Source organism: Mustelus asterias, chromosome 12 (genome assembly GCF_964213995.1).
Source record: "Mustelus asterias chromosome 12, sMusAst1.hap1.1, whole genome shotgun sequence".
Taxonomy (NCBI): Eukaryota; Metazoa; Chordata; class Chondrichthyes; order Carcharhiniformes; family Triakidae; genus Mustelus; species Mustelus asterias.
The window spans coordinates 38,178,968-38,251,056 of record NC_135812.1 but is presented as its reverse complement, the minus strand read 5'-3'; positions in this window follow the sequence as shown (position 1 = coordinate 38,251,056).

Below are 72,089 nucleotides of genomic sequence, written 5' to 3'. Positions count from 1 at the left end.
AGTAACACTACCCAGTGATAGGCTGCATTAATACATGCAGTATCTGTACCCAGTGTGAGGCTGCATCAATACATGCAGTAACTGCACCCAATGTGAGGCTGCATCAATACATGCAGTAACTACCTAGTGTCAGGCTGCATCAATACATGCGGTAACTGTACCCAGTGTGAGGTTGCATCAATACATGCAGTAACTGTACCCAGTGTGCGGCTGCATCAATACATGCAGTAACTGCACTTAATGTGAGGTTGCAACAATACATGCAGTAACTGAACCCAGTGTGATGCTGCATCAACACATGCAGTCACTGTCCCCAGTGTGAGGTTGCATCAATACATGCAGTAACTGTAACCAGTGTGCGGCTGCATCATTACATGCACTAACTGTTCCCTGTGTGAGGTTGCATCAATACATGCAGTAACTGTACCCACTGAGAGGCTGCATCAATACATGCCATAACTGAACCCAGTGTGAGGTTGCATCAATACATGCACTAACTCTACCCAGTGTGAGACTGCATCAATACAGGCAGTAACTGTACCCAGTGTGAGTCTGCATCAATACATGCACTAACTGCAGCCACTGTGAGGCTGCATCAACACATGCAGTAACTGCACCCAGTGTGAGGCTGCATCCATACATGCAGTAACTACCTAGTGTGAGGCTGCATCAATACATGCAATATCTGTAAACAGTGTGAGGCTGCATCAATACATGCTGTAACTGAACGCAGTGTCAGTCTGAATCAATACATGCAGTAACTGTAACCAGTGTGAGGCTGCATCAATACCTGCAGTAACTGTACCCAGTGTGAGGCTGCACCAATACATGCCGTAACTGTAGCCAGTGTGAGGCTGCATCAAAACATGCAGTAACTGTACCCAGTGTGAGGCTGCATCCATACATGCAGTAACTACCTAGTGTGAGGCTGCATCAATACATGCAATAACTGTAACCAATGTGAGGCTGCATCAATACATGCAATAACTGTAACCAGTGTGAGGCTGCATCAATACACGCAGTAACTGTACCCAGTGTGAGGCTGCATCAATACATGCAGTAACTACCCAGTGTGAGGCTGCAGCAATACATGCACTAACTGTACCCAGTTTGAGGCTGCATCAATACGTGCAGTATCTGAACCCATGTGAGGCTGCATCAATACATGCAGTAACTACCTAGTGTGAGGCTGCATCAATACATGCAGTAACTGTACCCAGTGTGAGGCTGCATCAATACATGCAGTAACTACCCAGTGTGAGGCTGCATCAATACATGCACTAACTGTACCCAGTGTGAGGCTGCATCAATACGAGCAGTAACTGATCCCATGTGAGGCTGCATCAATACGAGCAGTAACTGATCCCATGTGAGGCTGCATCAATACATGCAGTAACTACCTAGTGTGAGGCTGCATCAATACATGCAGTAACTGTACCCAGTGTGATGCTGCATCAATACATGCAGTAACTGTACCCGGTGTGAGGCTGCATCAATACATGCAGTAACTACCCAGTGTGAGGCTGCATCAATACATGCAGTAACTGTACCCAGTGTGAGGCTGCATCAATACATGCAGTAACTGTACCCAGTGTGAGGCTGCATCAGTACATGCAGTAACTACCCAGTGAGAGGCTGCATCAATACATGCAGTAACTGTACCCAGTGTGAGGCTGCATCAATACATGCAGTAACTACCCAGTGTGAGGCTGCATCAATACATGCACTAACTGTACCCAGTGTGAGGCTGCATCAATACATGCAGTAACTGCACCCAATATGAGGCTGCATCAATACATGCAGTAACTACCTAGTGTCAGGCTGCATCAATACATGCGGTAACTGTAACCAGTGTGAGGCTGCATCAATACATGCAGTAACTTTACTTAATGTGAGGTTGCAACAATACATGCAGTAACTGAACCTAGTGTGAGGCTGCATCAACACATGCAGTCACTGTCCCCAGTGTGAGGTTGCATCAATACATGCAGTAACTGTAACTAGTGTGCGGCTGCATCATTACATGCACTAACTGTACCCTGTGTGAGGTTGCATCAATACATGCAGTAACTGTACCCACTGAGAGGCTGCATCAATACATGCCATAACTGCACCCAGTGTGAGGTTGCATCAATACATGCACTAACTGTACCCAGTGTGAGACAGCATCAATACATGCAGTAACTGTACCCAGTGTGAGTCTGCATCAATACATGCACTAACTGCAGCCACTGTGAGGCTGCATCAATACATGCAGTAACTGCACCCACTGTGAGGCTGCATCCAAACATGCAGTAACTACCTAGTGTGAGGCTGCATCAATACATGCAATATCTGTAAACAGTGTGAGGCTGCATCAATACATGCTGTAACTGAACGCAGTGTCAGTCTGAATCAATACATGCAGTAACTGTAACCAGTGTGAGGCTGCATCAATACATGCAGTAACTGTACCCAGTGTGAGGCTGCATCAATACATGCAGTAACTGTAGCCAGTGTGAGGCTGCATCAAAACATGCAGTAACTGTACCCAGTGTGAGGCTGCATCCATACATGCAGTAACTACCTAGTGTGAGGCTGCATCAATACATGCAATAACTGTAACAAATGTGAGGCTGCATCAATACATGCAGTAACTGTACCCAGTGTGAGGCTGCATCAATACATGCAGTAACTACCTAGTGTGAGGCTGCAGCAATACATGCACTAACTGTACACAGTTTGAGGCTGCATCAATACGTGCAGTAACTGAACCCATGTGAGGCTGCATCAATACATGCAGTAACTACCTAGTGTGAGGCTGCATCAATACATGCAGTAACTGTACCCAGTGTGAGGCTGCATCAATACATGCAGTAACTGTACCCAATGTGAGGCTGCATCAATACATGCACTAACTGTACCCAGTGTGAGGCTGCATCAATACGTGCAGTAACTGAACCCATGTGAGGCTGCATCAATACATGCAGTAATTACCTAGTGTGAGGCTGCATCAATACATGCAGTGACTGTACCCAGTGTGATGCTGCATCAATACATGCAGTAACTGTACCCAGTGTGAGGCTGCATCAATGCATGCAGTAACTACCCAGTGTGAGGCTGCATCAATACATGCAGTAACTGTACCCAGTGTGAGGCTGCATCAATACATGCAGTAACTGTACCCAGTGTGAGGCTGCATCAATACATGCAGTAACGACCCAGTGTGAGGCTGCATCAATACATGCACTAACTGTCCCCAGTGTGAGGCTGCATCAATACGTGCAGTAACTGAATCCAGTGTGAGGCTGCATCAATACATGCAGTAACTGTACCCAGTGTGCGGCTGCATCAATACATGCTGTAACTGTACTGAATGTGAGGTTGCATCAATACATGCAGTAACTTTAACCAGTGTGCGGCTGCATCATTACATGCACTAACTGTACCCTGTGTGAGGTTGCATCAATACATGCAGTAACTGTACCCACTGAGAGGCTGCATCAATACATGCCATAACTGCACGCAGTGTGAGGCTGCATCAATACATGCACTAACTGTACCCAGTGTGAGACTGCATCAATACATGCAGTAACTGTACCCAGTGTGAGTCTGCATCAATACATGCACTAACTGCAGCCACTGTGAGGCTGCATCAATACATGCAGTAACTGCACCCAGTGTGAGGCTGCATCCATACATGCAGTAACTACCTAGTGTGAGGCTGCATCAATACATGCAATATCTGTAAACAGTGTGAGGCTGCATCAATACATGCTGTAACTGAACGCAGTGTCAGTCTGAATCAATACATGCAGTAACTGTAACCAGTGTGAGGTTGCATCAATACATGCAGTAACTGTACGCAGTGTGAGGCTGCATCCATACATGCCGTAACTGTAGCCAGTGTGAGGCTGCATCAAAACATGCAGTAACTGTACCCAGTGTGAGGCTGCATCCATACATGCAGTAACTACCTAGTGTGAGGCTGCATCAATACATGCAATAACTGTAACCAATGTGAGGCTGCATCAATGCATGCAATAACTGTAACCAGTGTGAGGCTGCATCAATACATGCAGTAACTGTACCCAGTGTGAGGCTGCATCAAGACATGCAGTAACTGTACCCAGTGTGAGGCTGCATCAATACATGCAGTAACTGTACCCAGTGTGATGCTGCATCAATACATGCAGTAACTGTACCCAGTGTGAGGCTGCATCAATACATGCAGTAACTACCCAGTGTGAGGCTGCATCAAAACATGCAGTAACTGTACCCAGTGTGAGGCTGCATCAATACATGCAGTAACTGTACCCAGTGTGAGGCTGCATCAATACATGCAGTAAGTACCCAGTGTGAGGCTGCATCAATACATGCACTAACTGTACCAAATGTGAGGCTGCATCAATACGTGCAGTAACTGAATCCAGTGTGAGGCTGCATCAATACATGCAGTAACTGTACCCAGTGTGAGGCTGCATCAATACATGCACTAACTGTACCCAGTGTGAGGCTGCATCAATACATGCACTAACTGTACCCATTGTGAGGCTGCATCAGTACATGCAGTAAGTGTACCCAGTGAGAGGCTGCATCAATACATGCAGTAACTGTACCGAGTGTGATGCTGCATCAATACATGCAGTAACTGTACCCAGTGTGAGGCTGCATCAATACATGCACTAACTGTACGCAGTGTGCGGCTGCATCAATACATGCAGTAACTGTACCCAGTGTGAGGCTGCATCAATACATGCAGTAACTGTACCCAATGTGAGGCTGCATCAATACATGCAGTAACTGCTCCCAGTGTGAGGCTGCGTCAATACATGCAGTAACTGTACCCAGTGTGAGACTCCATCAATACATGCAGTAACTACCTAGTGTCAGGCTGCATCAATTCCTGCGGTAACTGTACCCAGTGTGAGGCTGCATCAATACATGCAGTAACTGTACCCAGTGTCAGGCTGCATCAATACATGCAGTAACTGCACCCAATGTGAGGCTGCATCAATACATGCAGTAACTACCTCGTGTCAGGCTGCATCAATACATGCATGTAACTGTACCCAGTGTGAGGTTGCATCAATACATGCAGTAACTGTACCCAGTGCAATGCTGCATCAATACATGCAGTAACTGTACCCAGTGTGCGGCTGCATCAATACATGCAGTAACTGTACTTAATGTGAGGTTGCAACAATACATGCAGTAACTGAACCCAGTGTGAGGCTGCATCAACACATGCAGTCACTGTCCCCAGTGTGAGGTTGCATCAATACATGCAGTAACTGTAACCAGTGTGCGGCTGCATCATTACATGCACTAACTGTACCCTGTGTGAGGTTGCATCAATACATGCAGTAACTGTACCCACTGAGAGGCTGCATCAATACATGCCATAACTGCACCCAGTGTGAGGCTGCATCAATACATGCACTAACTGTACCCAGTGTGAGACTGCATCAATACATGCAGTAACTGTACCCAGTGTGAGTCTGCATCAATACATGCACTAACTGCAGCCACTGTGAGGCTGCATCAATACATGCAGTAACTGCACCCAGTGTGAGGCTGCATCCATACATGCAGTAACTACCTAGTGTGAGGCTGCATCAATACATGCAATATCTGTAAACAGTGTGAGGCTGCATCAATACATGCAGTAACTGTACCCAGTGTGAGGCTGCATCAATACATGCCGTAACTGTAGCCAGTGTGAGGCTGCATCAATACATGCAATATCTGTAAACAGTGTGAGGCTGCATCAATACATGCTGTAATTGAACGCAGTGTCAGTCTGAATCAATACATGCAGTAACTGTAACCAGTGTGAGGCTGCATCAATACATGCAGTAACTGTACCCAGTGTGAGGCTGCATCAATACATGCAGTAACTGTAGCCAGTGTGAGGCTGCATCAATACATGCGGTAACTACCCAGTGTGAGGCTGCAGCAATACATGCACTAACTGTACCCAGTTTGAGGCTGCATCAATACGTGCAGTAACTGAACCCATGTGAGGCTGCATCAATACATGCAGTAACTACCTAGTGTGAGGCTGCATCAATACATGCAGTAACTGTACCCAGTGTGAGGCTGCATCAATACATGCAGAAACTGTACCCAGTGTGATGCTGCATCAATACATGCAGGAACTGTACCCAGTATGAGGCTGCATCAATACATGCAGTAACTACCCAGTGTGAGGCTGCATCAATACATTCAGTAACTGTACCCAGTGTGATGCTGCATCAATAAATGCAGTAACTGTACCCAGTGTGAGGCTGCATCAATACATGCAGTAACTGTTCCCAGAGTGAGGCAGCATCAATACATGCAGTAACTATACCCAGTGTGTGGCTGCATCAATACATGCACTAACTGTAGCCAGTGTGAGGCTGCATCAATACATGCAGTAACTGAACCCAGTGTGAGGCTGCATCAATACATGCAGTAACTACGTAGTGTGTGGCTGCATCAATACATGCAGAAACTGTTCCCAGTGTGAGGCTGCATCAATACATGCAGTAACTGTAACCAGTGTGAGGCTGCATCAATACATGGAGCGACAGTACCCAGTGTGAACTTGCATCAATACATGCACTAACTGGACCCAGTGTGCGGCTGCATCAATACATGCAGTAACTACCCGGTGTGAGGCTGCATCAATACATGCACTAACTGTACCCATTGTGATGCTGCATCAATACATGCACTAACTGTACCCAGTGTGAGGCTGCATCAAAACATGCAGTAACTGTTCCCTGAGTGGGGCTGTATCAAAACATGCAGTAACTATACCCATTGTGTCGCTGCAGCAATACATGCACTAACTGTACCCAGTGTGAGGCTGCATCAATACATGCAGTAACTGAACCCAGTGTGAGGCTGCATCAATACATGCAGTAACTACGTAGAGTGTGGCTGCATCAACACATGCAGTAAATGTACCCAGTGTGAGGCTGCATCAATACATGCTGTAACTATACCCAGTGTGTGGCTGCATCAATACGTCCACTAACTGTACCCAGTGTGCGGCTGCATCAATACATGCAGTAACTGTACCCAGTGTGAGGCTGCATCAAGACATGCAGTATCTGTACCCAGTGTGAGGCTGCATCAATACATGCAGTAACTGTACCCAGTGTGATGCTGCATCAATACATGCAGTAACTGTACCCAGTGTGAGGCTGCATCAATACATGCAGTAACTACCCAGTGTGAGGCTGCATCAAAACATGCAGTAACTGTACCCAGTGTGAGGCTGCATCAATACATGCAGTAACTGTACCCAGTGTGAGGCTGCATCAATACATGCAGAAACTGTACCCAGTGTGATGCTGCATCAATACATGCAGGAACTGTACCCAGTATGAGGCTGCATCAATACATGCAGTAACTACCCAGTGTGAGGCTGCATCAATACATTCAGTAACTGTACCCAGTGTGATGCTGCATCAATAAATGCAGTAACTGTACCCAGTGTGAGGCTGCATCAATACATGCAGTAACTGTTCCCAGAGTGAGGCAGCATCAATACATGCAGTAACTATACCCAGTGTGTGGCTGCATCAATACATGCACTAACTGTAGCCAGTGTGAGGCTGCATCAATACATGCAGTAACTGAACCCAGTGTGAGGCTGCATCAATACATGCAGTAACTACGTAGTGTGTGGCTGCATCAATACATGCAGAAACTGTTCCCAGTGTGAGGCTGCATCAATACATGCAGTAACTGTAACCAGTGTGAGGCTGCATCAATACATGGAGCGACAGTACCCAGTGTGAACTTGCATCAATACATGCACTAACTGGACCCAGTGTGCGGCTGCATCAATACATGCAGTAACTACCCGGTGTGAGGCTGCATCAATACATGCACTAACTGTACCCATTGTGATGCTGCATCAATACATGCACTAACTGTACCCAGTGTGAGGCTGCATCAAAACATGCAGTAACTGTTCCCTGAGTGGGGCTGTATCAAAACATGCAGTAACTATACCCATTGTGTCGCTGCAGCAATACATGCACTAACTGTACCCAGTGTGAGGCTGCATCAATACATGCAGTAACTGAACCCAGTGTGAGGCTGCATCAATACATGCAGTAACTACGTAGAGTGTGGCTGCATCAACACATGCAGTAAATGTACCCAGTGTGAGGCTGCATCAATACATGCTGTAACTATACCCAGTGTGTGGCTGCATCAATACGTCCACTAACTGTACCCAGTGTGCGGCTGCATCAATACATGCAGTAACTGTACCCAGTGTGAGGCTGCATCAAGACATGCAGTATCTGTACCCAGTGTGAGGCTGCATCAATACATGCAGTAACTGTACCCAGTGTGATGCTGCATCAATACATGCAGTAACTGTACCCAGTGTGAGGCTGCATCAATACATGCAGTAACTACCCAGTGTGAGGCTGCATCAAAACATGCAGTAACTGTACCCAGTGTGAGGCTGCATCAATACATGCAGTAACTGTACCCAGTGTGAGGCTGCATCAATACATGCAGTAAGTACCCAGTGTGAGGCTGCATCAATACATGCACTAACTGTACCCAATGTGAGGCTGCATCATACGTGCAGTAACTGAATCCAGTGTGAGGCTGCATCAATACATGCAGTAACTGTACCCAGTGTGAGGCTGCATCAATACATGCACTAACTGTACCCAGTGTGAGGCTGCATCAATACATGCACTAACTGTACCCATTGTGAGGCTGCATCAGTACATGCAGTAAGTGTACCCAGTGAGAGGCTGCATCAATACATGCAGTAACTGTACCGAGTGTGATGCTGCATCAATACATGCAGTAACTGTACCCAGTGTGAGGCTGCATCAATACATGCACTAACTGTACGCAGTGTGCGGCTGCATCAATACATGCAGTAACTGTACCCAGTGTGAGGCTGCATCAATACATGCAGTAACTGTACCCAATGTGAGGCTGCATCAATACATGCAGTAACTGCTCCCAGTGTGAGGCTGCATCAATACATGCAGTAACTGTACCCAGTGTGAGACTCCATCAATACATGCAGTAACTACCTAGTGTCAGGCTGCATCAACACATGCGGTAACTGTACCCAGTGTGAGGCTGCATCAATACATGCAGTAACTGTACCCAGTGTGAGGCTGCATCAATACATGCAGTAACTGTACCCTGTGTGAGGTTGCATCAATACATGCAGTAACTGTACCCACTGAGAGGCTGCATCAATACATGCCATAACTGCACCCAGTGTGAGGCTGCATCAATACATGCACTAACTGTACCCAGTGTGAGACTGCATCAATACATGCAGTAACTGTACCCAGTGTGAGTCTGCATCAATACATGCACTAACTGCAGCCACTGTGAGGCTGCATCAATACATGCAGTAACTGCACCCAGTGTGAGGCTGCATCCATACATGCAGTAACTACCTAGTGTGAGGCTGCATCAATACATGCAATATCTGTAAACAGTGTGAGGCTGCATCAATACATGCAGTAACTGTACCCAGTGTGAGGCTGCATCAATACATGCCGTAACTGTAGCCAGTGTGAGGCTGCATCAATACATGCAATATCTGTAAACAGTGTGAGGCTGCATCAATACATGCTGTAATTGAACGCAGTGTCAGTCTGAATCAATACATGCAGTAACTGTAACCAGTGTGAGGCTGCATCAATACATGCAGTAACTGTACCCAGTGTGAGGCTGCATCAATACATGCAGTAACTGTAGCCAGTGTGAGGCTGCATCAATACATGCGGTAACTACCCAGTGTGAGGCTGCAGCAATACATGCACTAACTGTACCCAGTTTGAGGCTGCATCAATACGTGCAGTAACTGAACCCATGTGAGGCTGCATCAATACATGCAGTAACTACCTAGTGTGAGGCTGCATCAATACATGCAGTAACTGTACCCAGTGTGAGGCTGCATCAATACATGCAGAAACTGTACCCAGTGTGATGCTGCATCAATACATGCAGGAACTGTACCCAGTATGAGGCTGCATCAATACATGCAGTAACTACCCAGTGTGAGGCTGCATCAATACATTCAGTAACTGTACCCAGTGTGATGCTGCATCAATAAATGCAGTAACTGTACCCAGTGTGAGGCTGCATCAATACATGCAGTAACTGTTCCCAGAGTGAGGCAGCATCAATACATGCAGTAACTATACCCAGTGTGTGGCTGCATCAATACATGCACTAACTGTAGCCAGTGTGAGGCTGCATCAATACATGCAGTAACTGAACCCAGTGTGAGGCTGCATCAATACATGCAGTAACTACGTAGTGTGTGGCTGCATCAATACATGCAGAAACTGTTCCCAGTGTGAGGCTGCATCAATACATGCAGTAACTGTAACCAGTGTGAGGCTGCATCAATACATGGAGCGACAGTACCCAGTGTGAACTTGCATCAATACATGCACTAACTGGACCCAGTGTGCGGCTGCATCAATACATGCAGTAACTACCCGGTGTGAGGCTGCATCAATACATGCACTAACTGTACCCATTGTGATGCTGCATCAATACATGCACTAACTGTACCCAGTGTGAGGCTGCATCAAAACATGCAGTAACTGTTCCCTGAGTGGGGCTGTATCAAAACATGCAGTAACTATACCCATTGTGTCGCTGCAGCAATACATGCACTAACTGTACCCAGTGTGAGGCTGCATCAATACATGCAGTAACTGAACCCAGTGTGAGGCTGCATCAATACATGCAGTAACTACGTAGAGTGTGGCTGCATCAACACATGCAGTAAATGTACCCAGTGTGAGGCTGCATCAATACATGCTGTAACTATACCCAGTGTGTGGCTGCATCAATACGTCCACTAACTGTACCCAGTGTGCGGCTGCATCAATACATGCAGTAACTGTACCCAGTGTGAGGCTGCATCAAGACATGCAGTAACTGTACCCAGTGTGAGGCTGCATCAATACATGCAGTAACTGTACCCAGTGTGATGCTGCATCAATACATGCAGTAACTGTACCCAGTGTGAGGCTGCATCAATACATGCAGTAACTACCCAGTGTGAGGCTGCATCAAAACATGCAGTAACTGTACCCAGTGTGAGGCTGCATCAATACATGCAGTAACTGTACCCAGTGTGAGGCTGCATCAATACATGCAGTAAGTACCCAGTGTGAGGCTGCATCAATACATGCACTAACTGTACCCAATGTGAGGCTGCATCATACGTGCAGTAACTGAATCCAGTGTGAGGCTGCATCAATACATGCAGTAACTGTACCCAGTGTGAGGCTGCATCAATACATGCACTAACTGTACCCAGTGTGAGGCTGCATCAATACATGCACTAACTGTACCCATTGTGAGGCTGCATCAGTACATGCAGTAAGTGTACCCAGTGAGAGGCTGCATCAATACATGCAGTAACTGTACCGAGTGTGATGCTGCATCAATACATGCAGTAACTGTACCCAGTGTGAGGCTGCATCAATACATGCACTAACTGTACGCAGTGTGCGGCTGCATCAATACATGCAGTAACTGTACCCAGTGTGAGGCTGCATCAATACATGCAGTAACTGTACCCAATGTGAGGCTGCATCAATACATGCAGTAACTGCTCCCAGTGTGAGGCTGCATCAATACATGCAGTAACTGTACCCAGTGTGAGACTCCATCAATACATGCAGTAACTACCTAGTGTCAGGCTGCATCAACACATGCGGTAACTGTACCCAGTGTGAGGCTGCATCAATACATGCAGTAACTGTACCCAGTGTGAGGCTGCATCAATACATGCAGTAACTGCACCCAATGTGAGGCTGCATCAATACATGCAGTAACTACCTCGTGACAGGCTGCATCAATACATGCATGTAACTGTACCCAGTGTGAGGTTGCATCAATACATGCAGTAACTGTACCCAGTGCAATGCTGCATCAATACATGCAGTAACTGTACCCAGTGTGCGGCTGCATCAATACATGCAGTAACTGTACTTAATGTGAGGTTGCAACAATACATGCAGTAACTGAACCCAGTGTGAGGCTGCATCAACACATGCAGTCACTGTCCCCAGTGTGAGGTTGCATCAATACATGCAGTAACTGTAACCAGTGTGCGGCTGCATCATTACATGCACTAACTGTACCCTGTGTGAGGTTGCATCAATACATGCAGTAACTGTACCCACTGAGAGGCTGCATCAATACATGCCATAACTGCACCCAGTGTGAGGCTGCATCAATACATGCACTAACTGTACCCAGTGTGAGACTGCATCAATACATGCAGTAACTGTACCCAGTGTGAGTCTGCATCAATACATGCACTAACTGCAGCCACTGTGAGGCTGCATCAATACATGCAGTAACTGCACCCAGTGTGAGGCTGCATCCATACATGCAGTAACTACCTAGTGTGAGGCTGCATCAATACATGCAATATCTGTAAACAGTGTGAGGCTGCATCAATACATGCTGTAACTGAAAGCAGTGTCAGTATGTATCAATACATGCAGTAACTGTAACCAGTGTGAGGCTGCATCAATACATGCAGTAACTGTACCCAGTGTGAGGCTGCATCAATACATGCCGTAACTGTAGCCAGTGTGAGGCTGCATCAATACATGCAATATCTGTAAACAGTGTGAGGCTGCATCAATACATGCTGTAACTGAACGCAGTGTCAGTCTGAATCAATACATGCAGTAACTGTAACCAGTGTGAGGCTGCATCAATACATGCAGTAACTGTACCCAGTGTGAGGCTGCATCAATACATGCAGTAACTGTAGCCAGTGTGAGGCTGCATCAATACATGCGGTAACTATACCCAGTGTGTGGCTGCATCAATACGTCCACTAACTGTACCCAGTGTGCGGCTGCATCAATACATGCAGTAACTGTACCCAGTGTGAGGCTGCATCAAGACATGCAGTAACTGTACCCAGTGTGAGGCTGCATCAATACATGCAGTAACTGTACCCAGTGTGATGCTGCATCAATACATGCAGTAACTGTACCCAGTGTGAGGCTGCATCAATACATGCAGTAACTACCCAGTGTGAGGCTGCATCAAAACATGCAGTAACTGTACCCAGTGTGAGGCTGCATCAATACATGCAGTAACTGTACCCAGTGTGAGGCTGCATCAATACATGCAGTAAGTACCCAGTGTGAGGCTGCATCAATACATGCACTAACTGTACCCAATGTGAGGCTGCATCAATACGTGCAGTAACTGAATCCAGTGTGAGGCTGCATCAATACATGCAGTAACTGTACCCAGTGTGAGGCTGCATCAATACATGCACTAACTGTACCCAGTGTGAGGCTGCATCAATACATGCACTAACTGTACCCATTGTGAGGCTGCATCAGTACATGCAGTAAGTGTACCCAGTGAGAGGCTGCATCAATACATGCAGTAACTGTACCGAGTGTGATGCTGCATCAATACATGCAGTAACTGTACCCAGTGTGAGGCTGCATCAATACATGCACTAACTGTACGCAGTGTGCGGCTGCATCAATACATGCAGTAACTGTACCCAGTGTGAGGCTGCATCAATACATGCAGTAACTGTACCCAATGTGAGGCTGCATCAATACATGCAGTAACTGCTCCCAGTGTGAGGCTGCATCAATACATGCAGTAACTGTACCCAGTGTGAGACTCCATCAATACATGCAGTAACTACCTAGTGTCAGGCTGCATCAATACATGCGGTAACTGTACCCAGTGTGAGGCTGCATCAATACATGCAGTAACTGTACCCAGTGTGAGGCTGCATTAATACATGCAGTAACTGCACCCAATGTGAGGCTGCATCAATACATGCAGTAACTACCTCGTGTCAGGCTGCATCAATACATGCATGTAACTGTACCCAGTGTGAGGTTGCATCAATACATGCAGTAACTGTACCCAGTGCAATGCTGCATCAATACATGCAGTAACTGTACCCAGTGTGCGGCTGCATCAATACATGCAGTAACTGTACTTAATGTGAGGTTGCAACAATACATGCAGTAACTGAACCCAGTGTGAGGCTGCATCAACACATGCAGTCACTGTCCCCAGTGTGAGGTTGCATCAATACTTGCAGTAACTGTAACCAGTGTGCGGCTGCATCATTACATGCACTAACTGTACCCTGTGTGAGGTTGCATCAATACATGCAGTAACTGTACCCACTGAGAGGCTGCATCAATACATGCCATAACTGCACCCAGTGTGAGGCTGCATCAATACATGCACTAACTGTACCCAGTGTGAGACTGCATCAATACATGCAGTAACTGTACCCAGTGTGAGTCTGCATCAATACATGCACTAACTGCAGCCACTGTGAGGCTGCATCCATACATGCAGTAACTACCTAGTGTGAGGCTGCATCAATACATGCAATATCTGTAAACAGTGTGAGGCTGCATCAATACATGCTGTAACTGAAAGCAGTGTCAGTATGTATCAATACATGCAGTAACTGTAACCAGTGTGAGGCTGCATCAATACATGCAGTAACTGTACCCAGTGTGAGGCTGCATCAATACATGCCGTAACTGTAGCCAGTGTGAGGCTGCATCAATACATGCAATATCTGTAAACAGTGTGAGGCTGCATCAATACATGCTGTAACTGAACGCAGTGTCAGTCTGAATCAATACATGCAGTAACTGTAACCAGTGTGAGGCTGCATCAATACATGCAGTAACTGTACCCAGTGTGAGGCTGCATCAATACATGCAGTAACTGTAGCCAGTGTGAGGCTGCATCAATACATGCGGTAACTACCCAGTGTGAGGCTGCAGCAATACATGCACTAACTGTACCCAGTTTGAGGCTGCATCAATACGTGCAGTAACTGAACCCATGTGAGGCTGCATCAATACATGCAGTAACTACCTAGTGTGAGGCTGCATCAATACATGCAGGAACTGTACCCAGTGTGAGGCTGCATCAATACATGCAGAAACTGTACCCAGTGTGATGCTGCATCAATACATGCAGGAACTGTACCCAGTATGAGGCTGCATCAATACATGCAGTAACTACCCAGTGTGAGGCTGCATCAATACATTCAGTAACTGTACCCAGTGTGATGCTGCATCAATAAATGCAGTAACTGTACCCAGTGTGAGGCTGCATCAATACATGCAGTAACTGTTCCCAGAGTGAGGCTGCATCAATACATGCAGTAACTATACCCAGTGTGTGGCTGCATCAATACATGCACTAACTGTAGCCAGTGTGAGGCTGCATCAATACATGCAGTAACTGAACCCAGTGTGAGGCTGCATCAATACATGCAGTAACTACGTAGTGTGTGGCTGCATCAATACATGCAGAAACTGTACCCAGTGTGAGGCTGCATCAATACATGCAGTAACTGTAACCAGTGTGAGGCTGCATCAATACATGGAGCGACAGTACCCAGTGTGAACTTGCATCAATACATGCACTAACTGTACCCAGTGTGCGGCTGCATCAATACATGCAGTAACTACCCGGTGTGAGGCTGCATCAATACATGCCATAACTGCACCCAGTGTGAGGCTGCATCAATACATGCACTAACTGTACCCAGTGTGAGACTGCATCAATACATGCAGTAACTGTACCCAGTGTGAGTCTGCATCAATACATGCACTAACTGCAGCCACTGTGAGGCTGCATCAATACATGCAGTAACTGCACCCAGTGTGAGGCTGCATCCATACATGCAGTAACTACCTAGTGTGAGGCTGCATCAATACATGCAATATCTGTAAACAGTGTGAGGCTGCATCAATACATGCTGTAACTGAACGCAGTGTCAGTCTGAATCAATACATGCAGTAACTGTAACCAGTGTGAGGCTGCATCAATACATGCAGTAACTGTACGCAGTGTGAGGCTGCATCAATACATGCCGTAACTGTAGCCAGTGTGAGGCTGCATCAAAACATGCAGTAACTGTACCCAGTGTGAGGCTGCATCCATACATGCAGTAACTACCTAGTGTGAGGCTGCATCAATACATGCAATAACTGTAACCAATGTGAGGCTGCATCAATGCATGCAATAACTGTAACCAGTGTGAGGCTGCATCAATACATGCAGTAACTGTACCCAGTGTGAGGCTGCATCAAGACATGCAGTAACTGTACCCAGTGTGAGGCTGCATCAATACATGCAGTAACTGTACCCAGTGTGATGCTGCATCAATACATGCAGTAACTGTACCCAGTGTGAGGCTGCATCAATACATGCAGTAACTACCCAGTGTGAGGCTGCATCAAAACATGCAGTAACTGTACCCAGTGTGAGGCTGCATCAATACATGCAGTAACTGTACCCAGTGTGAGGCTGCATCAATACATGCAGTAAGTACCCAGTGTGAGGCTGCATCAATACATGCACTAACTGTACCCAATGTGAGGCTGCATCAATACGTGCAGTAACTGAATCCAGTGTGAGGCTGCATCAATACATGCAGTAACTGTACCCAGTGTGAGGCTGCATCAATACATGCACTAACTGTACCCAGTGTGAGGCTGCATCAATACATGCACTAACTGTACCCATTGTGAGGCTGCATCAGTACATGCAGTAAGTGTACCCAGTGAGAGGCTGCATCAATACATGCAGTAACTGTACCGAGTGTGATGCTGCATCAATACATGCAGTAACTGTACCCAGTGTGAGGCTGCATCAATACATGCACTAACTGTACGCAGTGTGCGGCTGCATCAATACATGCAGTAACTGTACCCAGTGTGAGGCTGCATCAATACATGCAGTAACTGTACCCAATGTGAGGCTGCATCAATACATGCAGTAACTGCTCCCAGTGTGAGGCTGCATCAATACATGCAGTAACTGTACCCAGTGTGAGACTCCATCAATACATGCAGTAACTACCTAGTGTCAGGCTGCATCAATACATGCGGTAACTGTACCCAGTGTGAGGCTGCATCAATACATGCAGTAACTGTACCCAGTGTGAGGCTGCATCAATACATGCAGTAACTGCACCCAATGTGAGGCTGCATCAATACATGCAGTAACTACCTCGTGTCAGGCTGCATCAATACATGCATGTAACTGTACCCAGTGTGAGGTTGCATCAATACATGCAGTAACTGTACCCAGTGCAATGCTGCATCAATACATGCAGTAACTGTACCCAGTGTGCGGCTGCATCTATACATGCAGAAACTGTACTTAATGTGAGGTTGCAACAATACATGCAGTAACTGAACCCAGTGTGAGGCTGCATCAACACATGCAGTCACTGTCCCCAGTGTGAGGTTGCATCAATACATGCAGTAACTGTAACCAGTGTGCGGCTGCATCATTACATGCACTAACTGTACCCTGTGTGAGGTTGCATCAATACATGCAGTAACTGCACCCAGTGTGAGGCTGCATCAATACATGCAGTAACTGTACCCAGTGTGAGTCTGCATCAATACATGCACTAACTGCAGCCACTGAGAGGCTGCATCAATACATGCCATAACTGCACCCAGTGTGAGGCTGCATCAATACATGCACTAACTGTACCCAGTGTGAGACTGCATCAATACATGCAGTAACTGTACCCAGTGTGAGTCTGCATCAATACATGCACTAACTGCAGCCACTGTGAGGCTGCATCAATACATGCAGTAACTGCACCCAGTGTGAGGCTGCATCCATACATGCAGTAACTACCTAGTGTGAGGCTGCATCAATACATGCAATATCTGTAAACAGTGTGAGGCTGCATCAATACATGCTGTAACTGAAAGCAGTGTCAGTATGTATCAATACATGCAGTAACTGTAACCAGTGTGAGGCTGCATCAATACATGCAGTAACTGTACCCAGTGTGAGGCTGCATCAATACATGCCGTAAATGTAGCCAGTGTGAGGCTGCATCAATACATGCAATATCTGTAAACAGTGTGAGGCTGCATCAATACATGCTGTAACTGAACGCAGTGTCAGTCTGAATCAATACATGCAGTAACTGTAACCAGTGTGAGGCTGCATCAATACATGCAGTAACTGTACGCAGTGTGAGGCTGCATCAATACATGCCGTAACTGTAGCCAGTGTGAGGCTGCATCAAAACATGCAGTAACTGTACCCAGTGTGAGGCTGCATCCATACATGCAGTAACTACCTAGTGTGAGGCTGCATCAATACATGCAATAACTGTAACCAATGTGAGGCTGCATCAATGCATGCAATAACTGTAACCAGTGTGAGGCTGCATCAATACATGCAGTAACTGTACCCAGTGTGAGGCTGCATCAAGACATGCAGTAACTGTACCCAGTGTGAGGTTGCATCAATACATGCAGTAACTGTACCCAGTGTGCGGCTGCATCAATACATGCAGTAACTGCACTTAATGTGAGGTTGCAACAATACATGCAGTAACTGAACCCAGTGTGATGCTGCATCAACACATGCAGTCACTGTCCCCAGTGTGAGGTTGCATCAATACATGCAGTAACTGTAACCAGTGTGCGGCTGCATCATTACATGCACTAACTGTTCCCTGTGTGAGGTTGCATCAATACATGCAGTAACTGTACCCACTGAGAGGCTGCATCAAAACATGCCATAACTGAACCCAGTGTGAGGTTGCATCAATACATGCACTAACTCTACCCAGTGTGAGACTGCATCAATACAGGCAGTAACTGTACCCAGTGTGAGTCTGCATCAATACATGCACTAACTGCAGCCACTGTGAGGCTGCATCAACACATGCAGTAACTGCACCCAGTGTGAGGCTGCATCCATACATGCAGTAACTACCTAGTGTGAGGCTGCATCAATACATGCAATATCTGTAAACAGTGTGAGGCTGCATCAATACATGCTGTAACTGAACGCAGTGTCAGTCTGAATCAATACATGCAGTAACTGTAACCAGTGTGAGGCTGCATCAATACCTGCAGTAACTGTACCCAGTGTGAGGCTGCACCAATACATGCCGTAACTGTAGCCAGTGTGAGGCTGCATCAAAACATGCAGTAACTGTACCCAGTGTGAGGCTGCATCCATACATGCAGTAACTACCTAGTGTGAGGCTGCATCAATACATGCAATAACTGTAACCAATGTGAGGCTGCATCAATACATGCAATAACTGTAACCAGTGTGAGGCTGCATCAATACACGCAGTAACTGTACCCAGTGTGAGGCTGCATCAATACATGCAGTAACTACCCAGTGTGAGGCTGCAGCAATACATGCACTAACTGTACCCAGTTTGAGGCTGCATCAATACGTGCAGTATCTGAACCCATGTGAGGCTGCATCAATACATGCAGTAACTACCTAGTGTGAGGCTGCATCAATACATGCAGTAACTGTACCCAGTGTGAGGCTGCATCAATACATGCAGTAACTACCCAGTGTGAGGCTGCATCAATACATGCACTAACTGTACCCAGTGTGAGGCTGCATCAATACGAGCAGTAACTGATCCCATGTGAGGCTGCATCAATACGAGCAGTAACTGATCCCATGTGAGGCTGCATCAATACATGCAGTAACTACCTAGTGTGAGGCTGCATCAATACATGCAGTAACTGTACCCAGTGTGATGCTGCATCAATACATGCAGTAACTGTACCCGGTGTGAGGCTGCATCAATACATGCAGTAACTACCCAGTGTGAGGCTGCATCAATACATGCAGTAACTGTACCCAGTGTGAGGCTGCATCAATACATGCAGTAACTGTACCCAGTGTGAGGCTGCATCAGTACATGCAGTAACTACCCAGTGAGAGGCTGCATCAATACATGCAGTAACTGTACCCAGTGTGAGGCTGCATCAATACATGCAGTAACTACCCAGTGTGAGGCTGCATCAATACATGCACTAACTGTACCCAGTGTGAGGCTGCATCAATACATGCAGTAACTGCACCCAATATGAGGCTGCATCAATACATGCAGTAACTACCTAGTGTCAGGCTGCATCAATACATGCGGTAACTGTAACCAGTGTGAGGCTGCATCAATACATGCAGTAACTTTACTTAATGTGAGGTTGCAACAATACATGCAGTAACTGAACCTAGTGTGAGGCTGCATCAACACATGCAGTCACTGTCCCCAGTGTGAGGTTGCATCAATACATGCAGTAACTGTAACTAGTGTGCGGCTGCATCATTACATGCACTAACTGTACCCTGTGTGAGGTTGCATCAATACATGCAGTAACTGTACCCACTGAGAGGCTGCATCAATACATGCCATAACTGCACCCAGTGTGAGGTTGCATCAATACATGCACTAACTGTACCCAGTGTGAGACAGCATCAATACATGCAGTAACTGTACCCAGTGTGAGTCTGCATCAATACATGCACTAACTGCAGCCACTGTGAGGCTGCATCAATACATGCAGTAACTGCACCCACTGTGAGGCTGCATCCAAACATGCAGTAACTACCTAGTGTGAGGCTGCATCAATACATGCAATATCTGTAAACAGTGTGAGGCTGCATCAATACATGCTGTAACTGAACGCAGTGTCAGTCTGAATCAATACATGCAGTAACTGTAACCAGTGTGAGGCTGCATCAATACATGCAGTAACTGTACCCAGTGTGAGGCTGCATCAATACATGCAGTAACTGTAGCCAGTGTGAGGCTGCATCAAAACATGCAGTAACTGTACCCAGTGTGAGGCTGCATCCATACATGCAGTAACTACCTAGTGTGAGGCTGCATCAATACATGCAATAACTGTAACAAATGTGAGGCTGCATCAATACATGCAGTAACTGTACCCAGTGTGAGGCTGCATCAATACATGCAGTAACTACCTAGTGTGAGGCTGCAGCAATACATGCACTAACTGTACACAGTTTGAGGCTGCATCAATACGTGCAGTAACTGAACCCATGTGAGGCTGCATCAATACATGCAGTAACTACCTAGTGTGAGGCTGCATCAATACATGCAGTAACTGTACCCAGTGTGAGGCTGCATCAATACATGCAGTAACTGTACCCAATGTGAGGCTGCATCAATACATGCACTAACTGTACCCAGTGTGAGGCTGCATCAATACGTGCAGTAACTGAACCCATGTGAGGCTGCATCAATACATGCAGTAATTACCTAGTGTGAGGCTGCATCAATACATGCAGTGACTGTACCCAGTGTGATGCTGCATCAATACATGCAGTAACTGTACCCAGTGTGAGGCTGCATCAATGCATGCAGTAACTACCCAGTGTGAGGCTGCATCAATACATGCAGTAACTGTACCCAGTGTGAGGCTGCATCAATACATGCAGTAACTGTACCCAGTGTGAGGCTGCATCAATACATGCAGTAACGACCCAGTGTGAGGCTGCATCAATACATGCACTAACTGTCCCCAGTGTGAGGCTGCATCAATACGTGCAGTAACTGAATCCAGTGTGAGGCTGCATCAATACATGCAGTAACTGTACCCAGTGTGCGGCTGCATCAATACATGCTGTAACTGTACTGAATGTGAGGTTGCATCAATACATGCAGTAACTTTAACCAGTGTGCGGCTGCATCATTACATGCACTAACTGTACCCTGTGTGAGGTTGCATCAATACATGCAGTAACTGTACCCACTGAGAGGCTGCATCAATACATGCCATAACTGCACGCAGTGTGAGGCTGCATCAATACATGCACTAACTGTACCCAGTGTGAGACTGCATCAATACATGCAGTAACTGTACCCAGTGTGAGTCTGCATCAATACATGCACTAACTGCAGCCACTGTGAGGCTGCATCAATACATGCAGTAACTGCACCCAGTGTGAGGCTGCATCCATACATGCAGTAACTACCTAGTGTGAGGCTGCATCGATACATGCAATATCTGTAAACAGTGTGAGGCTGCATCAATACATGCTGTAACTGAACGCAGTGTCAGTCTGAATCAATACATGCAGTAACTGTAACCAGTGTGAGGCTGCATCAATACATGCAGTAACTGTACGCAGTGTGAGGCTGCATCCATACATGCCGTAACTGTAGCCAGTGTGAGGCTGCATCAAAACATGCAGTAACTGTACCCAGTGTGAGGCTGCATCCATACATGCAGTAACTACCTAGTGTGAGGCTGCATCAATACATGCAATAACTGTAACCAATGTGAGGCTGCATCAATGCATGCAATAACTGTAACCAGTGTGAGGCTGCATCAATACATGCAGTAACTGTACCCAGTGTGAGGCTGCATCAAGACATGCAGTAACTGTACCCAGTGTGAGGCTGCATCAATACATGCAGTAACTGTACCCAGTGTGATGCTGCATCAATACATGCAGTAACTGTACCCAGTGTGAGGCTGCATCAATACATGCAGTAACTGTAACCAGTGTGAGGCTGCATCAATACATGCAGTAACTGTACCCAGTGTGAGGCTGCATCAAGACATGCAGTAACTGTACCCAGTGTGAGGCTGCATCAATACATGCAGTAACTGTACCCAGTGTGATGCTGCATCAATACATGCAGTAACTGTACCCAGTGTGAGGCTGCATCAATACATGCAGTAACTACCCAGTGTGAGGCTGCATCAAAACATGCAGTAACTGTACCCAGTGTGAGGCTGCATCAATACATGCAGTAACTGTACCCAGTGTGAGGCTGCATCAATACATGCAGTAAGTACCCAGTGTGAGGCTGCATCAATACATGCACTAACTGTACCAAATGTGAGGCTGCATCAATACGTGCAGTAACTGAATCCAGTGTGAGGCTGCATCAATACATGCAGTAACTGTACCCAGTGTGAGGCTGCATCAATACATGCACTAACTGTACCCAGTGTGAGGCTGCATCAATACATGCACTAACTGTACCCATTGTGAGGCTGCATCAGTACATGCAGTAAGTGTACCCAGTGAGAGGCTGCATCAATACATGCAGTAACTGTACCGAGTGTGATGCTGCATCAATACATGCAGTAACTGTACCCAGTGTGAGGCTGCATCAATACATGCACTAACTGTACGCAGTGTGCGGCTGCATCAATACATGCAGTAACTGTACCCAGTGTGAGGCTGCATCAATACATGCAGTAACTGTACCCAATGTGAGGCTGCATCAATACATGCAGTAACTGCTCCCAGTGTGAGGCTGCGTCAATACATGCAGTAACTGTACCCAGTGTGAGACTCCATCAATACATGCAGTAACTACCTAGTGTCAGGCTGCATCAATTCCTGCGGTAACTGTACCCAGTGTGAGGCTGCATCAATACATGCAGTAACTGTACCCAGTGTGAGGCTGCATCAATACATGCAGTAACTGCACCCAATGTGAGGCTGCATCAATACATGCAGTAACTACCTCGTGTCAGGCTGCATCAATACATGCATGTAACTGTACCCAGTGTGAGGTTGCATCAATACATGCAGTAACTGTACCCAGTGCAATGCTGCATCAATACATGCAGTAACTGTACCCAGTGTGCGGCTGCATCAATACATGCAGTAACTGTACTTAATGTGAGGTTGCAACAATACATGCAGTAACTGAACCCAGTGTGAGGCTGCATCAACACATGCAGTCACTGTCCCCAGTGTGAGGTTGCATCAATACATGCAGTAACTGTAACCAGTGTGCGGCTGCATCATTACATGCACTAACTGTACCCTGTGTGAGGTTGCATCAATACATGCAGTAACTGTACCCACTGAGAGGCTGCATCAATACATGCCATAACTGCACCCAGTGTGAGGCTGCATCAATACATGCACTAACTGTACCCAGTGTGAGACTGCATCAATACATGCAGTAACTGTACCCAGTGTGAGTCTGCATCAATACATGCACTAACTGCAGCCACTGTGAGGCTGCATCAATACATGCAGTAACTGCACCCAGTGTGAGGCTGCATCCATACATGCAGTAACTACCTAGTGTGAGGCTGCATCAATACATGCAGTAACTGTACCCAGTGTGAGTCTGCATCAATACATGCACTAACTGCAGCCACTGTGAGGCTGCATCAATACATGCAGTAACTGTACCCAGTGTGAGGCTGCATCAATACATGCCGTAACTGTAGCCAGTGTGAGGCTGCATCAATACATGCAATATCTGTAAACAGTGTGAGGCTGCATCAATACATGCTGTAATTGAACGCAGTGTCAGTCTGAATCAATACATGCAGTAACTGTAACCAGTGTGAGGCTGCATCAATACATGCAGTAACTGTACCCAGTGTGAGGCTGCATCAATACATGCAGTAACTGTAGCCAGTGTGAGGCTGCATCAATACATGCGGTAACTACCCAGTGTGAGGCTGCAGCAATACATGCACTAACTGTACCCAGTTTGAGGCTGCATCAATACGTGCAGTAACTGAACCCATGTGAGGCTGCATCAATACATGCAGTAACTACCTAGTGTGAGGCTGCATCAATACATGCAGTAACTGTACCCAGTGTGAGGCTGCATCAATACATGCAGAAACTGTACCCAGTGTGATGCTGCATCAATACATGCAGGAACTGTACCCAGTATGAGGCTGCATCAATACATGCAGTAACTACCCAGTGTGAGGCTGCATCAATACATTCAGTAACTGTACCCAGTGTGATGCTGCATCAATAAATGCAGTAACTGTACCCAGTGTGAGGCTGCATCAATACATGCAGTAACTGTTCCCAGAGTGAGGCAGCATCAATACATGCAGTAACTATACCCAGTGTGTGGCTGCATCAATACATGCACTAACTGTAGCCAGTGTGAGGCTGCATCAATACATGCAGTAACTGAACCCAGTGTGAGGCTGCATCAATACATGCAGTAACTACGTAGTGTGTGGCTGCATCAATACATGCAGAAACTGTTCCCAGTGTGAGGCTGCATCAATACATGCAGTAACTGTAACCAGTGTGAGGCTGCATCAATACATGGAGCGACAGTACCCAGTGTGAACTTGCATCAATACATGCACTAACTGGACCCAGTGTGCGGCTGCATCAATACATGCAGTAACTACCCGGTGTGAGGCTGCATCAATACATGCACTAACTGTACCCATTGTGATGCTGCATCAATACATGCACTAACTGTACCCAGTGTGAGGCTGCATCAAAACATGCAGTAACTGTTCCCTGAGTGGGGCTGTATCAAAACATGCAGTAACTATACCCATTGTGTCGCTGCAGCAATACATGCACTAACTGTACCCAGTGTGAGGCTGCATCAATACATGCAGTAACTGAACCCAGTGTGAGGCTGCATCAATACATGCAGTAACTACGTAGAGTGTGGCTGCATCAACACATGCAGTAAATGTACCCAGTGTGAGGCTGCATCAATACATGCTGTAACTATACCCAGTGTGTGGCTGCATCAATACGTCCACTAACTGTACCCAGTGTGCGGCTGCAACAATACATGCAGTAACTGTACCCAGTGTGAGGCTGCATCAAGACATGCAGTAACTGTACCCAGTGTGAGGCTGCATCAATACATGCAGTAACTGTACCCAGTGTGATGCTGCATCAATACATGCAGTAACTGTACCCAGTGTGAGGCTGCATCAATACATGCAGTAACTACCCAGTGTGAGGCTGCATCAAAACATGCAGTAACTGTACCCAGTGTGAGGCTGCATCAATACATGCAGTAACTGTACCCAGTGTGAGGCTGCATCAATACATGCAGTAAGTACCCAGTGTGAGGCTGCATCAATACATGCACTAACTGTACCCAATGTGAGGCTGCATCATACGTGCAGTAACTGAATCCAGTGTGAGGCTGCATCAATACATGCAGTAACTGTACCCAGTGTGAGGCTGCATCAATACATGCACTAACTGTACCCAGTGTGAGGCTGCATCAATACATGCACTAACTGTACCCATTGTGAGGCTGCATCAGTACATGCAGTAAGTGTACCCAGTGAGAGGCTGCATCAATACATGCAGTAACTGTACCGAGTGTGATGCTGCATCAATACATGCAGTAACTGTACCCAGTGTGAGGCTGCATCAATACATGCACTAACTGTACGCAGTGTGCGGCTGCATCAATACATGCAGTAACTGTACCCAGTGTGAGGCTGCATCAATACATGCAGTAACTGTACCCAATGTGAGGCTGCATCAATACATGCAGTAACTGCTCCCAGTGTGAGGCTGCATCAATACATGCAGTAACTGTACCCAGTGTGAGACTCCATCAATACATGCAGTAACTACCTAGTGTCAGGCTGCATCAACACATGCGGTAACTGTACCCAGTGTGAGGCTGCATCAATACATGCAGTAACTGTACCCAGTGTGAGGCTGCATCAATACATGCAGTAACTGCACCCAATGTGAGGCTGCATCAATACATGCAGTAACTACCTCGTGTCAGGCTGCATCAATACATGCATGTAACTGTACCCAGTGTGAGGTTGCATCAATACATGCAGTAACTGTACCCAGTGCAATGCTGCATCAATACATGCAGTAACTGTACCCAGTGTGCGGCTGCATCAATACATGCAGTAACTGTACTTAATGTGAGGTTGCAACAATACATGCAGTAACTGAACCCAGTGTGAGGCTGCATCAACACATGCAGTCACTGTCCCCAGTGTGAGGTTGCATCAATACATGCAGTAACTGTAACCAGTGTGCGGCTGCATCATTACATGCACTAACTGTACCCTGTGTGAGGTTGCATCAATACATGCAGTGACTGTACCCACTGAGAGGCTGCATCAATACATGCCATAACTGCACCCAGTGTGAGGCTGCATCAATACATGCACTAACTGTACCCAGTGTGAGACTGCATCAATACATGCAGTAACTGTACCCAGTGTGAGTCTGCATCAATACATGCACTAACTGCAGCCACTGTGAGGCTGCATCAATACATGCAGTAACTGCACCCAGTGTGAGGCTGCATCCATACATGCAGTAACTACCTAGTGTGAGGCTGCATCAATACATGCAATATCTGTAAACAGTGTGAGGCTGCATCAATACATGCTGTAACTGAAAGCAGTGTCAGTATGTATCAATACATGCAGTAACTGTAACCAGTGTGAGGCTGCATCAATACATGCAGTAACTGTACCCAGTGTGAGGCTGCATCAATACATGCCGTAACTGTAGCCAGTGTGAGGCTGCATCAATACATGCAATATCTGTAAACAGTGTGAGGCTGCATCAATACATGCTGTAACTGAACGCAGTGTCAGTCTGAATCAATACATGCAGTAACTGTAACCAGTGTGAGGCTGCATCAATACATGCAGTAACTGTACCCAGTGTGAGGCTGCATCAATACATGCAGTAACTGTAGCCAGTGTGAGGCTGCATCAATACATGCGGTAACTATACCCAGTGTGTGGCTGCATCAATACGTCCACTAACTGTACCCAGTGTGCGGCTGCATCAATACATGCAGTAACTGTACCCAGTGTGAGGCTGCATCAAGACATGCAGTAACTGTACCCAGTGTGAGGCTGCATCAATACATGCAGTAACTGTACCCAGTGTGATGCTGCATCAATACATGCAGTAACTGTACCCAGTGTGAGGCTGCATCAATACATGCAGTAACTACCCAGTGTGAGGCTGCATCAAAACATGCAGTAACTGTACCCAGTGTGAGGCTGCATCAATACATGCAGTAACTGTACCCAGTGTGAGGCTGCATCAATACATGCAGTAAGTACCCAGTGTGAGGCTGCATCAATACATGCACTAACTGTACCCAATGTGAGGCTGCATCAATACGTGCAGTAACTGAATCCAGTGTGAGGCTGCATCAATACATGCAGTAACTGTACCCAGTGTGAGGCTGCATCAATACATGCACTAACTGTACCCAGTGTGAGGCTGCATCAATACATGCACTAACTGTACCCATTGTGAGGCTGCATCAGTACATGCAGTAAGTGTACCCAGTGAGAGGCTGCATCAATACATGCAGTAACTGTACCGAGTGTGATGCTGCATCAATACATGCAGTAACTGTACCCAGTGTGAGGCTGCATCAATACATGCACTAACTGTACGCAGTGTGCGGCTGCATCAATACATGCAGTAACTGTACCCAGTGTGAGGCTGCATCAATACATGCAGTAACTGTACCCAATGTGAGGCTGCATCAATACATGCAGTAACTGCTCCCAGTGTGAGGCTGCATCAATACATGCAGTAACTGTACCCAGTGTGAGACTCCATCAATACATGCAGTAACTACCTAGTGTCAGGCTGCATCAACACATGCGGTAACTGTACCCAGTGTGAGGCTGCATCAATACATGCAGTAACTGTACCCAGTGTGAGGCTGCATTAATACATGCAGTAACTGCACCCAATGTGAGGCTGCATCAATACATGCAGTAACTACCTCGTGTCAGGCTGCATCAATACATGCATGTAACTGTACCCAGTGTGAGGTTGCATCAATACATGCAGTAACTGTACCCAGTGCAATGCTGCATCAATACATGCAGTAACTGTACCCAGTGTGCGGCTGCATCAATACATGCAGTAACTGTACTTAATGTGAGGTTGCAACAATACATGCAGTAACTGAACCCAGTGTGAGGCTGCATCAACACATGCAGTCACTGTCCCCAGTGTGAGGTTGCATCAATACTTGCAGTAACTGTAACCAGTGTGCGGCTGCATCATTACATGCACTAACTGTACCCTGTGTGAGGTTGCATCAATACATGCAGTAACTGTACCCACTGAGAGGCTGCATCAATACATGCCATAACTGCACCCAGTGTGAGGCTGCATCAATACATGCACTAACTGTACCCAGTGTGAGACTGCATCAATACATGCAGTAACTGTACCCAGTGTGAGTCTGCATCAATACATGCACTAACTGCAGCCACTGTGAGGCTGCATCCATACATGCAGTAACTACCTAGTGTGAGGCTGCATCAATACATGCAATATCTGTAAACAGTGTGAGGCTGCATCAATACATGCTGTAACTGAAAGCAGTGTCAGTATGTATCAATACATGCAGTAACTGTAACCAGTGTGAGGCTGCATCAATACATGCAGTAACTGTACCCAGTGTGAGGCTGCATCAATACATGCCGTAACTGTAGCCAGTGTGAGGCTGCATCAATACATGCAATATCTGTAAACAGTGTGAGGCTGCATCAATACATGCTGTAACTGAACGCAGTGTCAGTCTGAATCAATACATGCAGTAACTGTAACCAGTGTGAGGCTGCATCAATACATGCAGTAACTGTACCCAGTGTGAGGCTGCATCAATACATGCAGTAACTGTAGCCAGTGTGAGGCTGCATCAATACATGCGGTAACTACCCAGTGTGAGGCTGCAGCAATACATGCACTAACTGTACCCAGTTTGAGGCTGCATCAATACGTGCAGTAACTGAACCCATGTGAGGCTGCATCAATACATGCAGTAACTACCTAGTGTGAGGCTGCATCAATACATGCAGGAACTGTACCCAGTGTGAGGCTGCATCAATACATGCAGAAACTGTACCCAGTGTGATGCTGCATCAATACATGCAGGAACTGTACCCAGTATGAGGCTGCATCAATACATGCAGTAACTACCCAGTGTGAGGCTGCATCAATACATTCAGTAACTGTACCCAGTGTGATGCTGCATCAATAAATGCAGTAACTGTACCCAGTGTGAGGCTGCATCAATACATGCAGTAACTGTTCCCAGAGTGAGGCTGCATCAATACATGCAGTAACTATACCCAGTGTGTGGCTGCATCAATACATGCACTAACTGTAGCCAGTGTGAGGCTGCATCAATACATGCAGTAACTGAACCCAGTGTGAGGCTGCATCAATACATGCAGTAACTACGTAGTGTGTGGCTGCATCAATACATGCAGAAACTGTACCCAGTGTGAGGCTGCATCAATACATGCAGTAACTGTAACCAGTGTGAGGCTGCATCAATACATGGAGCGACAGTACCCAGTGTGAACTTGCATCAATACATGCACTAACTGTACCCAGTGTGCGGCTGCATCAATACATGCAGTAACTACCCGGTGTGAGGCTGCATCAATACATGCCATAACTGCACCCAGTGTGAGGCTGCATCAATACATGCACTAACTGTACCCAGTGTGAGACTGCATCAATACATGCAGTAACTGTACCCAGTGTGAGTCTGCATCAATACATGCACTAACTGCAGCCACTGTGAGGCTGCATCAATACATGCAGTAACTGCACCCAGTGTGAGGCTGCATCCATACATGCAGTAACTACCTAGTGTGAGGCTGCATCAATACATGCAATATCTGTAAACAGTGTGAGGCTGCATCAATACATGCTGTAACTGAACGCAGTGTCAGTCTGAATCAATACATGCAGTAACTGTAACCAGTGTGAGGCTGCATCAATACATGCAGTAACTGTACGCAGTGTGAGGCTGCATCAATACATGCCGTAACTGTAGCCAGTGTGAGGCTGCATCAAAACATGCAGTAACTGTACCCAGTGTGAGGCTGCATCCATACATGCAGTAACTACCTAGTGTGAGGCTGCATCAATACATGCAATAACTGTAACCAATGTGAGGCTGCATCAATGCATGCAATAACTGTAACCAGTGTGAGGCTGCATCAATACATGCAGTAACTGTACCCAGTGTGAGGCTGCATCAAGACATGCAGTAACTGTACCCAGTGTGAGGCTGCATCAATACATGCAGTAACTGTACCCAGTGTGATGCTGCATCAATACATGCAGTATCTGTACCCAGTGTGAGGCTGCATCAATACATGCAGTAACTACCCAGTGTGAGGCTGCATCAAAACATGCAGTAACTGTACCCAGTGTGAGGCTGCATCAATACATGCAGTAACTGTACCCAGTGTGAGGCTGCATCAATACATGCAGTAAGTACCCAGTGTGAGGCTGCATCAATACATGCACTAACTGTACCCAATGTGAGGCTGCATCAATACGTGCAGTAACTGAATCCAGTGTGAGGCTGCATCAATACATGCAGTAACTGTACCCAGTGTGAGGCTGCATCAATACATGCACTAACTGTACCCAGTGTGAGGCTGCATCAATACATGCACTAACTGTACCCATTGTGAGGCTGCATCAGTACATGCAGTAAGTGTACCCAGTGAGAGGCTGCATCAATACATGCAGTAACTGTACCGAGTGTGATGCTGCATCAATACATGCAGTAACTGTACCCAGTGTGAGGCTGCATCAATACATGCACTAACTGTACGCAGTGTGCGGCTGCATCAATACATGCAGTAACTGTACCCAGTGTGAGGCTGCATCAATACATGCAGTAACTGTACCCAATGTGAGGCTGCATCAATACATGCAGTAACTGCTCCCAGTGTGAGGCTGCATCAATACATGCAGTAACTGTACCCAGTGTGAGACTCCATCAATACATGCAGTAACTACCTAGTGTCAGGCTGCATCAATACATGCGGTAACTGTACCCAGTGTGAGGCTGCATCAATACATGCAGTAACTGTACCCAGTGTGAGGCTGCATCAATACATGCAGTAACTGCACCCAATGTGAGGCTGCATCAATACATGCAGTAACTACCTCGTGTCAGGCTGCATCAATACATGCATGTAACTGTACCCAGTGTGAGGTTGCATCAATACATGCAGTAACTGTACCCAGTGCAATGCTGCATCAATACATGCAGTAACTGTACCCAGTGTGCGGCTGCATCAATACATGCAGAAACTGTACTTAATGTGAGGTTGCAACAATACATGCAGTAACTGAACCCAGTGTGAGGCTGCATCAACACATGCAGTCACTGTCCCCAGTGTGAGGTTGCATCAATACATGCAGTAACTGTAACCAGTGTGCGGCTGCATCATTACATGCACTAACTGTACCCTGTGTGAGGTTGCATCAATACATGCAGTAACTGCACCCAGTGTGAGGCTGCATCAATACATGCAGTAACTGTACCCAGTGTGAGTCTGCATCAATACATGCACTAACTGCAGCCACTGAGAGGCTGCATCAATACATGCCATAACTGCACCCAGTGTGAGGCTGCATCAATACATGCACTAACTGTACCCAGTGTGAGACTGCATCAATACATGCAGTAACTGTACCCAGTGTGAGTCTGCATCAATACATGCACTAACTGCAGCCACTGTGAGGCTGCATCAATACATGCAGTAACTGCACCCAGTGTGAGGCTGCATCCATACATGCAGTAACTACCTAGTGTGAGGCTGCATCAATACATGCAATATCTGTAAACAGTGTGAGGCTGCATCAATACATGCTGTAACTGAAAGCAGTGTCAGTATGTATCAATACATGCAGTAACTGTAACCAGTGTGAGGCTGCATCAATACATGCAGTAACTGTACCCAGTGTGAGGCTGCATCAATACATGCCGTAAATGTAGCCAGTGTGAGGCTGCATCAATACATGCAATATCTGTAAACAGTGTGAGGCTGCATCAATACATGCTGTAACTGAACGCAGTGTCAGTCTGAATCAATACATGCAGTAACTGTAACCAGTGTGAGGCTGCATCAATACATGCAGTAACTGTACGCAGTGTGAGGCTGCATCAATACATGCCGTAACTGTAGCCAGTGTGAGGCTGCATCAAAACATGCAGTAACTGTACCCAGTGTGAGGCTGCATCCATACATGCAGTAACTACCTAGTGTGAGGCTGCATCAATACATGCAATAACTGTAACCAATGTGAGGCTGCATCAATGCATGCAATAACTGTAACCAGTGTGAGGCTGCATCAATACATGCAGTAACTGTACCCAGTGTGAGGCTGCATCAAGACATGCAGTAACTGTACCCAGTGTGAGGCTGCATCAATACATGCAGTAACTGTACCCAGTGTGATGCTGCATCAATACATGCAGTAACTGTACCCAGTGTGAGGCTGCATCAATACATGCAGTAACTACCCAGTGTGAGGCTGCATCAAAACATGCAGTAACTGTACCCAGTGTGAGGCTGCATCAATACATGCAGTAACTGTACCCAGTGTGAGGCTGCATCAATACATGCAGTAAGTACCCAGTGTGAGGCTGCATCAATACATGCACTAACTGTACCCAATGTGAGGCTGCATCAATACGTGCAGTAACTGAATCCAGTGTGAGGCTGCATCAATACATGCAGTAACTGTACCCAGTGTGAGGCTGCATCAATACATGCACTAACTGTACCCAGTGTGAGGCTGCATCAATACATGCACTAACTGTACCCATTGTGAGGCTGCATCAGTACATGCAGTAAGTGTACCCAGTGAGAGGCTGCATCAATACATGCAGTAACTGTACCGAGTGTGATGCTGCATCAATACATGCAGTAACTGTACCCAGTGTGAGGCTGCATCAATACATGCACTAACTGTACGCAGTGTGCGGCTGCATCAATACATGCAGTAACTGTACCCAGTGTGAGGCTGCATCAATACATGCAGTAACTGTACCCAATGTGAGGCTGCATCAATACATGCAGTAACTGCTCCCAGTGTGAGGCTGCATCAATACATGCAGTAACTGTACCCAGTGTGAGACTCCATCAATACATGCAGTAACTACCTAGTGTCAGGCTGCATCAATACATGCGGTAACTGTACCCAGTGTGAGGCTGCATCAATACATGCAGTAACTGTACCCAGTGTGAGGCTGCATCAATACATGCAGTAACTGCACCCAATGTGAGGCTGCATCAATACATGCAGTAACTCCCTCGTGTCAGGCTGCATCAATACATGCATGTAACTGTACCCAGTGTGAGGTTGCATCAATACATGCAGTAACTGTACCCAGTGCAATGCTGCATCAATACATGCAGTAACTGTACCCAGTGTGCGGCTGCATCAATACATGCAGTAACTGTACTTAATGTGAGGTTGCAACAATACATGCAGTAACTGAACCCAGTGTGAGGCTGCATCAACACATGCAGTCACTGTCCCCAGTGTGAGGTTGCATCAATACATGCAGTAACTGTAACCAGTGTGCGGCTGCATCAATACATGCACTAACTGTACCCTGTGTGAGGTTGCATCAATACATGCAGTAACTGTACCCACTGAGAGGCTGCATCAATACATGCCATAACTGCACCCAGTGTGAGGCTGCATCAATACATGCACTAACTGTACCCAGTGTGAGACTGCATCAATACATGCAGTAACTGTACCCAGTGTGAGTCTGCATCAATACATGCACTAACTGCAGCCACTGTGAGGCTGCATCAATACATGCAGTAACTGCACCCAGTGTGAGGCTGCATCCATACATGCAGTAACTACCTAGTGTGAGGCTGCATCAATACATGCAATATCTGTAAACAGTGTGAGGCTGCATCAATACATGCTGTAACTGAAAGCAGTGTCAGTATGTATCAATACATGCAGTAACTGTACCCAGTGTGAGGCTGCATCAATACATGCCGTAAATGTAGCCAGTGTGAGGCTGCATCAATACATGCAATATCTGTAAACATTGTGAGGCTGCATCAATACATGCTGTAACTGAACGCAGTGTCAGTCTGAATCAATACATGCAGTAACTGTAACCAGTGTGAGGCTGCATCAATACATGCAGTAACTGTACCCAGTGTGAGGCTGCATCAATACATGCAGTAACTGTAGCCAGTGTGAGGCTGCATCAATACATGCGGTAACTACCCAGTGTGAGGCTGCAGCAATACATGCACTAACTGTACCCAGTTTGAGGCTGCATCAATACGTGCAGTAACTGAACCCATGTGAGGCTGCATCAATACATGCAGCAACTACCTAGTGTGAGGCTGCATCAATACATGCAGTAACTGTACCCAGTGTGAGGCTGCATCAATACATGCAGAAACTGTACCCAGTGTGATGCTGCATCAATACATGCAGGAACTGTACCCAGTATGAGGCTGCATCAATACATGCAGTAACTACCCAGTGTGAGGCTGCATCAATACATTCAGTAACTGTACCCAGTGTGATGCTGCATCAATAAATGCAGTAACTGTACCCAGTGTGAGGCTGCATCAATACATGCAGTAACTGTTCCCAGAGTGAGGCTGCATCAATACATGCAGTAACTATACCCAGTGTGTGGCTGCATCAATACATGCACTAACTGTAGCCAGTGTGAGGCTGCATCAATACATGCAGTAACTGAACCCAGTGTGAGGCTGCATCAATACATGCAGTAACTACGTAGTGTGTGGCTGCATCAATACATGCAGAAACTGTACCCAGTGTGAGGCTGCATCAATACATGCAGTAACTGTAACCAGTGTGAGGCTGCATCAATACATGGAGCGACAGTACCCAGTGTGAACTTGCATCAATACATGCACTAACTGGACCCAGTGTGCGGCTGCATCAATACATGCAGTAACTACCCGGTGTGAGGCTGCATCAATACATGCAGTAACTGCACCCAGTGTGAGGCTGCATCCATACATGCAGTAACTACCTAGTGTGAGGCTGCATCAATACATGCAATATCTGTAAACAGTGTGAGGCTGCATCAATACATGCTGTAACTGAACGCAGTGTCAGTCTGAATCAATACATGCAGTAACTGTAACCAGTGTGAGGCTGCATCAATACATGCAGTAACTGTACGCAGTGTGAGGCTGCATCCATACATGCCGTAACTGTAGCCAGTGTGAGGCTGCATCAAAACATGCAGTAACTGTATCCAGTGTGAGGCTGCATCCATACATGCAGTAACTACCTAGTGTGAGGCTGCATCAATACATGCAATAACTGTAACCAATGTGAGGCTGCATCAATGCATGCAATAACTGTAACCAGTGTGAGGCTGCATCAATACATGCAGTAACTGTACCCAGTGTGAGGCTGCATCAAGACATGCAGTAACTGTACCCAGTGTGAGGCTGCATCAATACATGCAGTAACTGTACCCAGTGTGATGCTGCATCAATACATGCAGTAACTGTACCCAGTGTGAGGCTGCATCAATACATGCAGTAACTACCCAGTGTGAGGCTGCATCAAAACATGCAGTAACTGTACCCAATGTGAGGCTGCATCAATACATGCAGTAACTGTACCCAGTGTGAGGCTGCATCAATACATGCAGTAACTGTTCCCTGAGTGAGGCTGCATCAATACATGCAGTAACTGTACCCAGTGTGAGGCTGCATCAATACATGCAGTAACTGCACCCAGTGTGAGGCTGCATCCATACATGCAGTAACTACCTAGTGTGAGGCTGCATCAATACATGCAATATCTGTAAACAGTGTGAGGCTGCATCAATACATGCTGTAACTGAACGCAGTGTCAGTCTGAATCAATACATGCAGTAACTGTAACCAGTGTGAGGCTGCATCAATACATGCAGTAACTGTACGCAGTGTGAGGCTGCATCCATACATGCCGTAACTGTAGCCAGTGTGAGGCTGCATCAAAACATGCAGTAACTGTATCCAGTGTGAGGCTGCATCCATACATGCAGTAACTACCTAGTGTGAGGCTGCATCAATACATGCAATAACTGTAACCAATGTGAGGCTGCATCAATGCATGCAATAACTGTAACCAGTGTGAGGCTGCATCAATACATGCAGTAACTGTACCCAGTGTGAGGCTGCATCAAGACATGCAGTAACTGTACCCAGTGTGAGGCTGCATCAATACATGCAGTAACTGTACCCAGTGTGATGCTGCATCAATACATGCAGTAACTGTACCCAGTGTGAGGCTGCATCAATACATGCAGTAACTACCCAGTGTGAGGCTGCATCAAAACATGCAGTAACTGTACCCAGTGTGAGGCTGCATCAATACATGCAGTAACTGTACCCAGTGTGAGGCTGCATCAATACATGCAGTAAGTACCCAGTGTGAGGCTGCATCAATACATGCACTAACTGTACCAAATGTGAGGCTGCATCAATACGTGCAGTAACTGAATCCAGTGTGAGGCTGCATCAATACATGCAGTAACTGTACCCAGTGTGAGGCTGCATCAATACATGCACTAACTGTACCCAGTGTGAGGCTGCATCAATACATGCACTAACTGTACCCATTGTGAGGCTGCATCAGTACATGCAGTAAGTGTACCCAGTGAGAGGCTGCATCAATACATGCAGTAACTGTACCGAGTGTGATGCTGCATCAATACATGCAGTAACTGTACCCAGTGTGAGGCTGCATCAATACATGCACTAACTGTACGCAGTGTGCGGCTGCATCAATACATGCAGTAACTGTACCCAGTGTGAGGCTGCATCAATACATGCAGTAACTGTACCCAATGTGAGGCTGCATCAATACATGCAGTAACTGCTCCCAGTGTGAGGCTGCGTCAATACATGCAGTAACTGTACCCAGTGTGAGACTCCATCAATACATGCAGTAACTACCTAGTGTCAGGCTGCATCAATTCCTGCGGTAACTGTACCCAGTGTGAGGCTGCATCAATACATGCAGTAACTGTACCCAGTGTGAGGCTGCATCAATACATGCAGTAACTGCACCCAATGTGAGGCTGCATCAATACATGCAGTAACTACCTCGTGTCAGGCTGCATCAATACATGCATGTAACTGTACCCAGTGTGAGGTTGCATCAATACATGCAGTAACTGTACCCAGTGCAATGCTGCATCAATACATGCAGTAACTGTACCCAGTGTGCGGCTGCATCAATACATGCAGTAACTGTACTTAATGTGAGGTTGCAACAATACATGCAGTAACTGAACCCAGTGTGAGGCTGCATCAACACATGCAGTCACTGTCCCCAGTGTGAGGTTGCATCAATACATGCAGTAACTGTAACTAGTCTGCGGCTGCATCATTACATGCACTAACTGTACCCTGTGTGAGGTTGCATCAATACATGCTGTAACTGTACCCACTGAGAGGCTGCATCAATACATGCCATAACTGCACCCAGTGTGAGGCTGCATCAATACATGCACTAACTGTACCCAGTGTGAGACTGCATCAATACATGCAGTAACTGTACCCAGTGTGAGTCTGCATCAATACATGCACTAACTGCAGCCACTGTGAGGCTGCATCAATACATGCAGTAACTGCACCCAGTGTGAGGCTGCATCAATACATGCAGTAACTACCTAGTGTGAGGCTGCATCAATACATGCAGTAACTGTACCCAGTGTGAGGCTGCATCAATACATGCAGAAACTGTACCCAGTGTGATGCTGCATCAATACATGCAGGAACTGTACCCAGTATGAGGCTGCATCAATACATGCAGTAACTACCCAGTGTGAGGCTGCATCAATACATTCAGTAACTGTACCCAGTGTGATGCTGCATCAATAAATGCAGTAACTGTACCCAGTGTGAGGCTGCATCAATACATGCAGTAACTGTTCCCAGAGTGAGGCTGCATCAATACATGCAGTAACTATACCCAGTGTGTGGCTGCATCAATACATGCACTAACTGTAGCCAGTGTGAGGCTGCATCAATACATGCAGTAACTGAACCCAGTGTGAGGCTGCATCAATACATGCAGTAACTACGTAGTGTGTGGCTGCATCAATACATGCAGAAACTGTACCCAGTGTGAGGCTGCATCAATACATGCAGTAACTGTAACCAGTGTGAGGCTGCATCAATACATGGAGCGACAGTACCCAGTGTGAACTTGCATCAATACATGCACTAACTGGACCCAGTGTGCGGCTGCATCAATACATGCAGTAACTACCCGGTGTGAGGCTGCATCAATACATGCAGTAACTGCACCCAGTGTGAGGCTGCATCCATACATGCAGTAACTACCTAGTGTGAGGCTGCATCAATACATGCAATATCTGTAAACAGTGTGAGGCTGCATCAATACATGCTGTAACTGAACGCAGTGTCAGTCTGAATCAATACATGCAGTAACTGTAACCAGTGTGAGGCTGCATCAATACATGCAGTAACTGTACGCAGTGTGAGGCTGCATCCATACATGCCGTAACTGTAGCCAGTGTGAGGCTGCATCAAAACATGCAGTAACTGTATCCAGTGTGAGGCTGCATCCATACATGCAGTAACTACCTAGTGTGAGGCTGCATCAATACATGCAATAACTGTAACCAATGTGAGGCTGCATCAATGCATGCAATAACTGTAACCAGTGTGAGGCTGCATCAATACATGCAGTAACTGTACCCAGTGTGAGGCTGCATCAAGACATGCAGTAACTGTACCCAGTGTGAGGCTGCATCAATACATGCAGTAACTGTACCCAGTGTGATGCTGCATCAATACATGCAGTAACTGTACCCAGTGTGAGGCTGCATCAATACATGCAGTAACTACCCAGTGTGAGGCTGCATCAAAACATGCAGTAACTGTACCCAATGTGAGGCTGCATCAATACATGCAGTAACTGTACCCAGTGTGAGGCTGCATCAATACATGCAGTAACTGTTCCCTGAGTGAGGCTGCATCAATACATGCAGTAACTGTACCCAGTGTGAGGCTGCATCAATACATGCAGTAACTGCACCCAGTGTGAGGCTGCATCCATACATGCAGTAACTACCTAGTGTGAGGCTGCATCAATACATGCAATATCTGTAAACAGTGTGAGGCTGCATCAATACATGCTGTAACTGAACGCAGTGTCAGTCTGAATCAATACATGCAGTAACTGTAACCAGTGTGAGGCTGCATCAATACATGCAGTAACTGTACGCAGTGTGAGGCTGCATCCATACATGCCGTAACTGTAGCCAGTGTGAGGCTGCATCAAAACATGCAGTAACTGTATCCAGTGTGAGGCTGCATCCATACATGCAGTAACTACCTAGTGTGAGGCTGCATCAATACATGCAATAACTGTAACCAATGTGAGGCTGCATCAATGCATGCAATAACTGTAACCAGTGTGAGGCTGCATCAATACATGCAGTAACTGTACCCAGTGTGAGGCTGCATCAAGACATGCAGTAACTGTACCCAGTGTGAGGCTGCATCAATACATGCAGTAACTGTACCCAGTGTGATGCTGCATCAATACATGCAGTAACTGTACCCAGTGTGAGGCTGCATCAATACATGCAGTAACTACCCAGTGTGAGGCTGCATCAAAACATGCAGTAACTGTACCCAGTGTGAGGCTGCATCAATACATGCAGTAACTGTACCCAGTGTGAGGCTGCATCAATACATGCAGTAAGTACCCAGTGTGAGGCTGCATCAATACATGCACTAACTGTACCAAATGTGAGGCTGCATCAATACGTGCAGTAACTGAATCCAGTGTGAGGCTGCATCAATACATGCAGTAACTGTACCCAGTGTGAGGCTGCATCAATACATGCACTAACTGTACCCAGTGTGAGGCTGCATCAATACATGCACTAACTGTACCCATTGTGAGGCTGCATCAGTACATGCAGTAAGTGTACCCAGTGAGAGGCTGCATCAATACATGCAGTAACTGTACCGAGTGTGATGCTGCATCAATACATGCAGTAACTGTACCCAGTGTGAGGCTGCATCAATACATGCACTAACTGTACGCAGTGTGCGGCTGCATCAATACATGCAGTAACTGTAACCAGTGTGCGGCTGCATCATTACATGCACTAACTGTACCCTGTGTGAGGTTGCATCAATACATGCAGTAACTGCACCCAGTGTGAGGCTGCATCAATACATGCAGTAACTGTACCCAGTGTGAGTCTGCATCAATACATGCACTAACTGCAGCCACTGAGAGGCTGCATCAATACATGCCATAACTGCACCCAGTGTGAGGCTGCATCAATACATGCACTAACTGTACCCAGTGTGAGACTGCATCAATACATGCAGTAACTGTACCCAGTGTGAGTCTGCATCAATACATGCACTAACTGCAGCCACTGTGAGGCTGCATCAATACATGCAGTAACTGCACCCAGTGTGAGGCTGCATCCATACATGCAGTAACTACCTAGTGTGAGGCTGCATCAATACATGCAATATCTGTAAACAGTGTGAGGCTGCATCAATACATGCTGTAACTGAAAGCAGTGTCAGTATGTATCAATACATGCAGTAACTGTAACCAGTGTGAGGCTGCATCAATACATGCAGTAACTGTACCCAGTGTGAGGCTGCATCAATACATGCCGTAAATGTAGCCAGTGTGAGGCTGCATCAATACATGCAATATCTGTAAACAGTGTGAGGCTGCATCAATACATGCTGTAACTGAACGCAGTGTCAGTCTGAATCAATACATGCAGTAACTGTAACCAGTGTGAGGCTGCATCAATACATGCAGTAACTGTACGCAGTGTGAGGCTGCATCAATACATGCCGTAACTGTAGCCAGTGTGAGGCTGCATCAAAACATGCAGTAACTGTACCCAGTGTGAGGCTGCATCCATACATGCAGTAACTACCTAGTGTGAGGCTGCATCAATACATGCAATAACTGTAACCAATGTGAGGCTGCATCAATGCATGCAATAACTGTAACCAGTGTGAGGCTGCATCAATACATGCAGTAACTGTACCCAGTGTGAGGCTGCATCAAGACATGCAGTAACTGTACCCAGTGTGAGGCTGCATCAATACATGCAGTAACTGTACCCAGTGTGATGCTGCATCAATACATGCAGTAACTGTACCCAGTGTGAGGCTGCATCAATACATGCAGTAACTACCCAGTGTGAGGCTGCATCAAAACATGCAGTAACTGTACCCAGTGTGAGGCTGCATCAATACATGCAGTAACTGTACCCAGTGTGAGGCTGCATCAATACATGCAGTAAGTACCCAGTGTGAGGCTGCATCAATACATGCACTAACTGTACCCAATGTGAGGCTGCATCAATACGTGCAGTAACTGAATCCAGTGTGAGGCTGCATCAATACATGCAGTAACTGTACCCAGTGTGAGGCTGCATCAATACATGCACTAACTGTACCCAGTGTGAGGCTGCATCAATACATGCACTAACTGTACCCATTGTGAGGCTGCATCAGTACATGCAGTAAGTGTACCCAGTGAGAGGCTGCATCAATACATGCAGTAACTGTACCGAGTGTGATGCTGCATCAATACATGCAGTAACTGTACCCAGTGTGAGGCTGCATCAATACATGCACTAACTGTACGCAGTGTGCGGCTGCATCAATACATGCAGTAACTGTACCCAGTGTGAGGCTGCATCAATACATGCAGTAACTGTACCCAATGTGAGGCTGCATCAATACATGCAGTAACTGCTCCCAGTGTGAGGCTGCATCAATACATGCAGTAACTGTACCCAGTGTGAGACTCCATCAATACATGCAGTAACTACCTAGTGTCAGGCTGCATCAATACATGCGGTAACTGTACCCAGTGTGAGGCTGCATCAATACATGCAGTAACTGTACCCAGTGTGAGGCTGCATCAATACATGCAGTAACTGCACCCAATGTGAGGCTGCATCAATACATGCAGTAACTCCCTCGTGTCAGGCTGCATCAATACATGCATGTAACTGTACCCAGTGTGAGGTTGCATCAATACATGCAGTAACTGTACCCAGTGCAATGCTGCATCAATACATGCAGTAACTGTACCCAGTGTGCGGCTGCATCAATACATGCAGTAACTGTACTTAATGTGAGGTTGCAACAATACATGCAGTAACTGAACCCAGTGTGAGGCTGCATCAACACATGCAGTCACTGTCCCCAGTGTGAGGTTGCATCAATACATGCAGTAACTGTAACCAGTGTGCGGCTGCATCAATACATGCACTAACTGTACCCTGTGTGAGGTTGCATCAATACATGCAGTAACTGTACCCACTGAGAGGCTGCATCAATACATGCCATAACTGCACCCAGTGTGAGGCTGCATCAATACATGCACTAACTGTACCCAGTGTGAGACTGCATCAATACATGCAGTAACTGTACCCAGTGTGAGTCTGCATCAATACATGCACTAACTGCAGCCACTGTGAGGCTGCATCAATACATGCAGTAACTGCACCCAGTGTGAGGCTGCATCCATACATGCAGTAACTACCTAGTGTGAGGCTGCATCAATACATGCAATATCTGTAAACAGTGTGAGGCTGCATCAATACATGCTGTAACTGAAAGCAGTGTCAGTATGTATCAATACATGCAGTAACTGTACCCAGTGTGAGGCTGCATCAATACATGCCGTAAATGTAGCCAGTGTGAGGCTGCATCAATACATGCAATATCTGTAAACATTGTGAGGCTGCATCAATACATGCTGTAACTGAACGCAGTGTCAGTCTGAATCAATACATGCAGTAACTGTAACCAGTGTGAGGCTGCATCAATACATGCAGTAACTGTACCCAGTGTGAGGCTGCATCAATACATGCAGTAACTGTAGCCAGTGTGAGGCTGCATCAATACATGCGGTAACTACCCAGTGTGAGGCTGCAGCAATACATGCACTAACTGTACCCAGTTTGAGGCTGCATCAATACGTGCAGTAACTGAACCCATGTGAGGCTGCATCAATACATGCAGCAACTACCTAGTGTGAGGCTGCATCAATACATGCAGTAACTGTACCCAGTGTGAGGCTGCATCAATACATGCAGAAACTGTACCCAGTGTGATGCTGCATCAATACATGCAGGAACTGTACCCAGTATGAGGCTGCATCAATACATGCAGTAACTACCCAGTGTGAGGCTGCATCAATACATTCAGTAACTGTACCCAGTGTGATGCTGCATCAATAAATGCAGTAACTGTACCCAGTGTGAGGCTGCATCAATACATGCAGTAACTGTTCCCAGAGTGAGGCTGCATCAATACATGCAGTAACTATACCCAGTGTGTGGCTGCATCAATACATGCACTAACTGTAGCCAGTGTGAGGCTGCATCAATACATGCAGTAACTGAACCCAGTGTGAGGCTGCATCAATACATGCAGTAACTACGTAGTGTGTGGCTGCATCAATACATGCAGAAACTGTACCCAGTGTGAGGCTGCATCAATACATGCAGTAACTGTAACCAGTGTGAGGCTGCATCAATACATGGAGCGACAGTACCCAGTGTGAACTTGCATCAATACATGCACTAACTGGACCCAGTGTGCGGCTGCATCAATACATGCAGTAACTACCCGGTGTGAGGCTGCATCAATACATGCAGTAACTGCACCCAGTGTGAGGCTGCATCCATACATGCAGTAACTACCTAGTGTGAGGCTGCATCAATACATGCAATATCTGTAAACAGTGTGAGGCTGCATCAATACATGCTGTAACTGAACGCAGTGTCAGTCTGAATCAATACATGCAGTAACTGTAACCAGTGTGAGGCTGCATCAATACATGCAGTAACTGTACGCAGTGTGAGGCTGCATCCATACATGCCGTAACTGTAGCCAGTGTGAGGCTGCATCAAAACATGCAGTAACTGTATCCAGTGTGAGGCTGCATCCATACATGCAGTAACTACCTAGTGTGAGGCTGCATCAATACATGCAATAACTGTAACCAATGTGAGGCTGCATCAATGCATGCAATAACTGTAACCAGTGTGAGGCTGCATCAATACATGCAGTAACTGTACCCAGTGTGAGGCTGCATCAAGACATGCAGTAACTGTACCCAGTGTGAGGCTGCATCAATACATGCAGTAACTGTACCCAGTGTGATGCTGCATCAATACATGCAGTAACTGTACCCAGTGTGAGGCTGCATCAATACATGCAGTAACTACCCAGTGTGAGGCTGCATCAAAACATGCAGTAACTGTACCCAATGTGAGGCTGCATCAATACATGCAGTAACTGTACCCAGTGTGAGGCTGCATCAATACATGCAGTAACTGTTCCCTGAGTGAGGCTGCATCAATACATGCAGTAACTGTACCCAGTGTGAGGCTGCATCAATACATGCAGTAACTGCACCCAGTGTGAGGCTGCATCCATACATGCAGTAACTACCTAGTGTGAGGCTGCATCAATACATGCAATATCTGTAAACAGTGTGAGGCTGCATCAATACATGCTGTAACTGAACGCAGTGTCAGTCTGAATCAATACATGCAGTAACTGTAACCAGTGTGAGGCTGCATCAATACATGCAGTAACTGTACGCAGTGTGAGGCTGCATCCATACATGCCGTAACTGTAGCCAGTGTGAGGCTGCATCAAAACATGCAGTAACTGTATCCAGTGTGAGGCTGCATCCATACATGCAGTAACTACCTAGTGTGAGGCTGCATCAATACATGCAATAACTGTAACCAATGTGAGGCTGCATCAATGCATGCAATAACTGTAACCAGTGTGAGGCTGCATCAATACATGCAGTAACTGTACCCAGTGTGAGGCTGCATCAAGACATGCAGTAACTGTACCCAGTGTGAGGCTGCATCAATACATGCAGTAACTGTACCCAGTGTGATGCTGCATCAATACATGCAGTAACTGTACCCAGTGTGAGGCTGCATCAATACATGCAGTAACTACCCAGTGTGAGGCTGCATCAAAACATGCAGTAACTGTACCCAGTGTGAGGCTGCATCAATACATGCAGTAACTGTACCCAGTGTGAGGCTGCATCAATACATGCAGTAAGTACCCAGTGTGAGGCTGCATCAATACATGCACTAACTGTACCAAATGTGAGGCTGCATCAATACGTGCAGTAACTGAATCCAGTGTGAGGCTGCATCAATACATGCAGTAACTGTACCCAGTGTGAGGCTGCATCAATACATGCACTAACTGTACCCAGTGTGAGGCTGCATCAATACATGCACTAACTGTACCCATTGTGAGGCTGCATCAGTACATGCAGTAAGTGTACCCAGTGAGAGGCTGCATCAATACATGCAGTAACTGTACCGAGTGTGATGCTGCATCAATACATGCAGTAACTGTACCCAGTGTGAGGCTGCATCAATACATGCACTAACTGTACGCAGTGTGCGGCTGCATCAATACATGCAGTAACTGTACCCAGTGTGAGGCTGCATCAATACATGCAGTAACTGTACCCAATGTGAGGCTGCATCAATACATGCAGTAACTGCTCCCAGTGTGAGGCTGCGTCAATACATGCAGTAACTGTACCCAGTGTGAGACTCCATCAATACATGCAGTAACTACCTAGTGTCAGGCTGCATCAATTCCTGCGGTAACTGTACCCAGTGTGAGGCTGCATCAATACATGCAGTAACTGTACCCAGTGTGAGGCTGCATCAATACATGCAGTAACTGCACCCAATGTGAGGCTGCATCAATACATGCAGTAACTACCTCGTGTCAGGCTGCATCAATACATGCATGTAACTGTACCCAGTGTGAGGTTGCATCAATACATGCAGTAACTGTACCCAGTGCAATGCTGCATCAATACATGCAGTAACTGTACCCAGTGTGCGGCTGCATCAATACATGCAGTAACTGTACTTAATGTGAGGTTGCAACAATACATGCAGTAACTGAACCCAGTGTGAGGCTGCATCAACACATGCAGTCACTGTCCCCAGTGTGAGGTTGCATCAATACATGCAGTAACTGTAACTAGTCTGCGGCTGCATCATTACATGCACTAACTGTACCCTGTGTGAGGTTGCATCAATACATGCTGTAACTGTACCCACTGAGAGGCTGCATCAATACATGCCATAACTGCACCCAGTGTGAGGCTGCATCAATACATGCACTAACTGTACCCAGTGTGAGACTGCATCAATACATGCAGTAACTGTACCCAGTGTGAGTCTGCATCAATACATGCACTAACTGCAGCCACTGTGAGGCTGCATCAATACATGCAGTAACTGCACCCAGTGTGAGGCTGCATCAATACATGCAGTAACTACCTAGTGTGAGGCTGCATCAATACATGCAGTAACTGTACCCAGTGTGAGGCTGCATCAATACATGCAGAAACTGTACCCAGTGTGATGCTGCATCAATACATGCAGGAACTGTACCCAGTATGAGGCTGCATCAATACATGCAGTAACTACCCAGTGTGAGGCTGCATCAATACATTCAGTAACTGTACCCAGTGTGATGCTGCATCAATAAATGCAGTAACTGTACCCAGTGTGAGGCTGCATCAATACATGCAGTAACTGTTCCCAGAGTGAGGCTGCATCAATACATGCAGTAACTATACCCAGTGTGTGGCTGCATCAATACATGCACTAACTGTAGCCAGTGTGAGGCTGCATCAATACATGCAGTAACTACGTAGTGTGTGGCTGCATCAATACATGCAGAAACTGTACCCAGTGTGAGGCTGCATCAATACATGCAGTAACTGTAACCAGTGTGAGGCTGCATCAATACATGGAGCGACAGTACCCAGTGTGAACTTGCATCAATACATGCACTAACTGGACCCAGTGTGCGGCTGCATCAATACATGCAGTAACTACCCGGTGTGAGGCTGCATCAATACATGCAGTAACTGCACCCAGTGTGAGGCTGCATCCATACATGCAGTAACTACCTAGTGTGAGGCTGCATCAATACATGCAATATCTGTAAACAGTGTGAGGCTGCATCAATACATGCTGTAACTGAACGCAGTGTCAGTCTGAATCAATACATGCAGTAACTGTAACCAGTGTGAGGCTGCATCAATACATGCAGTAACTGTACGCAGTGTGAGGCTGCATCCATACATGCCGTAACTGTAGCCAGTGTGAGGCTGCATCAAAACATGCAGTAACTGTATCCAGTGTGAGGCTGCATCCATACATGCAGTAACTACCTAGTGTGAGGCTGCATCAATACATGCAATAACTGTAACCAATGTGAGGCTGCATCAATGCATGCAATAACTGTAACCAGTGTGAGGCTGCATCAATACATGCAGTAACTGTACCCAGTGTGAGGCTGCATCAAGACATGCAGTAACTGTACCCAGTGTGAGGCTGCATCAATACATGCAGTAACTGTACCCAGTGTGATGCTGCATCAATACATGCAGTAACTGTACCCAGTGTGAGGCTGCATCAATACATGCAGTAACTACCCAGTGTGAGGCTGCATCAAAACATGCAGTAACTGTACCCAATGTGAGGCTGCATCAATACATGCAGTAACTGTACCCAGTGTGAGGCTGCATCAATACATGCAGTAACTGTTCCCTGAGTGAGGCTGCATCAATACATGCAGTAACTGTACCCAGTGTGAGGCTGCATCAATACATGCAGTAACTGCACCCAGTGTGAGGCTGCATCCATACATGCAGTAACTACCTAGTGTGAGGCTGCATCAATACATGCAATATCTGTAAACAGTGTGAGGCTGCATCAATACATGCTGTAACTGAACGCAGTGTCAGTCTGAATCAATACATGCAGTAACTGTAACCAGTGTGAGGCTGCATCAATACATGCAGTAACTGTACGCAGTGTGAGGCTGCATCCATACATGCCGTAACTGTAGCCAGTGTGAGGCTGCATCAAAACATGCAGTAACTGTATCCAGTGTGAGGCTGCATCCATACATGCAGTAACTACCTAGTGTGAGGCTGCATCAATACATGCAATAACTGTAACCAATGTGAGGCTGCATCAATGCATGCAATAACTGTAACCAGTGTGAGGCTGCATCAATACATGCAGTAACTGTACCCAGTGTGAGGCTGCATCAAGACATGCAGTAACTGTACCCAGTGTGAGGCTGCATCAATACATGCAGTAACTGTACCCAGTGTGATGCTGCATCAATACATGCAGTAACTGTACCCAGTGTGAGGCTGCATCAATACATGCAGTAACTACCCAGTGTGAGGCTGCATCAAAACATGCAGTAACTGTACCCAGTGTGAGGCTGCATCAATACATGCAGTAACTGTACCCAGTGTGAGGCTGCATCAATACATGCAGTAAGTACCCAGTGTGAGGCTGCATCAATACATGCACTAACTGTACCAAATGTGAGGCTGCATCAATACGTGCAGTAACTGAATCCAGTGTGAGGCTGCATCAATACATGCAGTAACTGTACCCAGTGTGAGGCTGCATCAATACATGCACTAACTGTACCCAGTGTGAGGCTGCATCAATACATGCACTAACTGTACCCATTGTGAGGCTGCATCAGTACATGCAGTAAGTGTACCCAGTGAGAGGCTGCATCAATACATGCAGTAACTGTACCGAGTGTGATGCTGCATCAATACATGCAGTAACTGTACCCAGTGTGAGGCTGCATCAATACATGCACTAACTGTACGCAGTGTGCGGCTGCATCAATACATGCAGTAACTGTACCCAGTGTGAGGCTGCATCAATACATGCAGTAACTGTACCCAATGTGAGGCTGCATCAATACATGCAGTAACTGCTCCCAGTGTGAGGCTGCGTCAATACATGCAGTAACTGTACCCAGTGTGAGACTCCATCAATACATGCAGTAACTACCTAGTGTCAGGCTGCATCAATTCCTGCGGTAACTGTACCCAGTGTGAGGCTGCATCAATACATGCAGTAACTGTACCCAGTGTGAGGCTGCATCAATACATGCAGTAACTGCACCCAATGTGAGGCTGCATCAATACATGCAGTAACTACCTCGTGTCAGGCTGCATCAATACATGCATGTAACTGTACCCAGTGTGAGGTTGCATCAATACATGCAGTAACTGTACCCAGTGCAATGCTGCATCAATACATGCAGTAACTGTACCCAGTGTGCGGCTGCATCAATACATGCAGTAACTGTACTTAATGTGAGGTTGCAACAATACATGCAGTAACTGAACCCAGTGTGAGGCTGCATCAACACATGCAGTCACTGTCCCCAGTGTGAGGTTGCATCAATACATGCAGTAACTGTAACTAGTCTGCGGCTGCATCATTACATGCACTAACTGTACCCTGTGTGAGGTTGCATCAATACATGCTGTAACTGTACCCACTGAGAGGCTGCATCAATACATGCCATAACTGCACCCAGTGTGAGGCTGCATCAATACATGCACTAACTGTACCCAGTGTGAGACTGCATCAATACATGCAGTAACTGTACCCAGTGTGAGTCTGCATCAATACATGCACTAACTGCAGCCACTGTGAGGCTGCATCAATACATGCAGTAACTGCACCCAGTGTGAGGCTGCATCCATACATGCAGTAACTACCTAGTGTGAGGCTGCATCAATACATGCAATATCTGTAAACAGTGTGAGGCTGCATCAATACATGCAGTAACTGTACCCAGTGTGAGGCTGCATCAATACATGCCGTAACTGTAGCCAGTGTGAGGCTGCATCAATACATGCAATATCTGTAAACAGTGTGAGGCTGCATCAATACATGCTGTAATTGAACGCAGTGTCAGTCTGAATCAATACATGCAGTAACTGTAACCAGTGTGAGGCTGCATCAATACATGCAGTAACTGTACCCAGTGTGAGGCTGCATCAATACATGCAGTAACTGTAGCCAGTGTGAGGCTGCATCAATACATGCGGTAACTACCCAGTGTGAGGCTGCAGCAATACATGCACTAACTGTACCCAGTTTGAGGCTGCATCAATACGTGCAGTAACTGAACCCATGTGAGGCTGCATCAATACATGCAGTAACTACCTAGTGTGAGGCTGCATCAATACATGCAGTAACTGTACCCAGTGTGAGGCTGCATCAATACATGCAGAAACTGTACCCAGTGTGATGCTGCATCAATACATGCAGGAACTGTACCCAGTATGAGGCTGCATCAATACATGCAGTAACTACCCAGTGTGAGGCTGCATCAATACATTCAGTAACTGTACCCAGTGTGATGCTGCATCAATAAATGCAGTAACTGTACCCAGTGTGAGGCTGCATCAATACATGCAGTAACTGTTCCCAGAGTGAGGCAGCATCAATACATGCAGTAACTATACCCAGTGTGTGGCTGCATCAATACATGCACTAACTGTAGCCAGTGTGAGGCTGCATCAATACATGCAGTAACTGAACCCAGTGTGAGGCTGCATCAATACATGCAGTAACTACGTAGTGTGTGGCTGCATCAATACATGCAGAAACTGTTCCCAGTGTGAGGCTGCATCAATACATGCAGTAACTGTAACCAGTGTGAGGCTGCATCAATACATGGAGCGACAGTACCCAGTGTGAACTTGCATCAATACATGCACTAACTGTACCCAGTGTGCGGCTGCATCAATACATGCAGTAACTACCCGGTGTGAGGCTGCATCAATACATGCACTAACTGTACCCATTGTGATGCTGCATCAATACATGCACTAACTGTACCCAGTGTGAGGCTGCATCAAAACATGCAGTAACTGTTCCCTGAGTGGGGCTGTATCAAAACATGCAGTAACTATACCCATTGTGTCGCTGCAGCAATACATGCACTAACTGTACCCAGTGTGAGGCTGCATCAATACATGCAGTAACTGAACCCAGTGTGAGGCTGCATCAATACATGCAGTAACTACGTAGAGTGTGGCTGCATCAACACATGCAGTAAATGTACCCAGTGTGAGGCTGCATCAATACATGCTGTAACTATACCCAGTGTGTGGCTGCATCAATACGTCCACTAACTGTACCCAGTGTGCGGCTGCATCAATACATGCAGTAACTGTACCCAGTGTGAGGCTGCATCAAGACATGCAGTAACTGTACCCAGTGTGAGGCTGCATCAATACATGCAGTAACTGTACCCAGTGTGATGCTGCATCAATACATGCAGTAACTGTACCCAGTGTGAGGCTGCATCAATACATGCAGTAACTACCCAGTGTGAGGCTGCATCAAAACATGCAGTAACTGTACCCAGTGTGAGGCTGCATCAATACATGCAGTAACTGTACCCAGTGTGAGGCTGCATCAATACATGCAGTAAGTACCCAGTGTGAGGCTGCATCAATACATGCACTAACTGTACCCAATGTGAGGCTGCATCAATACGTGCAGTAACTGAATCCAGTGTGAGGCTGCATCAATACATGCAGTAACTGTACCCAGTGTGAGGCTGCATCAATACATGCACTAACTGTACCCAGTGTGAGGCTGCATCAATACATGCACTAACTGTACCCATTGTGAGGCTGCATCAGTACATGCAGTAAGTGTACCCAGTGAGAGGCTGCATCAATACATGCAGTAACTGTACCGAGTGTGATGCTGCATCAATACATGCAGTAACTGTACCCAGTGTGAGGCTGCATCAATACATGCACTAACTGTACGCAGTGTGCGGCTGCATCAATACATGCAGTAACTGTACCCAGTGTGAGGCTGCATCAATACATGCAGTAACTGTACCCAATGTGAGGCTGCATCAATACATGCAGTAACTGCTCCCAGTGTGAGGCTGCATCAATACATGCAGTAACTGTACCCAGTGTGAGACTCCATCAATACATGCAGTAACTACCTAGTGTCAGGCTGCATCAATACATGCGGTAACTGTACCCAGTGTGAGGCTGCATCAATACATGCAGTAACTGTACCCAGTGTGAGGCTGCATCAATACATGCAGTAACTGCACCCAATGTGAGGCTGCATCAATACATGCAGTAACTACCTCGTGTCAGGCTGCATCAATACATGCATGTAACTGTACCCAGTGTGAGGTTGCATCAATACATGCAGTAACTGTACCCAGTGCAATGCTGCATCAATACATGCAGTAACTGTACCCAGTGTGCGGCTGCATCAATACATGCAGTAACTGTACTTAATGTGAGGTTGCAACAATACATGCAGTAACTGAACCCAGTGTGAGGCTGCATCAACACATGCAGTCACTGTCCCCAGTGTGAGGTTGCATCAATACATGCAGTAACTGTAACCAGTGTGCGGCTGCATCATTACATGCACTAACTGTACCCTGTGTGAGGTTGCATCAATACATGCAGTAACTGTACCCACTGAGAGGCTGCATCAATACATGCCATAACTGCCCCCAGTGTGAGGCTGCATCAATACATGCACTAACTGTACCCAGTGTGAGACTGCATCAATACATGCAGTAACTGTACCCAGTGTGAGTCTGCATCAATACATGCACTAACTGCAGCCACTGTGAGGCTGCATCAATACATGCAGTAACTGCACCCAGTGTGAGGCTGCATCCATACATGCAGTAACTACCTAGTGTGAGGCTGCATCAATACATGCAATATCTGTAAACAGTGTGAGGCTGCATCAATACATGCTGTAACTGAAAGCAGTGTCAGTATGTATCAATACATGCAGTAACTGTAACCAGTGTGAGGCTGCATCAATACATGCAGTAACTGTACCCAGTGTGAGGCTGCATCAATACATGCCGTAACTGTAGCCAGTGTGAGGCTGCATCAATACATGCAATATCTGTAAACAGTGTGAGGCTGCATCAATACATGCTGTAACTGAACGCAGTGTCAGTCTGAATCAATACATGCAGTAACTGTAACCAGTGTGAGGCTGCATCAATACATGCAGTAACTGTACCCAGTGTGAGGCTGCATCAATACATGCAGTAACTGTAGCCAGTGTGAGGCTGCATCAATACATGCGGTAACTATACCCAGTGTGTGGCTGCATCAATACGTCCACTAACTGTACCCAGTGTGCGGCTGCATCAATACATGCAGTAACTGTACCCAGTGTGAGGCTGCATCAAGACATGCAGTAACTGTACCCAGTGTGAGGCTGCATCAATACATGCAGTAACTGTACCCAGTGTGATGCTGCATCAATACATGCAGTAACTGTACCCAGTGTGAGGCTGCATCAATACATGCAGTAACTACCCAGTGTGAGGCTGCATCAAAACATGCAGTAACTGTACCCAGTGTGAGGCTGCATCAATACATGCAGTAACTGTACCCAGTGTGAGGCTGCATCAATACATGCAGTAAGTACCCAGTGTGAGGCTGCATCAATACATGCACTAACTGTACCCAATGTGAGGCTGCATCAATACGTGCAGTAACTGAATCCAGTGTGAGGCTGCATCAATACATGCAGTAACTGTACCCAGTGTGAGGCTGCATCAATACATGCACTAACTGTACCCAGTGTGAGGCTGCATCAATACATGCACTAACTGTACCCATTGTGAGGCTGCATCAGTACATGCAGTAAGTGTACCCAGTGAGAGGCTGCATCAATACATGCAGTAACTGTACCGAGTGTGATGCTGCATCAATACATGCAGTAACTGTACCCAGTGTGAGGCTGCATCAATACATGCACTAACTGTACGCAGTGTGCGGCTGCATCAATACATGCAGTAACTGTACCCAGTGTGAGGCTGCATCAATACATGCAGTAACTGTACCCAATGTGAGGCTGCATCAATACATGCAGTAACTGCTCCCAGTGTGAGGCTGCATCAATACATGCAGTAACTGTACCCAGTGTGAGACTCCATCAATACATGCAGTAACTACCTAGTGTCAGGCTGCATCAATACATGCGGTAACTGTACCCAGTGTGAGGCTGCATCAATACATGCAGTAACTGTACCCAGTGTGAGGCTGCATCAATACATGCAGTAACTGCACCCAATGTGAGGCTGCATCAATACATGCAGTAACTACCTCGTGTCAGGCTGCATCAATACATGCATGTAACTGTACCCAGTGTGAGGTTGCATCAATACATGCAGTAACTGTACCCAGTGCAATGCTGCATCAATACATGCAGTAACTGTACCCAGTGTGCGGCTGCATCAATACATGCAGTAACTGTACTTAATGTGAGGTTGCAACAATACATGCAGTAACTGAACCCAGTGTGAGGCTGCATCAACACATGCAGTCACTGTCCCCAGTGTGAGGTTGCATCAATACATGCAGTAACTGTAACCAGTGTGCGGCTGCATCATTACATGCACTAACTGTACCCTGTGTGAGGTTGCATCAATACATGCAGTAACTGTACCCACTGAGAGGCTGCATCAATACATGCCATAACTGCACCCAGTGTGAGGCTGCATCAATACATGCACTAACTGTACCCAGTGTGAGACTGCATCAATACATGCAGTAACTGTACCCAGTGTGAGTCTGCATCAATACATGCACTAACTGCAGCCACTGTGAGGCTGCATCCATACATGCAGTAACTACCTAGTGTGAGGCTGCATCAATACATGCAATATCTGTAAACAGTGTGAGGCTGCATCAATACATGCTGTAACTGAAAGCAGTGTCAGTATGTATCAATACATGCAGTAACTGTAACCAGTGTGAGGCTGCATCAATACATGCAGTAACTGTACCCAGTGTGAGGCTGCATCAATACATGCCGTAACTGTAGCCAGTGTGAGGCTGCATCAATACATGCAATATCTGTAAACAGTGTGAGGCTGCATCAATACATGCTGTAACTGAACGCAGTGTCAGTCTGAATCAATACATGCAGTAACTGTAACCAGTGTGAGGCTGCATCAATACATGCAGTAACTGTACCCAGTGTGAGGCTGCATCAATACATGCAGTAACTGTAGCCAGTGTGAGGCTGCATCAATACATGCGGTAACTACCCAGTGTGAGGCTGCAGCAATACATGCACTAACTGTACCCAGTTTGAGGCTGCATCAATACGTGCAGTAACTGAACCCATGTGAGGCTGCATCAATACATGCAGTAACTACCTAGTGTGAGGCTGCATCAATACATGCAGTAACTGTACCCAGTGTGAGGCTGCATCAATACATGCAGAAACTGTACCCAGTGTGATGCTGCATCAATACATGCAGGAACTGTACCCAGTATGAGGCTGCATCAATACATGCAGTAACTACCCAGTGTGAGGCTGCATCAATACATGCAGTAACTGTACCCAGTGTGAGGCTGCATCAATACATGCAGTAACTACCCAGTGTGAGGCTGCATCAAAACATGCAGTAACTGTACCCAGTGTGAGGCTGCATCAATACATGCAGTAACTGTACCCAGTGTGAGGCTGCATCAATACATGCAGTAAGTACCCAGTGTGAGGCTGCATCAATACATGCACTAACTGTACCAAATGTGAGGCTGCATCAATACGTGCAGTAACTGAATCCAGTGTGAGGCTGCATCAATACATGCAGTAACTGTACCCAGTGTGAGGCTGCATCAATACATGCACTAACTGTACCCAGTGTGAGGCTGCATCAATACATGCACTAACTGTACCCATTGTGAGGCTGCATCAGTACATGCAGTAAGTGTACCCAGTGAGAGGCTGCATCAATACATGCAGTAACTGTACCGAGTGTGATGCTGCATCAATACATGCAGTAACTGTACCCAGTGTGAGGCTGCATCAATACATGCACTAACTGTACGCAGTGTGCGGCTGCATCAATACATGCAGTAACTGTACCCAGTGTGAGGCTGCATCAATACATGCAGTAACTGTACCCAATGTGAGGCTGCATCAATACATGCAGTAACTGCTCCCAGTGTGAGGCTGCATCAATACATGCAGTAACTGTACCCAGTGTGAGACTCCATCAATACATGCAGTAACTACCTAGTGTCAGGCTGCATCAATACATGCGGTAACTGTACCCAGTGTGAGGCTGCATCAATACATGCAGTAACTGTACCCAGTGTGAGGCTGCATCAATACATGCAGTAACTGCACCCAATGTGAGGCTGCATCAATACATGCAGTAACTACCTCGTGTCAGGCTGCATCAATACATGCATGTAACTGTACCCAGTGTGAGGTTGCATCAATACATGCAGTAACTGTACCCAGTGCAATGCTGCATCAATACATGCAGTAACTGTACCCAGTGTGCGGCTGCATCAATACATGCAGTAACTGTACTTAATGTGAGGTTGCAACAATACATGCAGTAACTGAACCCAGTGTGAGGCTGCATCAACACATGCAGTCACTGTCCCCAGTGTGAGGTTGCATCAATACATGCAGTAACTGTAACCAGTGTGCGGCTGCATCATTACATGCACTAACTGTACCCTGTGTGAGGTTGCATCAATACATGCAGTAACTGTACCCACTGAGAGGCTGCATCAATACATGCCATAACTGCACCCAGTGTGAGGCTGCATCAATACATGCACTAACTGTACCCAGTGTGAGACTGCATCAATACATGCAGTAACTGTACCCAGTGTGAGTCTGCATCAATACATGCACTAACTGCAGCCACTGTGAGGCTGCATCCATACATGCAGTAACTACCTAGTGTGAGGCTGCATCAATACATGCAATATCTGTAAACAGTGTGAGGCTGCATCAATACATGCTGTAACTGAAAGCAGTGTCAGTATGTATCAATACATGCAGTAACTGTAACCAGTGTGAGGCTGCATCAATACATGCAGTAACTGTACCCAGTGTGAGGCTGCATCAATACATGCCGTAACTGTAGCCAGTGTGAGGCTGCATCAATACATGCAATATCTGTAAACAGTGTGAGGCTGCATCAATACATGCTGTAACTGAACGCAGTGTCAGTCTGAATCAATACATGCAGTAACTGTAACCAGTGTGAGGCTGCATCAATACATGCAGTAACTGTACCCAGTGTGAGGCTGCATCAATACATGCAGTAACTGTAGCCAGTGTGAGGCTGCATCAATACATGCGGTAACTACCCAGTGTGAGGCTGCAGCAATACATGCACTAACTGTACCCAGTTTGAGGCTGCATCAATACGTGCAGTAACTGAACCCATGTGAGGCTGCATCAATACATGCAGTAACTACCTAGTGTGAGGCTGCATCAATACATGCAGTAACTGTACCCAGTGTGAGGCTGCATCAATACATGCAGAAACTGTACCCAGTATGAGGCTGCATCAATACATGCAGTAACTACCCAGTGTGAGGCTGCATCAATACATTCAGTAACTGTACCCAGTGTGATGCTGCATCAATAAATGCAGTAACTGTACCCAGTGTGAGGCTGCATCAATACATGCAGTAACTGTTCCCAGAGTGAGGCTGCATCAATACATGCAGTAACTATACCCAGTGTGTGGCTGCATCAATACATGCACTAACTGTAGCCAGTGTGAGGCTGCATCAATACATGCAGTAACTGAACCCAGTGTGAGGCTGCATCAATACATGCAGTAACTACGTAGTGTGTGGCTGCATCAATACATGCAGAAACTGTACCCAGTGTGAGGCTGCATCAACACATGCAGTAACTGTAACCAGTGTGAGGCTGCATCAATACATGGAGCGACAGTACCCAGTGTGAACTTGCATCAATACATGCACTAACTGTACCCAGTGTGCGGCTGCATCAATACATGCAGTAACTACCCGGTGTGAGGCTGCATCAATACATGCCATAACTGCACCCAGTGTGAGGCTGCATCAATACATGCACTAACTGTACCCAGTGTGAGACTGCATCAATACATGCAGTAACTGTACCCAGTGTGAGTCTGCATCAATACATGCACTAACTGCAGCCACTGTGAGGCTGCATCAATACATGCAGTAACTGCACCCAGTGTGAGGCTGCATCCATACATGCAGTAACTACCTAGTGTGAGGCTGCATCAATACATGCAATATCTGTAAACAGTGTGAGGCTGCATCAATACATGCTGTAACTGAACGCAGTGTCAGTCTGAATCAATACATGCAGTAACTGTAACCAGTGTGAGGCTGCATCAATACATGCAGTAACTGTACGCAGTGTGAGGCTGCATCAATACATGCCGTAACTGTAGCCAGTGTGAGGCTGCATCAAAACATGCAGTAACTGTACCCAGTGTGAGGCTGCATCCATACATGCAGTAACTACCTAGTGTGAGGCTGCATCAATACATGCAATAACTGTAACCAATGTGAGGCTGCATCAATGCATGCAATAACTGTAACCAGTGTGAGGCTGCATCAATACATGCAGTAACTGTACCCAGTGTGAGGCTGCATCAAGACATGCAGTAACTGTACCCAGTGTGAGGCTGCATCAATACATGCAGTAACTGTACCCAGTGTGATGCTGCATCAATACATGCAGTAACTGTACCCAGTGTGAGGCTGCATCAATACATGCAGTAACTACCCAGTGTGAGGCTGCATCAAAACATGCAGTAACTGTACCCAGTGTGAGGCTGCATCAATACATGCAGTAACTGTACCCAGTGTGAGGCTGCATCAATACATGCAGTAAGTACCCAGTGTGAGGCTGCATCAATACATGCACTAACTGTACCCAATGTGAGGCTGCATCAATACGTGCAGTAACTGAATCCAGTGTGAGGCTGCATCAATACATGCAGTAACTCTACCCAGTGTGAGGCTGCATCAATACATGCCGTAACTGTAGCCAGTGTGAGGCTGCATCAATACATGCAATATCTGTAAACAGTGTGAGGCTGCATCAATACATGCTGTAACTGAACGCAGTGTCAGTCTGAATCAATACATGCAGTAACTGTAACCAGTGTGAGGCTGCATCAATACATGCAGTAACTGTACCCAGTGTGAGGCTGCATCAATACATGCAGTAACTGTAGCCAGTGTGAGGCTGCATCAATACATGCGGTAACTACCCAGTGTGAGGCTGCAGCAATACATGCACTAACTGTACCCAGTTTGAGGCTGCATCAATACGTGCAGTAACTGAACCCATGTGAGGCTGCATCAATACATGCAGTAACTACCTAGTGTGAGGCTGCATCAATACATGCAGTAACTGTACCCAGTGTGAGGCTGCATCAATACATGCAGAAACTGTACCCAGTGTGATGCTGCATCAATACATGCAGGAACTGTACCCAGTATGAGGCTGCATCAATACATGCAGTAACTACCCAGTGTGAGGCTGCATCAATACATGCAGTAACTGTACCCAGTGTGAGGCTGCATCAATACATGCAGTAACTACCCAGTGTGAGGCTGCATCAAAACATGCAGTAACTGTACCCAGTGTGAGGCTGCATCAATACATGCAGTAACTGTACCCAGTGTGAGGCTGCATCAATACATGCAGTAAGTACCCAGTGTGAGGCTGCATCAATACATGCACTAACTGTACCAAATGTGAGGCTGCATCAATACGTGCAGTAACTGAATCCAGTGTGAGGCTGCATCAATACATGCAGTAACTGTACCCAGTGTGAGGCTGCATCAATACATGCACTAACTGTACCCAGTGTGAGGCTGCATCAATACATGCACTAACTGTACCCATTGTGAGGCTGCATCAGTACATGCAGTAAGTGTACCCAGTGAGAGGCTGCATCAATACATGCAGTAACTGTACCGAGTGTGATGCTGCATCAATACATGCAGTAACTGTACCCAGTGTGAGGCTGCATCAATACATGCACTAACTGTACGCAGTGTGCGGCTGCATCAATACATGCAGTAACTGTACCCAGTGTGAGGCTGCATCAATACATGCAGTAACTGTACCCAATGTGAGGCTGCATCAATACATGCAGTAACTGCTCCCAGTGTGAGGCTGCATCAATACATGCAGTAACTGTACCCAGTGTGAGACTCCATCAATACATGCAGTAACTACCTAGTGTCAGGCTGCATCAATACATGCGGTAACTGTACCCAGTGTGAGGCTGCATCAATACATGCAGTAACTGTACCCAGTGTGAGGCTGCATCAATACATGCAGTAACTGCACCCAATGTGAGGCTGCATCAATACATGCAGTAACTACCTCGTGTCAGGCTGCATCAATACATGCATGTAACTGTACCCAGTGTGAGGTTGCATCAATACATGCAGTAACTGTACCCAGTGCAATGCTGCATCAATACATGCAGTAACTGTACCCAGTGTGCGGCTGCATCAATACATGCAGTAACTGTACTTAATGTGAGGTTGCAACAATACATGCAGTAACTGAACCCAGTGTGAGGCTGCATCAACACATGCAGTCACTGTCCCCAGTGTGAGGTTGCATCAATACATGCAGTAACTGTAACCAGTGTGCGGCTGCATCATTACATGCACTAACTGTACCCTGTGTGAGGTTGCATCAATACATGCAGTAACTGTACCCACTGAGAGGCTGCATCAATACATGCCATAACTGCACCCAGTGTGAGGCTGCATCAATACATGCACTAACTGTACCCAGTGTGAGACTGCATCAATACATGCAGTAACTGTACCCAGTGTGAGTCTGCATCAATACATGCACTAACTGCAGCCACTGTGAGGCTGCATCCATACATGCAGTAACTACCTAGTGTGAGGCTGCATCAATACATGCAATATCTGTAAACAGTGTGAGGCTGCATCAATACATGCTGTAACTGAAAGCAGTGTCAGTATGTATCAATACATGCAGTAACTGTAACCAGTGTGAGGCTGCATCAATACATGCAGTAACTGTACCCAGTGTGAGGCTGCATCAATACATGCCGTAACTGTAGCCAGTGTGAGGCTGCATCAATACATGCAATATCTGTAAACAGTGTGAGGCTGCATCAATACATGCTGTAACTGAACGCAGTGTCAGTCTGAATCAATACATGCAGTAACTGTAACCAGTGTGAGGCTGCATCAATACATGCAGTAACTGTACCCAGTGTGAGGCTGCATCAATACATGCAGTAACTGTAGCCAGTGTGAGGCTGCATCAATACATGCGGTAACTAAACAGTGTGAGGCTGCAGCAATACATGCACTAACTGTACCCAGTTTGAGGCTGCATCAATACGTGCAGTAACTGAACCCATGTGAGGCTGCATCAATACATGCAGTAACTACCTAGTGTGAGGCTGCATCAATACATGCAGTAACTGTACCCAGTGTGAGGCTGCATCAATACATGCAGAAACTGTACCCAGTATGAGGCTGCATCAATACATGCAGTAACTACCCAGTGTGAGGCTGCATCAATACATTCAGTAACTGTACCCAGTGTGATGCTGCATCAATAAATGCAGTAACTGTACCCAGTGTGAGGCTGCATCAATACATGCAGTAACTGTTCCCAGAGTGAGGCTGCATCAATACATGCAGTAACTATACCCAGTGTGTGGCTGCATCAATACATGCACTAACTGTAGCCAGTGTGAGGCTGCATCAATACATGCAGTAACTGAACCCAGTGTGAGGCTGCATCAATACATGCAGTAACTACGTAGTGTGTGGCTGCATCAATACATGCAGAAACTGTACCCAGTGTGAGGCTGCATCAACACATGCAGTAACTGTAACCAGTGTGAGGCTGCATCAATACATGGAGCGACAGTACCCAGTGTGAACTTGCATCAATACATGCACTAACTGTACCCAGTGTGCGGCTGCATCAATACATGCAGTAACTACCCGGTGTGAGGCTGCATCAATACATGCCATAACTGCACCCAGTGTGAGGCTGCATCAATACATGCACTAACTGTACCCAGTGTGAGACTGCATCAATACATGCAGTAACTGTACCCAGTGTGAGTCCGCATCAATACATGCACTAACTGCAGCCACTGTGAGGCTGCATCAATACATGCAGTAACTGCACCCAGTGTGAGGCTGCATCCATACATGCAGTAACTACCTAGTGTGAGGCTGCATCAATACATGCAATATCTGTAAACAGTGTGAGGCTGCATCAATACATGCTGTAACTGAACGCAGTGTCAGTCTGAATCAATACATGCAGTAACTGTAACCAGTGTGAGGCTGCATCAATACATGCAGTAACTGTACGCAGTGTGAGGCTGCATCAATACATGCCGTAACTGTAGCCAGTGTGAGGCTGCATCAAAACATGCAGTAACTGTACCCAGTGTGAGGCTGCATCCATACATGCAGTAACTACCTAGTGTGAGGCTGCATCAATACATGCAATAACTGTAACCAATGTGAGGCTGCATCAATGCATGCAATAACTGTAACCAGTGTGAGGCTGCATCAATACATGCAGTAACTGTACCCAGTGTGAGGCTGCATCAAGACATGCAGTAACTGTACCCAGTGTGAGGCTGCATCAATACATGCAGTAACTGTACCCAGTGTGATGCTGCATCAATACATGCAGTAACTGTACCCAGTGTGAGGCTGCATCAATACATGCAGTAACTACCCAGTGTGAGGCTGCATCAAAACATGCAGTAACTGTACCCAGTGTGAGGCTGCATCAATACATGCAGTAACTGTACCCAGTGTGAGGCTGCATCAATACATGCAGTAAGTACCCAGTGTGAGGCTGCATCAATACATGCACTAACTGTACCCAATGTGAGGCTGCATCAATACGTGCAGTAACTGAATCCAGTGTGAGGCTGCATCAATACATGCAGTAACTGTACCCAGTGTGAGGCTGCATCAATACATGCACTAACTGTACCCAGTGTGAGGCTGCATCAATACATGCACTAACTGTACCCATTGTGAGGCTGCATCAGTACATGCAGTAAGTGTACCCAGTGAGAGGCTGCATCAATACATGCAGTAACTGTACCGAGTGTGATGCTGCATCAATACATGCAGTAACTGTACCCAGTGTGAGGCTGCATCAATACATGCACTAACTGTACGCAGTGTGCGGCTGCATCAATACATGCAGTAACTGTACCCAGTGTGAGGCTGCATCAATACATGCAGTAACTGTACCCAATGTGAGGCTGCATCAATACATGCAGTAACTGCTCCCAGTGTGAGGCTGCATCAATACATGCAGTAACTGCTCCCAGTGTGAGGCTGCATCAATACATGCAGTAACTGTACCCAGTGTGAGACTCCATCAATACATGCAGTAACTACCTAGTGTCAGGCTGCATCAATACATGCGGTAACTGTACCCAGTGTGAGGCTGCATCAATACATGCAGTAACTGTACCCAGTGTGAGGCTGCATCAATACATGCAGTAACTGCACCCAATGTGAGGCTGCATCAATACATGCAGTAACTACCTCGTGTCAGGCTGCATCAATACATGCATGTAACTGTACCCAGTGTGAGGTTGCATCAATACATGCAGTAACTGTACCCAGTGCAATGCTGCATCAATACATGCAGTAACTGTACCCAGTGTGCGGCTGCATCAATACATGCAGTAACTGTACTTAATGTGAGGTTGCAACAATACATGCAGTAACTGAACCCAGTGTGAGGCTGCATCAACACATGCAGTCACTGTCCCCAGTGTGAGGTTGCATCAATACATGCAGTAACTGTAACCAGTGTGCGGCTGCATCATTACATGCACTAACTGTACCCTGTGTGAGGTTGCATCAATACATGCAGTAACTGTACCCACTGAGAGGCTGCATCAATACATGCCATAACTGCACCCAGTGTGAGGCTGCATCAATACATGCACTAACTGTACCCAGTGTGAGACTGCATCAATACATGCAGTAACTGTACCCAGTGTGAGTCTGCATCAATACATGCACTAACTGCAGCCACTGTGAGGCTGCATCAATACATGCAGTAACTGCACCCAGTGTGAGGCTGCATCCATACATGCAGTAACTACCTAGTGTGAGGCTGCATCAATACATGCAATATCTGTAAACAGTGTGAGGCTGCATCAATACATGCTGTAACTGAAAGCAGTGTCAGTATGTATCAATACATGCAGTAACTGTAACCAGTGTGAGGCTGCATCAATACATGCAGTAACTGTACCCAGTGTGAGGCTGCATCAATACATGCCGTAAATGTAGCCAGTGTGAGGCTGCATCAATACATGCAATATCTGTAAACAGTGTGAGGCTGCATCAATACATGCTGTAACTGAACGCAGTGTCAGTCTGAATCAATACATGCAGTAACTGTAACCAGTGTGAGGCTGCATCAATACATGCAGTAACTGTACGCAGTGTGAGGCTGCATCAATACATGCCGTAACTGTAGCCAGTGTGAGGCTGCATCAAAACATGCAGTAACTGTACCCAGTGTGAGGCTGCATCCATACATGCAGTAACTACCTAGTGTGAGGCTGCATCAATACATGCAATAACTGTAACCAATGTGAGGCTGCATCAATGCATGCAATAACTGTAACCAGTGTGAGGCTGCATCAATACATGCAGTAACTGTACCCAGTGTGAGGCTGCATCAAGACATGCAGTAACTGTACCCAGTGTGAGGCTGCATCAATACATGCAGTAACTGTACCCAGTGCGATGCTGCATCAATACATGCAGTAACTGTACCCAGTGTGAGGCTGCATCAATACATGCAGTAACTACCCAGTGTGAGGCTGCATCAAAACATGCAGTAACTGTACCCAGTGTGAGGCTGCATCAATACATGCAGTAACTGTACCCAGTGTGAGGCTGCATCAATACATGCAGTAAGTACCCAGTGTGAGGCTGCATCAATACATGCACTAACTGTACCCAATGTGAGGCTGCATCAATACGTGCAGTAACTGTACCCAGTGTGAGGCTGCATCAATACATGCAGTAAGTACCCAGTGTGAGGCTGCATCAATACATGCACTAACTGTACCAAATGTGAGGCTGCATCAATACGTGCAGTAACTGAATCCAGTGTGAGGCTGCATCAATACATGCAGTAACTGTACCCAGTGTGAGGCTGCATCAATACATGCACTAACTGTACCCAGTGTGAGGCTGCATCAATACATGCACTAACTGTACCCATTGTGAGGCTGCATCAGTACATGCAGTAAGTGTACCCAGTGAGAGGCTGCATCAATACATGCAGTAACTGTACCGAGTGTGATGCTGCATCAATACATGCAGTAACTGTACCCAGTGTGAGGCTGCATCAATACATGCACTAACTGTACGCAGTGTGCGGCTGCATCAATACATGCAGTAACTGTACCCAGTGTGAGGCTGCATCAATACATGCAGTAACTGTACCCAATGTGAGGCTGCATCAATACATGCAGTAACTGCTCCCAGTGTGAGGCTGCATCAATACATGCAGTAACTGTACCCAGTGTGAGACTCCATCAATACATGCAGTAACTACCTAGTGTCAGGCTGCATCAATACATGCGGTAACTGTACCCAGTGTGAGGCTGCATCAATACATGCAGTAACTGTACCCAGTGTGAGGCTGCATCAATACATGCAGTAACTGCACCCAATGTGAGGCTGCATCAATACATGCAGTAACTACCTCGTGTCAGGCTGCATCAATACATGCATGTAACTGTACCCAGTGTGAGGTTGCATCAATACATGCAGTAACTGTACCCAGTGCAATGCTGCATCAATACATGCAGTAACTGTACCCAGTGTGCGGCTGCATCAATACATGCAGTAACTGTACTTAATGTGAGGTTGCAACAATACATGCAGTAACTGAACCCAGTGTGAGGCTGCATCAACACATGCAGTCACTGTCCCCAGTGTGAGGTTGCATCAATACATGCAGTAACTGTAACCAGTGTGCGGCTGCATCATTACATGCACTAACTGTACCCTGTGTGAGGTTGCATCAATACATGCAGTAACTGTACCCACTGAGAGGCTGCATCAATACATGCCATAACTGCACCCAGTGTGAGGCTGCATCAATACATGCACTAACTGTACCCAGTGTGAGACTGCATCAATACATGCAGTAACTGTACCCAGTGTGAGTCTGCATCAATACATGCACTAACTGCAGCCACTGTGAGGCTGCATCCATACATGCAGTAACTACCTAGTGTGAGGCTGCATCAATACATGCAATATCTGTAAACAGTGTGAGGCTGCATCAATACATGCTGTAACTGAAAGCAGTGTCAGTATGTATCAATACATGCAGTAACTGTAACCAGTGTGAGGCTGCATCAATACATGCAGTAACTGTACCCAGTGTGAGGCTGCATCAATACATGCCGTAACTGTAGCCAGTGTGAGGCTGCATCAATACATGCAATATCTGTAAACAGTGTGAGGCTGCATCAATACATGCTGTAACTGAACGCAGTGTCAGTCTGAATCAATACATGCAGTAACTGTAACCAGTGTGAGGCTGCATCAATACATGCAGTAACTGTACCCAGTGTGAGGCTGCATCAATACATGCAGTAACTGTAGCCAGTGTGAGGCTGCATCAATACATGCGGTAACTACCCAGTGTGAGGCTGCAGCAATACATGCACTAACTGTACCCAGTTTGAGGCTGCATCAATACGTGCAGTAACTGAACCCATGTGAGGCTGCATCAATACATGCAGTAACTACCTAGTGTGAGGCTGCATCAATACATGCAGTAACTGTACCCAGTGTGAGGCTGCATCAATACATGCAGAAACTGTACCCAGTGTGATGCTGCATCAATACATGCAGGAACTGTACCCAGTATGAGGCTGCATCAATACATGCAGTAACTACCCAGTGTGAGGCTGCATCAATACATTCAGTAACTGTACCCAGTGTGATGCTGCATCAATAAATGCAGTAACTGTACCCAGTGTGAGGCTGCATCAATACATGCAGTAACTGTTCCCAGAGTGAGGCTGCATCAATACATGCAGTAACTGTACCCAGTGTGAGGCTGCATCAAGACATGCAGTAACTGTACCCAGTGTGAGGCTGCATCAATACATGCAGTAACTGTACCCAGTGTGATGCTGCATCAATACATGCAGTAACTGTACCCAGTGTGAGGCTGCATCAATACATGCAGTAACTACCCAGTGTGAGGCTGCATCAAAACATGCAGTAACTGTACCCAGTGTGAGGCTGCATCAATACATGCAGTAACTGTACCCAGTGTGAGGCTGCATCAATACATGCAGTAAGTACCCAGTGTGAGGCTGCATCAATACATGCACTAACTGTACCCAATGTGAGGCTGCATCAATACGTGCAGTAACTGTACCCAGTGTGAGGCTGCATCAATACATGCAGTAAGTACCCAGTGTGAGGCTGCATCAATACATGCACTAACTGTACCAAATGTGAGGCTGCATCAATACGTGCAGTAACTGAATCCAGTGTGAGGCTGCATCAATACATGCAGTAACTGTACCCAGTGTGAGGCTGCATCAATACATGCACTAACTGTACCCAGTGTGAGGCTGCATCAATACATGCACTAACTGTACCCATTGTGAGGCTGCATCAGTACATGCAGTAAGTGTACCCAGTGAGAGGCTGCATCAATACATGCAGTAACTGTACCGAGTGTGATGCTGCATCAATACATGCAGTAACTGTACCCAGTGTGAGGCTGCATCAATACATGCACTAACTGTACGCAGTGTGCGGCTGCATCAATACATGCAGTAACTGTACCCAGTGTGAGGCTGCATCAATACATGCAGTAACTGTACCCAATGTGAGGCTGCATCAATACATGCAGTAACTGCTCCCAGTGTGAGGCTGCATCAATACATGCAGTAACTGTACCCAGTGTGAGACTCCATCAATACATGCAGTAACTACCTAGTGTCAGGCTGCATCAATACATGCGGTAACTGTACCCAGTGTGAGGCTGCATCAATACATGCAGTAACTGTACCCAGTGTGAGGCTGCATCAATACATGCAGTAACTGCACCCAATGTGAGGCTGCATCAATACATGCAGTAACTACCTCGTGTCAGGCTGCATCAATACATGCATGTAACTGTACCCAGTGTGAGGTTGCATCAATACATGCAGTAACTGTACCCAGTGCAATGCTGCATCAATACATGCAGTAACTGTACCCAGTGTGCGGCTGCATCAATACATGCAGTAACTGTACTTAATGTGAGGTTGCAACAATACATGCAGTAACTGAACCCAGTGTGAGGCTGCATCAACACATGCAGTCACTGTCCCCAGTGTGAGGTTGCATCAATACATGCAGTAACTGTAACCAGTGTGCGGCTGCATCATTACATGCACTAACTGTACCCTGTGTGAGGTTGCATCAATACATGCAGTAACTGTACCCACTGAGAGGCTGCATCAATACATGCCATAACTGCACCCAGTGTGAGGCTGCATCAATACATGCACTAACTGTACCCAGTGTGAGACTGCATCAATACATGCAGTAACTGTACCCAGTGTGAGTCTGCATCAATACATGCACTAACTGCAGCCACTGTGAGGCTGCATCCATACATGCAGTAACTACCTAGTGTGAGGCTGCATCAATACATGCAATATCTGTAAACAGTGTGAGGCTGCATCAATACATGCTGTAACTGAAAGCAGTGTCAGTATGTATCAATACATGCAGTAACTGTAACCAGTGTGAGGCTGCATCAATACATGCAGTAACTGTACCCAGTGTGAGGCTGCATCAATACATGCCGTAACTGTAGCCAGTGTGAGGCTGCATCAATACATGCAATATCTGTAAACAGTGTGAGGCTGCATCAATACATGCTGTAACTGAACGCAGTGTCAGTCTGAATCAATACATGCAGTAACTGTAACCAGTGTGAGGCTGCATCAATACATGCAGTAACTGTACCCAGTGTGAGGCTGCATCAATACATGCAGTAACTGTAGCCAGTGTGAGGCTGCATCAATACATGCGGTAACTACCCAGTGTGAGGCTGCAGCAATACATGCACTAACTGTACCCAGTTTGAGGCTGCATCAATACGTGCAGTAACTGAACCCATGTGAGGCTGCATCAATACATGCAGTAACTACCTAGTGTGAGGCTGCATCAATACATGCAGTAACTGTACCCAGTGTGAGGCTGCATCAATACATGCAGAAACTGTACCCAGTGTGATGCTGCATCAATACATGCAGGAACTGTACCCAGTATGAGGCTGCATCAATACATGCAGTAACTACCCAGTGTGAGGCTGCATCAATACATTCAGTAACTGTACCCAGTGTGATGCTGCATCAATAAATGCAGTAACTGTACCCAGTGTGAGGCTGCATCAATACATGCAGTAACTGTTCCCAGAGTGAGGCTGCATCAATACATGCAGTAACTATACCCAGTGTGTGGCTGCATCAATACATGCACTAACTGTAGCCAGTGTGAGGCTGCATCAATACATGCAGTAACTGAACCCAGTGTGAGGCTGCATCAATACATGCAGTAACTACGTAGTGTGTGGCTGCATCAATACATGCAGAAACTGTACCCAGTGTGAGGCTGCATCAATACATGCAGTAACTGTAACCAGTGTGAGGCTGCATCAATACATGGAGCGACAGTACCCAGTGTGAACTTGCATCAATACATGCACTAACTGTACCCAGTGTGCGGCTGCATCAATACATGCAGTAACTACCCGGTGTGAGGCTGCATCAATACATGCCATAACTGCACCCAGTGTGAGGCTGCATCAATACATGCACTAACTGTACCCAGTGTGAGACTGCATCAATACATGCAGTAACTGTACCCAGTGTGAGTCTGCATCAATACATGCACTAACTGCAGCCACTGTGAGGCTGCATCAATACATGCAGTAACTGCACCCAGTGTGAGGCTGCATCCATACATGCAGTAACTACCTAGTGTGAGGCTGCATCAATACATGCAATATCTGTAAACAGTGTGAGGCTGCATCAATACATGCTGTAACTGAACGCAGTGTCAGTCTGAATCAATACATGCAGTAACTGTAACCAGTGTGAGGCTGCATCAATACATGCAGTAACTGTACGCAGTGTGAGGCTGCATCAATACATGCCGTAACTGTAGCCAGTGTGAGGCTGCATCAAAACATGCAGTAACTGTACCCAGTGTGAGGCTGCATCCATACATGCAGTAACTACCTAGTGTGAGGCTGCATCAATACATGCAATATCTGTAACCAATGTGAGGCTGCATCAATGCATGCAATAACTGTAACCAGTGTGAGGCTGCATCAATACATGCAGTAACTGTACCCAGTGTGAGGCTGCATCAAGACATGCAGTAACTGTACCCAGTGTGAGGCTGCATCAATACATGCAGTAACTGTACCCAGTGTGATGCTGCATCAATACATGCAGTAACTGTACCCAGTGTGAGGCTGCATCAATACATGCAGTAACTACCCAGTGTGAGGCTGCATCAAAACATGCAGTAACTGTACCCAGTGTGAGGCTGCATCAATACATGCAGTAACTGTACCCAGTGTGAGGCTGCATCAATACATGCAGTAAGTACCCAGTGTGAGGCTGCATCAATACATGCACTAACTGTACCCAATGTGAGGCTGCATCAATACGTGCAGTAACTGAATCCAGTGTGAGGCTGCATCAATACATGCAGTAACTGTACCCAGTGTGAGGCTGCATCAATACATGCACTAACTGTACCCAGTGTGAGGCTGCATCAATACATGCACTAACTGTACCCATTGTGAGGCTGCATCAGTACATGCAGTAAGTGTACCCAGTGAGAGGCTGCATCAATACATGCAGTAACTGTACCGAGTGTGATGCTGCATCAATACATGCAGTAACTGTACCCAGTGTGAGGCTGCATCAATACATGCACTAACTGTACGCAGTGTGCGGCTGCATCAATACATGCAGTAACTGTACCCAGTGTGAGGCTGCATCAATACATGCAGTAACTGTACCCAATGTGAGGCTGCATCAATACATGCAGTAACTGCTCCCAGTGTGAGGCTGCATCAATACATGCAGTAACTGTACCCAGTGTGAGACTCCATCAATACATGCAGTAACTACCTAGTGTCAGGCTGCATCAATACATGCGGTAACTGTACCCAGTGTGAGGCTGCATCAATACATGCAGTAACTGTACCCAGTGTGAGGCTGCATCAATACATGCAGTAACTGCACCCAATGTGAGGCTGCATCAATACATGCAGTAACTACCTCGTGTCAGGCTGCATCAATACATGCATGTAACTGTACCCAGTGTGAGGTTGCATCAATACATGCAGTAACTGTACCCAGTGCAATGCTGCATCAATACATGCAGTAACTGTACCCAGTGTGCGGCTGCATCAATACATGCAGTAACTGTACTTAATGTGAGGTTGCAACAATACATGCAGTAACTGAACCCAGTGTGAGGCTGCATCAACACATGCAGTCACTGTCCCCAGTGTGAGGTTGCATCAATACATGCAGTAACTGTAACCAGTGTGCGGCTGCATCATTACATGCACTAACTGTACCCTGTGTGAGGTTGCATCAATACATGCAGTAACTGTACCCACTGAGAGGCTGCATCAATACATGCCATAACTGCACCCAGTGTGAGGCTGCATCAATACATGCACTAACTGTACCCAGTGTGAGACTGCATCAATACATGCAGTAACTGTACCCAGTGTGAGTCTGCATCAATACATGCACTAACTGCAG